The sequence below is a fragment of the Schistocerca americana genome, chromosome 10 (genome assembly GCF_021461395.2).
Source record: "Schistocerca americana isolate TAMUIC-IGC-003095 chromosome 10, iqSchAmer2.1, whole genome shotgun sequence".
In the NCBI taxonomy this organism is placed as follows: domain Eukaryota; kingdom Metazoa; phylum Arthropoda; class Insecta; order Orthoptera; family Acrididae; genus Schistocerca; species Schistocerca americana.
Window position 1 is genome coordinate 188,220,580 of NC_060128.1, and position 72,089 is coordinate 188,292,668.

The window sequence follows — 72,089 nt, forward strand, 5'->3', positions numbered from 1 at the left end:
AGCGTCATATCCACGAGAGGGGGCAAATGGACAAGTTTGCATTCTATTGGTAGGTACTCAGGCTCTATAGTTTTTAAAAGTTAGTTGCTTCAAGTTCATATAAGAATGAAGTATTTGATTTCCAAAATGTATTAATTTCTTTTTCCTCACAGCGAGGTCTTCTCACTGCAAGGGGGCAATTTTTATTTGCCCATCGGCAGCGTCATATCCACGAGAGGGGGCGACTGGGCAAGTTTTCATTCTATTGGTAGGTACTCAGGCTCTACAGTTTTTAAAAGTTAGTTGCTTCAACTTCATATAAGAATGAAGTATTTGATTTCCAAAATGTATTAATTCTTTTTTCCTCATAGCATGGTCTCCTCACTGCAAGGCGGCAATGTTTATTTGCCGATCGGCAGCGTCATTTCCACGAGAGGTGACAACTCGTCAAGTTTTCATTCTATTGTTAGGTACTCAGGCTCTATAGTTTTTAAAAGTTAGTTGCTTCAACTTCATATAAGAATGAAGTATTTGATTTCCAAAATGTATTAATTCTTTGTTTCCTCACAGCGAGGTCTTCTCACTGCAAGGCGGCGATGTTTATTTGCCCATCGACAGGGTCATATCCACGAGAGGGGGCAACTGGACAAGTTTTCATTCTGTTGGTAGGTACTCAGGCTCTATAGTTTTTAAAAGTTAGTTGCTTCAACTTCATATAAGAATGAAATATCTGATTTCCAAAATGTATTAATTGTTTGTTTCCTCACAGCGAGGTCTTCTTGCTGCAAGGCGGCAATGTTTATTTGCCCACGGCAGCGTCATATCCACGAGAGGGGGCAACTGGACAAGTTGTCATTGTATTGGTAGGTACTCAGGCTCTATAGTTTTTAAAAGTTAGTTGCTTCAACTTCATATAAGAATGAAGTATTTGATTTCCAAAATGTATTAATTCTTTGTTTCCTCACAGCGAGGTCTTCTCACTGCAAGGCGGCAATGTTTATTTGCCCATCGACAGGGTCATATCCACGAGAGGGGGCAACTGGACAAGTTTTCATTCTGTTGGTAGGTACTCAGGCTCTATAGTTTTTAAAAGTTAGTTGCTTCAACTTCATATAAGAATGAAGAATTTGATTTCCAAAATGTATTAATTCTCTGTTCCTCACAGCGAGGTCTTCTCACTGCAAGGCGGCAATGTCTATTTGCCCATCGGCAGCGTCATATCCACGAGAGGGGGCAAATCGACAAGTTTTCATTCTATTGGTAGGTACTCAGGCTCTTTAGTTTCTAAAAGTTAGTTGCTTCAACTTTATATAAGAATGAAGCATTTGATTTCCAAAATGTATTAATTCTTTGTTTTTTCTCAGCGAGGACTTCTTGCTGCAAGGCGGCAATATTTATTTGCCCATCGGCAGCGTCATATCCACGAGAGGGGGCAACTGGACAAGTTTTCATTCTATTGGTAGGTACTCAGGCTCTATGGTTTTTAAAAGTTAGTTGTTTCAACTTCATATAAGAATGAAGTATTTGATTTCCAAAATGTATTAGTTCTTTGTTCCTAACAGCGAGGTCTTCTCACTGCAAGGCGGCAATGTTTATTTGCCCATCGGCAGCGTCATATCCATGAGACGTGGCAACTGGACAAGTTTTTATTCTATTGGTAGGTACTCAGGCTCTATAGTTTTTAAAAGTTAGTTGCTTCAACTTCAGATACGAATGAAGTAATTGATTTCCAAAATGTATTAATTCTTTGTTTCCACACAGCGAGGTCTTCTCACTGCAAGGCGGCAATGTCTATTTTGCCATCGGCAGCGACATATCCACGAGAGGGGGCAACTGGACAAGTTTTCATTCTATTGGTAGGTACTCAGGCTTTATAGTTTTTAAAAGTTAGTTGCTTCAACTTCATATAAGAATGAAGTATTTGATTTCCAAAATGTATTAAATCTTTGTTTCCTCACAGTGAGATCTTCTCTCTGCAAAGCTGCAACGTTTATTTGCCCGTCGGCAGCGTCATATCAAGAAGAGGGGGCAACTGGACAAGTTTTCATTCTATTGGGAGGTACTCAGGTTTTATAGTTTTTAAATGTTAGTGGCTTCAACTTCATATGAGAGTGAAGTATTTGATTTCCAAAATGTATTAAATCTTTGTTTCCTCACAGTGAGATCTTCTCGCTGCAAGGTGGCAATGTTTATTTGCCCATCGGCAGCGTCATATCGACGAGAGGGGGCAACTGGACAAGTTTTCATTCTATTGGTAGGTACTCAGGCTTTATAGTTTTTAAAAGTTAGTTGCTCCAACTTCATATAGGAATGAAGTATTTGATTTCCAAAATGTATTACATCTTTGTTTCCTCACAGCAGGATCTTGCCGGTGCAAGGCGGCAATTTTATTTGCCCATCGGCAGCGTCATATCGACGAGAGGGGGCAACTGGAGAAGTCATCTTTCTATTGGTATGTACTCAGGCTTTATTGTATTATGAAACCCTTAATTCAATTTCATATTTTTTTTTACAAGTAAGTACTTCATGTCATGGGGGCCTTTATAATTTGTTTTCAAGACCTCATGTTACATCTGTGTTACATTCATTTGCTAGCCATTGCGTAGTATGAGGCACGCGCAACTAGGTTGCTGTCATAATGTCAGTATTTTCTCTCTCACATTCCCGCCCCAAGGAAAGCCAGGTGATTTTGTGTGAATATCTTACACGTGACAGACTAATCGGTCAACTTTTCGCCGGAGATGTACTGGCTAAAAAGTTCTTATGCTGTATTTCTGTCTCTTTCGTTTTCGCTCGTCAGCGAATTGTATCGCATATAGTCAAACAGAGATCCTGTATTGACAATTCGGTCGATACTTCCTACGATGTATGTAAATAAGATATGATTGATGGAATGTGAAAATTACAAAAATGCGAGACATTTTCGGTGTTTTGCGGGACTTATTTTTGTTAATTCTTCCAGTGCGAGATTAGATGTTCCATTGATGGACGGTCCTGCAGAATCTGGGCAGCTGGCTTAAAGGCCGGTATTACACTATCAAATTTCTTTGTCCAATATCTTTGTCCAATATCTTTGTCAAAGATATTTGATAGTGTAATAGGGATCTTTGACAAATGTCGTCCAATATTTGATCAAATCTAGGCCGAGGCCGTATATTTGATCAAAGAAATCGCTTGTCTTCTGTTCACTGCAATGCGATATGTTACCACGCGGAGCGCTAGCATCGCTGCAGCGTTCTGTCGTCTGTAGTGTTTTTATAACCATTGCCGGTAAATACAATTGGTGTGTGCCGACAACTACAGAATTAATAGAGATGTCTGAAGCTTATCAGGCGCTTTACAACGTGAGGCACCCTGAATAAAAAATAGATTAAGAAGATTGGAGACCTAACCTGACCTGACCTGACTTAACCTAACCTAACATAACATAACCCTCTCCTGTAGCAAGGAATCGGAGTGTTATAGTGAGCCTGTCTTCTGAAGATGTAGCAGTTCTTAAGTGAAAATTGTGCTTTGTGATATGAGGATACACTTCATTGAGCACATACAGAAATGTATGCTCATCCATTCTTAAGTAATTGATGTACGACTTGACGTCTTCCACTGTAAGCTCACGTAACAAGTTTTGTTGAATACTTTTATCGTGTCGTCGTAAAACCCACGGCTTCACCCAGATTAGATTAGTTTTTCGTTCCATAGATCCGTGCTGAGGAGATCCTCGTGGATGTGGAACATGTCGATTTTTTTTAAGCTGAAATAAAAATACTAATAGTATGAATAAATACATCATTTGTTTCTATTAAAAATTTCGCCAATGGAGTAGAAGGAGTTTGCCAGTAGTAAGTCTTTCAGGCTCCTTTTAAACTGATCTTTATTTCTAACTAAATTTTTTATGTTTCCTGGCAAATTATTGAAGATGATTGTTCCTGAGTAGTGGACCCCTTTTTGAACTGAAGTAAGTGTTTTTAAGTCCTTGTGCAGATCATTTTTGTTCCTGGTATTGTATGTATGAACTGAGTTGTTTGTTGGAAAAAGAGATATATTATTTACGACAAATTTTATTAAGAAGTAAATATACTGAGAGGCAGTAGTTAACCTGCGAGCCGGAAGTATAGTGAGACTGTCATTTGGGCCTACGAGAGTTATAGTTTTTTTTGTTTGTTTCTCATGCCTAGATAACTGTACAAACATATCGTTGCATGTATTGTAATAATCATTACATATAATGATCCACATGCAACAATATCTCTACGGAAGTATCTAGGCATGAAATACAAAACAAAAAGCTAACCTGCAAATCTCGTACGTCCAAACGACAGTCTCACTGTACTTCTGGCCCGCCAACAGTTTCATTTTCTTTCTTATTTTCCCCGTACCAATGCAAGAATCTGAAGTACCCAGTTCTTTGAAGAGGTTTCTGCAGGAGGTCCGTGAATTTACTCCACAAATAATACGTATTACACGCTTTTGGACCTTGGACCTTGGAAACTTTTGTTTGACTTCAAGATTTACCCCAAAATATTATCCCATATGACAATGAAAGTATGCAAGCTTTTTCATTTTTATGTTGGCTATGTCTGCTAACACTCGAATTGCAAATACAGATTTGTTAAGGCGTTCTGCAGTTCTGTGGTGTGCTCCTCCCAACTGAATTTATTATCAAGTTGTAATCCCAGGACATTTAAGACTGTCAACCTCGTATGTATGGTTCCATTTTCTCCCCCCACTTCTTTTCCGCATGTGCACAAAATGCAATTGGAGTACGTAGAACTGCTGCGGATAATAACAAGTTGTTGTCAGCCATCTTGAACTTTGACGAAAAATTTGATGACAGTGTAATACCCCTCGTAGCGCTACGTCAAAGATCTTTGTCCAATATATTGGACGGAATATTGGATCACATCTTTGATCAAATCTTTGACAAAGAAATTTGATAGTGTAATACCGGCCTTACCTTTAGCCTTATTTCAACGCAACGTTTGTTCAACTGGCAGTGACAGTGGATGATGATTCTCGGAATGCCTGCCACGATAGCGCTTCATACAGCATAATTTGTTGGGCGAAACAGTGTGCGTGATAGGTCGGTAGGCAAATTGGTGCATATGTAGGTTCTTTAACAGCAGAAAAGTTGATGGCAGAATTAAAATCCAATATGCCAGTCTTTCAGTTCATATCGGGATCGTTTCAACCGCTCCTTTTTTCCAAGCGTCTATGTTGGCCATACGTCAGCTCCCGTAGCCAATGGGAAGATAGTTTAGGTAGCCAATGAGAGACGAGGAACGAAGTTAATATTCGGAGCGCTGGAATTGAAATTATTCGACATTCTATTGAGGTTATTCGTAGTTGCTTTGAATTTGAGCTCATCATATTCGGCAGTATTTTTGATTACTCGTTTTGAATGGAACTTGCGGCGAAATATAGGTTTGTAATGTAGCCCAAGATTCTAATTATTGAATTGATTTCCTGGTTAGCTATAACTGTAGCTTAGACGCAACTATTTTAAGTTTCGTATTTACAGAGGTTCAGTGCGTTCTCAGCTATTGGAATGTATTAAGTTGATCAGTACTTAGTAGATGATATTTGTTAGTGAGAAAATACTCCGCATCGACGTTATATCCCAGAGCTATAGATAAGTTTGAGCATTTAGTTTTACGAAAATACTAATAATTTTGTGTAATTGCACGTACTAGTTTCGTATAACGCCAGTTTTCACAAAACTACTACTTGAATATCATCAAATTACTTCGTTTTATCTCGATTGTGCAGTTGGTGTGAACTAACCTATCCACCGTTTCTGTGACAATAAGCGATCTTAAAATCTAAATTAACATCTTTCATATTTTCTCGTAAAATAAGTTTCATTGTGGTGTGCATAATATTTAAGCTTAAAAACTACTCTTAAATTATATATAACTGATTTGCCGCAAAATAATTCTTATTTTCAAACAGTCTTGCACGGAAATCGCGCTAACGTGTTCTCTTTCATGATCATATTTTGATTTATTGATCCGTTTTCATCTGCAGCTGCACAATTTGCAAGAAATATTTGGATTTTTTTGTTAATATTAACAATTTTACATATAATATACCTTTGTACATAATAACACACATTATTATATCAATTAATGATGAATACTTAAATAAATGTACTTACGCCATATACAGAGAGATAAAATACAAATGTTCATCTGAATGAGACTACATTGGGTAAACACACCAAAATTTAGTTTTGTGGGTATTCTTATACTGTGTAAAAGGATGATCAACCAAGTACGACTTCAGTTTAGATATGAAGTGACCAATGTTTTGTATGTTTTAATGGTATCTCGTAAGGCATTGTATAGTTTGATATAAGGATGGATAAGGCTGTTTCGAAATAACTTTGTGTTGGCGCTTTGAACATGTACATCCAATTTTTGTCTTTTGCTTTAAATACATTATATTTTCAAGCGTATATATGCAAGGAAGTGGCAGGTTCATCCTTTTTTGAAACAATGGTCTACAAGATTTGCGATTATCTGCCACTTCCAATTTTTTTTTTTTTTTTTTTAAATGGCATCTCCAGAATTTCCCCAGAACACAAACCCATACCGGAGGTGAGAGTGCACAACTGCATAATATTAACACTGAAGGGTGTTGTAGCTGGTATAATTTTTAATGTACACAGCACAAAACAAGATGTACCTAATTTTTTGTTCATCTGCTCAATATGTGCTTTCCATTTCAAGTTGTCTTGTAGGTGAAGTCCAAGAAATTTGGTAGAGGCTGTTTTGGCAATTGTCTGTCCGTATAGCTCTAGACTGGGTGATATCAGATTTTTTGTTTGTGCTGTGTGTATATCCATAGCTACAGTTTTTCAGTGTTTATTATTAAGTCATTGTCATCAAAGTAACGTGTTAGCCTGTCAGTGGTTTCTTTTATGTTTTTTTAAATGAGTTTCTTCTGAGTTACGTGTAATTAGAACACTCGTATCACTAGCAAATTGAAATGTTTTACTGCTGTCACTGCTTATGTTTAGGTCATTTACATAGAGTAAGAACAGAACAGGGCCCGTTACTGATCCTTGTGGCACTCCATATTTAACAGTCAGTAGCTTGGAGTTATATTTCCTAATGACATTGTCCCTTTCTTGATCTATTTCCACATATTGTTCCCTGTTTTTTAAGATAAGAGCTGAGCCAGTTGTTAGCTGTTCCCCTAATGCCAAGATTTTCTAGCTTGTTTAGCAATTTGTCATGATTTATGGTGTCAAATGCCTTTGACAAATCTAAAAATATGCCCATGGTAAGTTTTTTGTTGTCTAATGCTATCAGTGCCTCTAATAGAAAGGAGTGAACTGCAGATTCAGTTGAGCGGCTTGCTCTAAATCCATGTTGAAATTCTGACAGAATGCCATTTACCTCTAAGAAGTCTGTTAGCCTCTTATTGAAATGTCTTTCTAATATTTTTGAGAAAACAGAAAGAAGTGCCAGTGGTCTGTAGTTGGAAACATCATCTTTGTTTCCTTTCCTGTGTAATGGCTTTACTTTTGCTATTTTCAAACATGAAGGAAAAGTTCCTGTAGCAAAAAATAGGCCGTGTAGGTGGGTTAAGGGCTCAGTAATCAAGTCCCCACACTTCTTTATAATGAAATCAGGTATATCATCTACACCTGCAGAGTGTTTCATTTTGAGACTTTTTATTGTAACCTTATTTCTTCTACATTTGTTGGGTACAGAAACACTGATCTGCTTGATACTTTTTTCCCTGTTTCTGTATGCTGTTTTCTATTAGGAGTCTGTTGTAGTAGTTTCTCTGTTACATTTATAAAATAGTTATTAAACATATTAGCTACTTCCTGTGGCTTATTAATGTTTTCCAAGCCAGCCTTTAATACTATATTATTAACTCTACTTTTGTAAGATTTGGTTTCTTTTTTTACAACTTGCCAGATTGCTTTGGTTCTGTTTGAAGCATCTTCTATGTATTTGTCATTGTCTTGTTTCTTTGCCTCCTTTATTATTTTATTTAAGATAGATTTATATTTTTTAAAGTAACTATCAAACTCCTGAGTTGTGTAGTAGCTTCTTGCAATATTGTGAAGGTACCGTTTTCTAGCTCAAGATTTCCTTATACCACTAGTAATCCACTTGTTAGTTGTAGTGGCTTGCGTTGTTTTGGCTTTCAATGGAAAAGCAAGATCAAAATAATATTTAAAAATATTCATGAATGTCTGAAACTTATCAGAAATATTTTCTGTGCTATACACTATCTCCCATGATTCTTGTTGGAGATAATTCTGGAATGTTTGTACTGCAATATAACTGAAAGTTCTGCCCATGTGAGTAGTCTTCCTCATATAATTATAGGATGGATTGGTGTTTACACAAAAGCTTATAGCCTGTGCATGATGGTCTGCCAGTCCAGCTTTTATTACAACTGATTTATATTTTGTTTTGGAGCTTATTATTATTGGTCTTTGGTAGTGCTAGAATGATTCGTTTCACATGTAGGGGAGTGGATTGTAATCTCCACATTTTTGGCTGTCAATATGTTCATCAGCTCAGATTTTGAATTGCTCCGCTTATTAAAGTCTACATTTAGGTCTTCACATATAAGAACTGTTTTTCGATTTGTTACTAGTTTATTTAGTAAAGTATCAAGCTGAGTATTAAATTTTTTTAGGTGGGTATCTGGAGATCTATATAAACATATTACAATTAACTTGAATGCTGGAATTTCTATGCCTGATATTTCAAAACCTTTCTTAGTGCTTAAGGACTCAACATTGTCTAAGTTATTGAATTCAATATCTTTCTTCATGTATATGCAGTTCCCTCCATGTGTAAACTTATTTCTACAAGTTTGTGCTGGTAACACATAATCCGTTATTTTCACTGTCTTTAACTCATTTTCTTTCAGCCAGTGTTGAGTTAAACACAGTATATTAACGTATCTGAGTTCACTTGATAGCAAGATTTCAAGCTCTCTTACTTTATTCCTAAGTGACTGTATATTCTGATGAAGAAGAGTGACCTGGTGAGATTTTAGGTTTGTTCTGATTGTACTTGGTTGACCACTTACCTTTATTCCTGAATTTAAATTGTGTGAGAAATCTTCATTCTCATCTAGAATCGCGAGTTGGTTTTTTCCATTGGTCATAAGAAAATGTCCTGATGGTGAAAAGGGGCAGTTCTCCATCTCTCTGGCCATTTTACTTGTGTGGTCGATGTTGAGGTGGTTTCTGTTTTTGCTGCAAGGACTGCTACTTTAGGTGGTGTTGATAGGTGCACTAGTTATCCTAATTTGGTCTTGAGGCTTTTTGGGAATAAAAAATCTTGTAGATGGCATGGTCGCCTTACATTTCTTCTCACTGGAATTGCTGAACTTCCTCCTGTTGCTGGGGTGGTAGTAGTTGATTGTTTGTGTTCACTGATACATGTAAAATTAAATGTCCTTAGTGATTCTTTTGAGACTGGATCTGCTGATGTCTTTAGTGGGTCTCCTGTAGGTACTGCTTCTGGTTTCCAGTGCCCAGTTCTTCTTGTTGTATCTTGAATATCTTCGGGTGTGGAACTTGGTTCTGCTGCTTTTTTTGGTTAGATGCTTTTGCCGGTATCACAGCTTGGTTTAATCGATGGTAGTTTTGTTTCGCTGTGTCTTCTTTGACTGATGAAGGTGTAGTACAGTTTTTTTTGCGCCTGCTCATTTATCTTTCATAACTATCGAGTTGGATAAGTCCATTTCTGCTGCTGATTTTTCTTGTATTTTCACTGTCATATTTGCTGAAAGGTCTTCAAATTCTATGTATGTTGCAGCCGGTATTTGCAGATTGGCACTTACTGCTAGTTGTAAATGTCTACATAATTTCTCTTTGCCTTCCATTCACAAGTGAAGTCCAAGCTTTGTATAATAGCTTCTACTGAGGAATGTATTGACGTCCACTACCATTACATGCTCATAATTTTTTGCTGTCCTCATTGAGAATTCGTTTGCAGCATAGATTCTGTTGTTCAGTTTTGGTACATCGTATCTGTACGGAATTGTGCACAAGATAACTTTTGTGTGGATTGTCTTATGAAGAGAATCTATTAAGGCACATTTGAAATCCTGAAATTTCTTTAGGATGTCGTTTGTCTCACCTAAAATGATGACACTGTTGTTTTTCGTATATTCTTTCGTCTTACCGTCTATGTTACAAACCGCGTCCTTTAACTGTGCGTTTGGTTTTATTACAGAAGAGATGTAGTGTTTTTGATTTTGAGAACTGTTCCTAATTTTTGCACAGTGACAACGGTGACTGTCAGAAAGAATTAATATGTTCTGTCTCTTGTTATCACTGTGTATCATTTTGTGGGGCACTGGTCGATTGCTTTTTTTACAGTTTTCATTTGTATTAACGTTGTTGGTTTTGTCAGGGCACTTCATAACACAAACACTTGAGTCCTACGCTGTAGTATTTTTGCTTCTGGTCCATTCATGCTGCTTTTCTTTCTCACTATTTACAGTTTTTGTTGGTTTTGTTTTGATTGGTGCACTTGATTTCAGATAACCTAACAGTTCGGTATTTTCATTTTGTAGTTTCGTTAAATCATTCTTTAAGGTCTTAATTGCTGCTTGCATGCTTATGATACTCTCTTTTAAATGTTCAATATCTGTTACACATTTGTGACATGGAATATTTTCACTTTCAACGGTTGTATTTCCACGTGGTAGAACATTGCGCACATCACACTCGTGAGCCATTTTATTTGATTTCATATACGTACCAGTAGTTTACTACTTCTAGACCGAATTTCCGGACACTTGAGTTATAATATCATGCACAATGCATTTACGACTGCAGTATTCACTGATTTTTATGTATGTCGTACATTTTTCGTTCAATTTACGTTTATATTTGTAGAGCTAACACACTTGCAGTTTACACTTTCCGCCGCACACTAACTAAATACCATCAGTGTTATTATGAACAAATGTGCAAACTGTTGCAGGAGGATGGAGGCTCCAGTCTTCATACAGCCATCCTGACTTGAGTTTTCCATGGTTTCTCAAAATAAATTCAGGAAATTTAGGATGATTCCTACTATATGGTCACAGCCAACTACCTTTCCATCCTTGTCATACTATACCCGTAAGTATGCAAATGTCTGTGTATGTAAATTGCTTTATTTTTGTTTTTCATAGATTATAATGCCATTTTATGTCCAGTATTAATGTAAGAGTGTCACCTCTGGAAATGCAGTGATTGTCAGTTTTGTTACACAGTATTTGGTAAACAGCAGTTTATAGTGGAACTAGATGCTGATTTGGCAGCAGTGCTGGAAGAGTTGGCAGTTTTGGGAGCTGCAGTCGACTGTTGTAATATTAGGTTTGGTCCAGATGACTGGATTACAATCAAGCCTTCTAAATCAGTGCAAAGACCTAGGGGACACTGCAAGAATTGGAGAGAAGAGAAATTTGTGGCACAACGTCACTAGAAGAAGGGATAAGCTGCTAGGGCATATTCTGAGGCATCAAGGGATCACCAATTTAGTATTGGAGGACAGCGTGGAGGGTAAAAATCTTAGGGAGACCAAGAGATGAATACACTAAGCAGATTCAGAATGGTGTAGGTTGCAGTAGGTACTGGGAGATGAATAAGCTTGCACAGGATAGAGTAGCACGGAGAGCTGCATCAAACCAGTCTCTGGACTGAAAACCACAACAACAACAATCTAGAAGAAGGTATTAGTGACCATAAAGTCGTTGTGGCTTCTATGTCAGTGGAAAAAACAGCATAGAGTTTTCTTGTTTGGGAAAGCAAATAAAAGTGTCATTAATGAATATCTTCATAGTCAGCTCCAAAAAAATTTAGTCGTATTTAAAATCTATGAATGCTACAAATAATTCAATACCTTCTCTTGCTGACAGTATGGGTAATGTAACTAATGATGATAAATAGAAGGCCAAAATTCTAAACTTAGCTTTCAAAAACTCGTTTACGATAGAGGAGTGCAGCACCATTCCCCCTTTCAATTACTGAACAAACGAAAGGATGGCTGACATAGTGTTTAGTGTATCTGGGATTGTGATTGTAAAACAGTTGAGATCCTTAAGACGCCAGAAAGGTATGTGGCCCAGACGGTATCCCCGTAAGATTTTATGTTGACTATGCTACAAATATAGCACCATTCTTATCCATCATCTATCAGAGATCATTGAAATGGCAGAAAGTTGCACAGGACTGGAAGAAGGCCCAGGTCAATAGCAATCTATGAAAAGGGTAGAAAATCGGATGCACATAATTACCGGCCAATTTCACTGGCATAGATTTGTTGTAGAATCGCGGAACATATTTTGTGTTCAGGCATAATGACCTTTCTAGACTCTGAGAAGCTCATCTGCAGAAACCAGCACGGTTTTAGAAAACAGCGGTCATGCGAGACACAGCTGGCCCTCTTTGTGCATTATATACAACATGCTCTATATACCGGTTCCCAGGTTGATGCCATATTTCTCGATTTTTGAAAGGCGTTCGACTCAGTTCCGCATTGTCGCTTGCTACAAAAAGTGCATGCTTATGGTCTATTCAGTGACATATGTGGTTGGATAGGAAGTTTTCTAACAGACAGGCAGCAGTATGTCGTCCTGAACAGGGTAACTTCAACAGAAACAAGAGAAACTTCAGGTGTGCCTGAGGGCATCGTAATAGGTCCTCTGCTTTTTACGTTTTACATAAACGATCTGGTTGATGGTATTGACAGCGGCCTTAGACTGTTTGCTGTTGATGCTGTAGTCTACAGGAAAATAGTATCACACGAAAGTTGTGAACAAATCAATGAGGATTTGCAGAAAATAAATGCGTGGTGTAATGACTGGCAGTTACCTCTCAATATTACTAATTGTAACCTACTGCATATAAAAAGGCAAAAATTCCCATGAATGTATGAGTACAAAATAAATGATCAGTCTTTGGAAGCAGTAACATCAGTCAAGTATCTGGGTGTGACTATTCAAAATGATCTCAAATGGAATGATCAGATTACACAAGTAACAGGTAAGGCGAACTCTAGATTGCGGTTTATTGGTAGAATCCTGAAGCGATGCAGTCCTTCAACAAATGAAAATAGCTTACAATACGTTAGTTCGTCCAGTCATAGAGTATTGTTTGTCTGTATGGCACCCTCACCAGTTGGGTCTGATTCAAGAAATTGAGAAGGTCCAAAGAAGAGCAGCAAGATTTGTGACTGGTACATTTAGCCATTGTGAGAGCGTTACAAATCTCATAGAAAGTTTGAAGTGGGACACACTTGCAGATAGACGACGCGCTAAACAGAAGGGGCTGCTCACTAAATTCCGAAACCCAATCTTCACCGAGGATGTAGAGCATATATTATTACCACCAACTTTCAAATCGCGTAATGATCATCATTCAAAGACAAGGGAAATAAGAGCTCGTACTGAGGCATTCAGACAGTCGTTTTTCTCTCGTGCGATCCACAAGTGGAACAGAGGGGGTCTCGTGCGATCCGCGAGTGGAACAGAGGGGGGAAATATGACTTTGGCGTGAATTGTGCCCTCCACCACATACTGCTTGGTGGCTAGTGGAGTATATATGTAGATGTCTTTGTTCTTGCTGCGTCATGAGGCAGAACATTGTTGTGAAGCAGAACGCCGCCTCTAGAGAGCTGTCCCAGCCAGCGATTTCGAATAGCACGCCTTTAGCCTTAATAATGTTTCACAGTGTCTCTCAGCATTTATTATCATTCATCTTGGCAAAGGTCTAACAGAAGAATGCCTTTCTGATTCCAAAATCCGTGGCTCTGATTTTCCGTGTTGAAGGTTTTTGTTTGAATTTTTGTGGTTTCTTAAGGTTGTTTGAATAATGTCACTCACTGGATTGACATTTATTTTCTGCAGTGTAATGCACAATCCACATTTCATCACTGGTCAGAATGTGACTCATGAACTTTTCACCATTCTTGTGATAGTACTCAAAACGGACAAAGAATATGTCGTTAGCTTTGCTTCGTGTTAGTCTGTCAACATTTTGGGACCCATCTCACACACATTTTCTTGTAGTGGTCTGTCATGAACAATGTCATAAACTACTGCTCTTGAAACTTGTGAAAATTTTTGATGCAGCTCGTCAGTAGTTAAGTGCCTGTTTTGCCGATTTGCCTAATCAACTTTTTATGTCAAATCTTCATTCATTACAGTAGGCTGTCCAGATTGTTCTTCATCATGAACATTTGTGCTTCCTTCGTTAAAGAGCTACACCATTTATGCACATTTACACCATCCATTACACCTGCACCATAAACTTCAATAAGCTTCCAGTGAATTTCAGCAGCACGAATTTCTTTTGCATTTAAAAACTGATATTGTTGGACTGGAGGGCTGCATTATTAAGTGTCGAAGCTGGAATGGAATCAGTCTTTTTAATTTCTGTAGATGTGTTTCTACAATCATAAAATCAAGCTCTCCCAGATGTTCAACACCTGTTACCCATTGTATGATGACGAGGAAGTGAACACTGTCTCGGCCCTGATGGTGCTCTGGATCTTGGGTGATTGGGTGACACAGTTAAGTTTAAGCCTGTAGTTGACGATAACAGTACAATGTATTAGTGGTTTTTGCAAATGTTTGACATTTCACAGTATATCACAATGCAAATGGTTATCGACACAATCAGTGAAAGATTACATAGAAGCAACACGAACAGTAAAATAAGTGAATCTAGAACTTCAAATCGGCACACGATTCTGGTGCACATGGTCTCACACAAAGGAAAATTCCAAAGTCGGCTTTATATATAAAAAAAAGTCCGTATTGCATGGATTTTTCACTTTGCTGATTCTGTGCACACTTCTGCACTCGTGTGCCGAAGAAGAACAGTGCAGTGTGAGTTTGTCTGGACCAAAATCACTAAAATGTACAGCACCAACAAAACACATCTTCTGCCTGTTGCAACTAACAATGCAGCATATTAATTGTGCTTTTAGCTTACAAGAGCATGCAATGTGTTTTCTTCATTTAAATTGAAATACATTGTTAGGCACAGCAATGGTTTGACATTAGTGCCCTCCTGGCCATTAAAATTGCTACACCACGAAGATAACGTGCTACAGACGCAAAATTTAACCGACAGGAAGAAGTTGCTTTAGAACAGTTGAAATGCACCTCATGGATTTGTGGCTCAGGTGACATCCAATGAGTAGTCCACATTGAAAGTCACTGAGTTCTCCTCTTTCTGCCTCGAATTGTGCTCAACATCGAATGGTAACATAGCTGATCATTGTAGTTATTCACTGGGCCAGTGAGACCTGGAGCTGCAGTCAGCATCAGTGCATGTGTCTGATATGGGTAGAGACACCTCATCCCAGTCCCCTTTTGATACTGCTGGCATTTTGATCACAGTCTGCTGGGTGCAGTATGCAACCAACAGTCAGTACACCGCATGGTGCTGTTGGCAACCATAGCCACAGCTCTGTATAGCAATACACAAATATTTTAGAACAAAGTCAGCATAAATCACAAGATTGTCTCATAAGTACACGAGGAAGGAAATACAAGCAATAAAGGCAATAAGCAAATAAGTGATCTCCATTTGAAGGACATTCAATGAGAAAATTTCATGTTGGTTTGGTCTTGAAGCCATACACTTCTTTCATGCAGGTCTCTACACTAGTCTATCCTGTGCAACCCTCTTTATTACTACACATATGTGTACATATTCTGTAAACCAGTGAAGTGCATGGCGTAGAGTACTTACCATGTACTACAGGTCAATGTTCCTTTCTATTCCATTAATGTATGTAGTGCTCTTATTAGTCTGTAATTAGTGGTATAATTATTCTAGTCTTGTCTTTGCACTCCCCTGGGGGAGAGGTATATGTAAGCTGGCTTTTATAAGATAATTGTCAAGCATCTTTTAATTCAGCTTTTTCATCATTTTGCTTGGTGTACTCCTTAGTGCAGTCTACATCCATCAGAATCTGCTTGCTGTAATCAAGCCTAGGTGACATTGTAGAATTTTGACCCTCACCCTATCCCACCGCTATGCTTCCTCTCCATTACCAGACTGCCCACCTGACGTGTTCTAAGTAGGACTGTTGATATTTTTAAAGATATCATTATAGGCCTTCGATATTTCAAAAAAAGGTGTCGATATACTGGCCTCTAAAAATATAGGCAGCACACTGTAAATGAACTGTCAGTTTTAGAGCTGTATATTTAAGTTTTGATTTATTTAGGATTAAAGGAGATGACTCAAAATTCTTAATTCTCAACCAGTACTTTCCGTACATTATTAAGTATTGATTTATTATTAGATGTTCTGTACATCAACAAGCTAGCAGCTAGCTTATACTCCTTAGAGCAGGGATTTAAAGGAAAATGATGCATGTTCACACTAGGCAATAACCACTTTGGTAGCAATGGTAACTGCATGTAAGTGGCTCAATATAAGGTGACCAATGGGTCCCTCATTCAGTTTTGTTGCACATTGGATTTGTCCAGAACACTTCATGTTGACTTTCCTGCTTTTTCATTTGAGCAAACGCCAGCGACCTAGCAATTGTAGTGTCAAAATTGCATGGTGAAGTTAAACATTGCAGTTCCTGTTGGTAGTGCCGAGCACCAATTATGTCAGCATTTCTCCTCACACATCTCCACTCATGGCAAAAACCAATCTTGTCATTTAGATTTTTGTTGTATATTTTCAGTAACTGTTTTTGAAGAATGCCAGTGTGAAGAAATAGCACACTAGTGGTGTTAAAAACTGAACTGTGCCATGGAGTCATCACCAAACTGAGAAAGATTGGACGTGATGAAAGCTCAAGAAGTTGTAAGACTTGTTGACACTGTGAAAATAAAATTATGTTCTACTACAATTTTAAAGAAACAACTTCAAATATTTACTGAAAATTGCGAAAAAATATAATACGAAATAAAAATATAGGCACCTGATATTGCTGTTTTGATATTGATATATCGGTGAAAAAAATATCTCCAATAGATATGTATATTTTCTGGAAAAAGTATTGATGTATTGATATTTTATCAACAACCTAGCTCTAAGTGAGTGGCGTATGCATGGTCACTACTCACTGCCCCAAATAAATACCAGCACAATACTGTAACAGTTCTGTGCAACATACCACGTGAAACTATTCGTATAGCTCCATTGGATCAGCTGTTCGTCCACCCCGATTTCACTTGTTTACATTTAGTTCTTCTTTTAACATTTAAGAGATCTGACATATGATGACTCTGGCTCCAGCCATGGTATCCAATTTGTTTTTCTGTTGTTTGTGACGTGAATTCATTACCTAGGGAGTGTGCCGTTTCTGGTGTGTGAGTGAGGTAGGTGAGAGCCCCAGTACTAGATTATGTGACTATGGACTTACTTTCTTTTCTGGCTTACACAACTGCAATAAGCAAAGCATTTACTGTCAATAAGAAATAATGATGTACTCATCCAAGCAACAGCCTTTTGTTTCCTGCCTGAAATAACGTTAAATAAAGATATGCTGGCCTCATCTTAAACATTGGTTTTAACACCACAGTTCTTTACCAGGAACAATATCTACTTGAGGTATTGTGCTGCTGTCTTCCTCTGACTTTTGAAGTACATAACCAGGCACTTATAAGAGGACCTACAGTGTAACGAAGACTCCAAAGCACAGTTCAACTTGGAATTTATTATGAGGGGTTTAAGAAGCAATATCTGGGAATAAGCATATGTAGTAATTTACAGTTAAATGACTACATAAAACTAGTAATAGGAAAGGCCAATGTCACAGATTCGTTGAAAGAATCCTGAGAAAACACAACGGGGGTAGCTTGGAAAACAGCAGAGATGCTGACTCGCAGATAGGCGCAACAAAAAGACTGTTACAAGCTTTTGGCCAACAAGACCTTTGTCGAAAATACAACACACACACACACACACAAACACAAACACTGGCATGCATGCGAGTCTGCAAATGCAGCACGCACGCATGCACACACACACACACACACATACAGACACACACACACACACACACACACACACACACACACACACACACACACACACGACTGCAGCCTCCTGACAGAGGCTGCAGTCATGTGTGTGAGTTGTGTTTGTGTGTATTCGCGTGTGTGGGTGTGGATGTGGGTGTGCGTGTGTGTGCGCGCGCATGCGTGCATCTTCTATTTTCGACACAAAGGCCTTGTTGGCCAAAAGCTTATGTTGCGACAGTCTTTTTGTTGTGCCTATCTGCGACTTAGCATCTCCGCTATATGGTGAGTAGCAATTTTTATTTTCATAATATTCTTACATTCCATCCTGGATTTTCCATTGTTTGATTTTAGCTTAGAAAACATTTATTTGATCAGTACTGGAGGACTGCTTGTCAATTTGGGACCGACAGGCATCTACAAGGGAAGAAAAGGATGAAGGACGGGTTGGCGGCTCGTACCCCTCTAAAATCTGCAACACACTTTTCTTACGCACTGCAGTATTCTCTTGAATGTCTAGAAATAGTTGTCTTTGATTGTACTAAACCACAGTTTAATCTATATTGGTGCGATTATTATTGTTGTTATGTAGTATTCTGCCTAGTGGCATGGTGATGTCATTGTATGGAGAATTTCTGACACCAATGTTCCTTGTCTTGAGCTTGTTCCTTCAATTTACTGCATCTCCTTTCATCTTTCGTGTCATTCAGATATTGAATTATTCTTCTTCCTCATCTTGTATTCTGTTTGATTTCCCTCTGATGACGTTGTGTATGAGCTCCTCGTGTGTGAGTATGTGTCTGATCCTGTTGACCTTCCTCTGAATTATACAGAATAGTTTTCTTCTCTACTGATCTTTTCAGTATATAGCCGTTTGTCACCGAACTGCACTCTTGATCTTCCTTATTATTCTCCAGCACTGCATTTCAAAACTTTCCAGGTATTTTTTTCTCAATTTCCCTCATGGTCCAGACAGTGCAATGCTCCAGAAGTAGCACTTGATCAGTTTCTTCCTTAATTCCAGCCCCAATTGCTGGTCAGAAGAGTGCTCTTCTTTTTGAATGCAGCTTTGTCCATGGTGATTCTTGTTAAAATTTCATTTGTGCAGTGTGCATCCTTTGTCAGTGAGCTTCTCAAGTACTCCAGCTGTATCACGTTCTCAATTTTCGTCAGTTATCCTCAAAGGTTTTTCCCAGTTTGTAATCCCCATCACATTTGATTGCTCAGTGTTGATTTCCATTCCATATTTTGTTCCAGTATCCACTAATTGGTTTCTGATTTTTGGCGAGCACTGCCAGATCGTCTGTTTACTTGATGGTGTTGATGAGTTGTCCTATCCTGAAGTTTCCACATCTTTTCAAAGCTTTCCTCTCACCAGCCATTCTCCTTGCAGGCTGAAGAGACTCTGTGATTGACAGCATCCTTGTCTTACTCCTCTTCCTCTTTTCCACACTGTTAGTTTCTCCATAGGTCAGTTGCAGCTTTATTCTTTGCCTCACGTACTAGTTGAGACTTAGTTTCTGATCTCGCCAGTGCATTCCTATCTCCTTCATCAATTTTGTCCATTTGACTCTGTCAAAGGCCTACTGCCAGTCTATACAAGAAGCACAAACTTTTTAATTAATAGCCAAAACCTTCTCTGATAAAATCCTCACCATGCCAATTATGTCCCTGGTTTCTTTTCATTTCCTAAATCTAAACTGGTCCTCTCCTATTACTTCCTCAGTTTCGTGTACCATTTGCCTGTTGAACATTCTTGGAATGATCTTCACCATGTGTGAGATCAGACCAATTGTTTTGCAGTCACTAAATTTCGTGGCTTTGGTTTCTTCTTGAGAGTAACCATTGTGACGTCCAGTTTCTTCTCAAGATTAACCTTTGTGACGTCCAGTTTTATAAATTTTGTTGATGAGTTGAGTCATTAGTTTCAAACCTCTGTTTCAGATTTCTTTGAACAAAACCACTAGTGTGTTGTCATTTCCTGTAGCTTTAGTCCTTAATTGCCTTCTCTGTCTACATTGTCAGTATGCTGGGCCCTTTTTATCTTCATCAGTAGCTTCCTCTGTCCCTATTTTGACATCTTGTGGACAGTGTTCCCTATCATAAAGGTTTTTTACATATTCTTCCCATATTTTCACAATGTGTATTTGTTCAGTAACTATATATCCTCTACAATCTTCTATTCCAAAGGTTCTTACTCCTTTGTTCTCTCTCCCTCTCAGTTCCTTCATTTTCTAGTATGTGATTTTGTACCTTCCTCTGCTTTGTAGTTGCTTTAATTCGCTGCGAATTTCTTCTATGTACTTTTCCTTCATTTTGTTTCTTTCATGAGTGCATTTTTAACTTTTTTGTATTTGTCTTCATTAACATTTTTACACTTACTCCTTGCCTCCATCTTTTGCAGCATCTCAGTGGTGATCCTGTGTTTCCTCACTATCTTTATTTCCTCGGTATCTTTGTTTCCTCAGTCTCTTTGTTTCCCTCCCAACTTCACTCTCTTAAAATATTCAACAAAACCAGAGTAACATTTCACCATTGCACTTCTATGCTTGCATTTTCACCTCACACTTCACTAAATTGTTGCTCCAAGGATTCTCTTACTGCCTAATTTTTCTTTCGTAGCTTTTCCAGGTCCCATCCTTGCTTTCTCCTCCCACACTGTCCTATCCTCTACAGCACTGTACTGATACCTGCAACCCAATGGCCAAGACCTTAACTGACATCATCAGGCAGCATGTCTTGGTATCTTCTATGCTGCCCCAAAACCTCCATTTGACAAGTATGTAGTCTGTCTGATATTTGTTAATATCACTGGGGCTCTTCCATATGTACAATTTACTCTTCCTTTTCTTGAATCAAGTGTTCATCACCACCAAATTGTTCCGCCAACAGAATTCCACCACCATCACTCCTCCTGTAATTTCTTGTTCCTAATCCAATTGCCCCATGATGTTTAGGTCACTACCTTGCCCAACCACACTATTCCAGGCAACCATGACTATGATGTTTGCTCTTCCTCTGCTTCTCTGTGGATAATGTCTTCTATTTCATAGTTCATTTTCCTTTCTTTGTTGCCATTAGCTGATATTGGCGTGTACACTTGAACTACCACTGGAGGGGGCTCACCACTCTTTTGCGGGTTTGTACTTGGCTACCACCAGGCCCCATTCTTTGCCTCATCTTTTCCCTTCCATGCTGCATGTCTATCCTCAACCTGTTCTTTTTCCCCTCCCTTGGGGAACATGTCTGGGCTGTTTTTGTAGGTGTATTCTGCATTTTTGGTAGTCAATATCAGATTACTCTCCACTGTTTTTGTTGCTTTTTTCTTCCTTCGTTCACCTTCTCCTATCTTTCCTCCACTTTGGTGTGTGAGGTTCTCTTTTTATTCTTCCTCTTTATGCACTCCTGAAGGTCGGCCCATGCATCTGATATGTAACAAGTGACTGGACAATGCATAATTCCCAGCCCCAGGTCAACAAGTGGGGTTCGCACGAACCCTCTGGTACAGGCCAGGGCCAGGGAGGGATGATTGCCTGAGCTCCAACCTTCCCAAATTGCCTATTGGTCCCTCTATCAGGTGTTCAGGAAGTGTGACCTGAGGTGTGAACAGTCACCTAAAGCAGGTGCACCCCTTCTGAAGGGGGCCCCCTGTTGGAAGGAGCATGCCATCAGACATGGGAAATCATGGGGGGTTTTCTGGCAATGAGCCAATCATCTTCACAGTCAGCAGCTACAAAACATAAACAAAATGAGGCTAATGATTCAAATACCCTCCCAGTTGCACCACGGTTCCTTATGGTTTCATGTACTAAAGATGCTCAGTCATTCGCTACGGTAAATCCGTTTACTATTCAGAAACATGATATGCAATTCCTGGCTCTGTGAAATCCTGCTCTTGTGCATGCAATGGCACTTTGCGTTTGGAAACTGCATCAAATTGTCAAGCACAACAACTGCTTGCAGCTTCACTCCTTCATGGCTATCCTGTTTGCATTGAAGCCCATCGAACGCTGAATTCTTCACATGGTGCTATTTGCACTAGGCTGCTCAATGGTCTGATGCAGGCAGAAATCCAAATGTACCTCTCTGATCTGTGTGTCACTGCAATCCATCAGGTGACGAAAAAAGTTGATGCCTCTTTAGTGTCCACAAACACTGTCTTTCTCACTTTTGATAGAGTGGTTCTTCCATCAAATTTCACAGTCAGACCATATATTCTGAACCTGATGTGCTACTACCAGTGTCATCGTTACAACGACATTCGAGAGCCTGTCGACACCCAGCCAAATGTGTAACATGTAGTAGGGATGGCCATGAGGGTGACTGTCCATCTCCTTCTCCCCATTGCATCAAGTGCAATGGCGACCATGTCACCTCCTCCCGCAATTATCCCATATATTTCGATGAGTGGACTGTCCAAGCAGATCCGGGTGAAGGAAAAAGTGCCTTACTTTGTCGCTTGCAAGTTTTTGGCTAGTCGGAAACTCTGTGTTCTACTGTCTGGCACCTACAGCACTGTTCTTCCAACATCTCACTCCACCAAGGACAATGTGGTTGTGAAATCGCCCAGCATCATGGTAGCATCCCGTATCCTCCTCCAGCTGCCAAACTTTTACCTTGCAGAGCAAAGTCACCAGCTACACAACTGGCAGGCCTGAAAGGATAGAAGGAATACTCCCGTGAAGACTTGCTACGTCCCTCCAGCCAACCAACATCTGAATCTTCCTCTGCCAAATGGAAAGGTTCAAAGAAGTCAAACAAAGGCAAATGGTCTTATCCTTCGCTGACTCAAAAATGCTCTTCAACAGTGTTACCATGTGATACCCTCATTCGGCCGATCTCCGTGTCACCGGTGCACACCACCAACTGTTTGTCTGCCCTGGACTCTGCAGGCTGACAGAAGGAGAATGCCGACGCTTCTGTAGACCTCATGGAGCAGGATCCTCCCGCCTCTGTGCCCTGCAGCAGTGAGTCTTCGAAGGCTGGCTCTCAGTGATGGGTGAGGTGACACCCCTTCATTTTTTCCTTGTTATGGCTCTCCTCCAGTGGAACGTTTGTGGTCTTTGATTCAACAAAGAGGGTTTACGGCTGCTCTTAGAATTGCAGCGTCCATTTGTTCTCTGCCTTCAGGAAACAAAATTGCGTCCTCATGGCCGCTTGGAGCTCTTGCATTTCTTCCTGGTCCATTTTGATCTTCCCTCTCATGGGGAAGTCACGCTGCTTATATGGGCTGACATTTATAGTCAACCCATCTCCCTGACTACCCGGCATCAAGCTGTTGAAGTTTGCCCTTTTCTTCCTCACTGTTCACATCCCTCCAACATTGGATGTCACCAGGGGAGACTTCATTCAGCTTATTGGCAGCTACCTCATCCCTTTCAGCTACTGCTCGGTGACTTTAATGCGCACCATCCGCTTTGGGGTTCTCCCAGAACCTGTCCGAGAGGTGACCTCTTGGCTGACCTCAATCAATTTACCGTATTTACTCGAATCTAAGCCGCACTTGAAGCTAAGCCGCACTTGAAGCTAAGCCGCACCTGAAAAATGAGAATAGAAATCAAGGAAAAAAATTTCTGGAATCTAAGCCACATCTGAAATTTGAGATTCGAAATTCAAGGGGATGGAAAAGTTTTAGGCCACACCTCCAAATCGAAACAAAGTTGGTCCATTGTAATATGAGAGACAATTTAGGTCGAATAAATGATGATACAGCTACAGTAGTTTGGTTCGAGTCGTAAGCTTAGCAGTTAAGCTTTACCAGGTAGCCATTGCTATGCGTCAAGTGCTCCGTCCGTATTTATACAGGTACCCTTCCTTTTTCACATGCTTCGTCTGGTTTGAATTGATTGCTTATTTTTCTTTGATCTGGTAAGTGCTGCTCTCTTTGTTATAGGTGTTTATGTCACTCTAAGCTGAAAATGCATTACTGTACTGTGTCATGCATTGTTTGTCGCATTCTGATAATGAGTCTTTACGGCCTGTTGCCGCTCACGGCATGGCTTGCTTTTGTGTGCGAGAGAGAGAGAGAGAGAGAGAGAGAGAGAGAGAGAGAGAGAGAGAGAGGAATCGTCTCATTAGCGAAACAATGGCAAGAGACTGCTATTTGTTGTTACTTACACTGCTGCTTTCTTTGATAGTGATCAACAAATAATAGGCTGCGTATGATAGAAGGTGTACTGAACGAGAGTTTAGCAAAAATTTTTCTCCGTTTGAAAATCTTTGCAGACGCCTCTTTAGTGCATTATGTTCTGCACAGAAATTAGTCATCTTAGATTTAAAAATCTAGTCAATTGGCCGTGCTTCAATTCTGACTGTATCACTATTAGGCATAAGAATAATACGAATATAAACATGACATGATATATATATTCTTCTGCGTTTGCTGTTGTCTCACTCTAGTTTCATAGTTTATTAGGCAGACAGGATTTAAATGAGATAGCAGCAAACACGAAAGAATACATGGCAAAATGTTTATATTCGTATTATTCTTATAGTGAAGAGAATACTGCGTGTGATTCACAATTCATAAAAGTTCCTATTACCAACCATCTCTTCTCACAGGTAGGAAAAAATTCAGAACGTAGAGTTGGCCATATTGACAAACATCCCAAACAGTCTTGCCAGTCGGATTTTCGTAGTGCATTGAAATGCTGCTACATTCGAAGATGAACAATATGGAATTTGTATTTACTTTGTTGGATAATGTATGAAAATGCAGTGGTCGAAACTCGGGGCGGAGAAAAAAGCTCATCTTCCACCCTTTTTTTTTTTTTACTGGCGCAGAGGTTTTGGCGCCAGTATTTATCTTTGTGCCTGCAAAGCATGCCTGTGTAGCGGTACATATATTCGACGGCAGAAGTTACTTGCGGCGGCACCTGCCAACATTTTTCAGAACTTTCGCTTACTTTGCACTCGATTCTAAGCCGCAGGCGGTTTTTTGGATTACAAAAATCGGAAAAAAAGTGCGGCTTAGATTTGAGTAAATATGGTAACCTCTTCTGTCTTAACATAGGAGCACCCACATTCCTTTCAAACTTCATGCAAACCTATTCCCATTTGGACCTATCATTCTGCACTGGTCTGCAGCTCATGGTCTCGCAGTTGCGTTCTCGCTTCCCGAGCACGGGAATCCGGATTTGATTCCCGGCGGGGTCCGGGATTTTCACCTGCCTCGAGATGACTGGATGTTTGTGTTGTCCTCATCGATTCATCATCATTCATGAAAGTGGCAAGACTGGACTGAGCATAGGTTGGGCAATTTGTACGGGTGCTGATAACCACGCAGTTGAGCGCCCCACAAATCAATCGTCATCTTCTGCACTGCCCAGCTTGCCCATCGTCTCGAGTCATCCATTCTCTCTGACACGTACTCGAGCAACCATCGCCCATGTGAGACGTGCACCCCGTATTTTTAACCGTCATCCTACAATGGCCAACTGCATTCATTATAAACAGTTGTCTGCACAGAGTTGCATTCTTCAGGATAGCAAAAGAGCTAGCTGGATTTCATTCACTAGTCCTTTTAACAGTTCCACTCCCTCTTCTGTTCTGTGGGCCAACCTCCGACAGCTCTCTGGGACCAAACCCATTCCCCTATTTCTGGCCCAACTGTAGCAGACAATGTCACCATGGATTCTATTGCTATCTCCAACTTCTTGGATGACCATTTTGTGGAGATTTTAAGCTCCTCCCTCTAACAGCCTGGCTTCCTCCATCAGAAATGAGTTAAACTGCCAGGGCAAGAGCCAAAAGTTAACTCCAGGAGGTAACAGAGAAGAGGGATGTGCCCCATACTGGCAATCAAAGGAGTCACAGGATGGGTTGCCACACATGGCAGACAAACAGCATGCATACCTGTGGAGGAGAAAGTCACGGCAGTAGGACAGCAGTAGTTCGGCAGCTTCTGCATTTAGACCCTCAACCAGGCTAGTCTAAAAGGCGCTAGTGGTCAAACACATGTCACAATGGTGGATGGTATTAAGATGGCACAAGAGGGATGGATGTGCAGCTACATAAATGAAACACCCATAGTCTAGTTTTGAACAGACAAGGGACTGGTACTAATAGAGGAGCACGGTTTGATCTGCTCCTCAGGAAGTACCATTGAGAACATTGAAGGGCCACATACAGTGGGCTGCCTATCAAGCACAAACCCCTGGAATTTTGTAGTTTCAATGAACGGAAGAGCAAAAGACCCAAGATGTAAAGATGGTGGAAGAAACCAATTGTGCAGCTAGAAATTCATACAAACAGTTTTGTCAGTGGAAAAGTGAAAGTCACTGTCGATGCTCCATGCGTGAAGACAATCGAGACATTGCTGAAGATGTCACTCAATCAGACAGGTCCATGGAGAACTGCATTAGATAGCAATTTCGTTGATGAACAGGGAGCCGGAGGTGCCCGGCGGGAGACAGGCCATTATAGAGCTAATGGCAATAGTAAAGAGAATGACGTTCAGGACAGAACCCTGAGGCACACCATTTTCCTCGATAAAGGTGTCTGACAAGGCACAACAGACACGTACCTTGAAAACTCAGTCTTTTAAAAATTCCTGAAGAAAACAGAACAGGCAGCCATGGAAGCTTCACGTGTAAAGAGTATGGAGGATACCAGTCCTCCAGCAAGTGTTCCTGGTTTTAGCTGTCTTCTCTTCCATTGATTGGGATTAATGTGTAGTCGTTTTTAACTCCTCTTTTTGTCTTCGTGTTCTACAGTTCCGATTGGTGCGCATATGACTCTAGTTGTTTTTGCACCGTAAAACAAACCAACTAACAAACAAACTACACTTGAACTATCAGAATGTCCGTTGGTTCTGCACTTGCTTTCACAAATATTAAATGATCACTATGGCACACCACTTTAATCACACTCTTGGAGTATTTGAATCACTATCACTATTGCTATGCCATATTAAATGCTTTTTCCACGTGAATAAAACATCATGTACTTACCTGACAATATTTCACAACTATTTAGCCATCCCACTTCACTTAAACACATTATGTTCACATCACATTTCTCCATTTCTTTCTTCAGATTTTCCCGTTCCCCGGCTTTTTGAAGTGTTCTTATTAAAATGGTCATCTCTTTTGATGACACCTGAAATCTGAAATACTACCAACCCGGAGATCCAAATTGGGAGGGGGCCACATTTACTTCCAGAATTTTTTACTTTAGGAAATGCCATCATTATTCTCTGGAAATATAAAAACATAGTGATCTTTCAATTTCCTTTCCACATCACAGTGTCATTGCTGAAGAACCAGACTGATTGGTTTCGCCCTTGCACCTTTGATCTCGATCAATTTAAAGTGTCGTTTACTTGGTGCTTCATGTCAGTATGGTGCCTGCTGCTGCCTGGTACCAGCCTACCTACATCACCAGCTGCCCACCCTCTACAACGTGGACATTAGCTTACAGAGTTGTCTCTTCTGCAATCTCTTCATCTTCTTCCTCACTGCTTTTGAGGATTTCACTGTTACCCTGGGAAGGGGACCTCACAAGTGTGAACTTTTACAAAAATGCCCCAAAACACAATCATCTCTTCCACTTCCTCATACATGTCATTATCATGCTGCAAAGCAGAGTGAGTCCAACCTCCAGCAAGTGGATTCACCTACCATTGCCCCCTCTCCTCCCTCATGAGCACAACACAGATCTGGATGCAGTACACCTTGCCAACATTTGCAGGACATCCTACCAGCACTATTCAGTAACCACAGTAGTGTTATATACTTTTTGCCCTTAAGTACAACCTAGACCATGCTTCATATATAGTTGCAAATGCATCAGTTGGAAATAAAACATGCTATTTACAGTGCTAGAAGTGAAAGAATGAAATTTTCCATCAACGTGTAGAGAGAAAATGACACCATTCTGTAACACACTGATAAAATTGCTCAACAACACATCAATGTAGGTACTGCAGGACTGTGTTAATGCAATTCTAGGGCATTCTGAGTTTGATCTAGTGTCCAGTTTTAGTGCAGATTTAGGTGGTTTGTCACAAACATCTACACAAAATGCTGATTCTGGATTACACTTGGCATCAAGTATCCTAAACATTTAGCTTTCAGCTCACATTTCTTCAACATTAATCATGTTGCTCAAACTTAAAAAAATAGAAGACATGGAAATAATGGAATCCATTGATTGATATGATAAGATATAAATTTCTGTGAGCTAACAATGTGATATGCAACATGTGACACAAATAGTTCTAAATCTTTTGGGTACAGATTCCTCTCCCCAAATGAAGAAGCTCAGGTTATGAGACTGATATACACATAATACATAAAATATTTTTTTGTTATTGAGAAAGAACAATCTCCATGATAATAAGGTCAGAAAGTGATGGCAAATACCAAAATATCCCTGTTAGCATATAGACACCAAAGACAGTCAGATTCTTTGAAACACCCCTAGACTGTGTCAAATGGTTAGCTAGTAACCATGATGGTCTGATGAAGTGTCACTGCATTAGGAATGTTGCTGCAGATGCTTATTGTCTGAAGTGGACCCACAAATAATGGTCAGACATCAGCAGAACATGTAGACAGTAGCACTAATCATCACCGACATATCCAACTGCTATCACTAACATTTTTTGTTGTCATGTTTGACAGGAAGCCTCATAGTCAATCTGTGGCCATATTTAGCAGTGGATGGAAGTACACTAGTCTCGCTAATCAACATAATTTTTATTAACATCTCATCATTACACATTTCAGGACTCCCCATTATCAGATTAGTCAAAATCCATATATGGACCTATGTCACCTCCTACAACAATCCAGCAGATCATCAGTGCCCGAACCCAGTAACATTATCCTCTGCATTTCTGATAATGTGACTGAAATATGCTGAAGCCTCATCTTCAAATTTTCATGAGGCTATCCTGCACGAAGTCTTTGAGTGCTTTCAATATATTTCTTGTAGATAGCTACCTATAATTTCAGCCTACATTTTAATCAGAAACTCCAACTGGTGTTTAATCTGAATTGTTGTAACACAAGGATTGTTATCCTCCCACAAAAATTGTTCATAAAAATTTGCTGTCCCATTTACTTCATATATTGGCTCATGTGTAAACAAGACAGAAGACACAAACAGTGGATTAGCAATTGGTGGAACAGATCAATGGCAATAGTTCTCTCATAGCCTATTACTGGTGGGGAAAAGAGACACTGAAGACCATACACAAAACTGTTATCTACCCTCCATGTGGCGTAATGAGATGTCTCACATGGTACACCTGTCTCTCCCATGGTGACAACTGAATCCTCAACAATCTGATCTGTGCATTCATTTTCGTCACATCTGCTAGCAAGTCTTAGTCCAACTTAATACACAATTTGTGTTGCTATTGATCTTATTTCAGTAATTTTATGACAAACAGCTTTGAAGGTTGTCTTCTATCCAGAAACACATTTTGATACAGCCTTGTGTACATTACCATTCACTTGGCTTCACATAAAATCATATTTACCTGCTCACAAAATGGATATCCTGATATGTTTGACCAGAACATGTATCACATAGTTCACTAGTTCCATGTAAGTGAAACAATCAGTGCAGACTAATATAAAAAGTACACAAATGTATTACTTATTTCCGTGTTCCATGAATCATAATTGCAATCTCTCACTATGATTTGGAATGAACCAGTTTCATAAGTGGAAAGTATGGCAGTATACAGACTGTCCAAATCATCTGTTAAAATTGTTTACTTCATTAAGTAGGCGGTCAACAATTTTTCATGGCTGAATACCACACTCCTTTCTGTACAACACAAAGGCTGAGAAACAGATAACTAAAATCAGTCCTATTTTGAGCCTCTGTTGACTTCCCTATTTCATTTCTCAAAGCTACCAATTCATCTTCTACTGCATTTGTTTCCCTTGTTCTTGTCAATTGTGGCCTAATGGTCCCTATGAAACTCCCAAGAACCTCTGGTTCTTTCAACTTATCCTGGCCCCATCTCCTTAATTTCCTACCTTTCTGCAGTTTCTTGATTTTTAATGTACAGTCAACAGCCAATAAATTGAAGTCAGAGTTCACATCTGCCCCTGGGGATGTCTTACAATTTACAATCTGTATCCGAAATCTCTGTCTTACCATTATATAATCAATCTGAAATCTTCTGGTATCTCCAGGTCTCTTCTGTGTGTACAACGTTATTTTGTGGTTTTTAAGCCAAGTGTCAGTGATGACTAAATTACGCTCTGTCCAAAATTATACCACGTGGCTTCCTTTTTCATACCCCTAAAGTATGTTAATATCTATCCAAAACATCCTGTAGATGGCATTAGTGTTAAAGTTTATTTCCTGATTGATCATTTTTTAGGAATAGTATCTATAGGCACTTTACGAATTGTTATAATTATTGATATCCACCAGGATTATTGCAAGTGGTGCTCTGTTTTGTTTCTAATTCAGGTTTCTAATTGTCACTGTCAAAATTACTGACACAACTATGAATAAATTACTTGTGGGGAATATTTTTTACCTACATTTCATGACTTGTTAACATCATTGTTGGATGCTTGCTGTATTTAATATAAAAGAAAACTGTATGATTTCAGATCATCAAGCCAAAAAAAATGAATAGTCATACTAATACTTATTCAGATTAATATTAATTATTTATTAATTCATATCATTATTGTAAAAATACTTTATGTTTAAAGGAGACCATTTGGCAAAAAGCAGAAGAGTTGAGCTGTCGATAGGCACATGCAAAAGAAGGAAAACTTCCTAGCTTTTGGAGCTTTGATGAGCTACAGTAAAATACAAAAACACCCACTCTCTTACACACATTCATACGCTTGCATATGTACCCACATGGCGCCAGCTAGATCGACAGTGCCAATGCTATTTTGCACCGGTGACTGGTTGTGGTGGTGATAGTATTGGGTAGGGTAGGTACAGGGAGAGGCAGGCAGGAGGCAGGAAGAGGGGCTGGCGTGGGTGGCTAGCAGTTTGGAGGGAGGTGGCCAGATTGCCATCTAGGAATGTGGGAGGAACAGCTGCCAGGTATATGGGTTGGTCCGATTATAACTGGCATTGGGAAGCAACACATGCTGGAGGTCACATGTGGATGCAATAAGCAAGAGGGTGTCAGGACAGAGAAAGGGCGAACTGTTGAATGGAGTGTGTGGGAACAGTGGGGTACCTGAGTTTGGAAGGTCAGGACAATTACAGGAGCTGAGGATGTGTTGTAAGGATAGCTGTCCCATCTGTGCAGTTCAGAGAAGCTTGTGGTGGAGGAAAGGTTCCAGATGGCACAGGTTGTGAAGCAGCCATTGAAATTGAGCATGTTGTGCCACTGGGTGGTCAACCATGTTCTTGACAGCAGTTTGGTAGTGGCAATCCATCCTGGTAGACAATTGGTCGGTAGCCATCCCAACATAAAAGGCTGTGCAGTGCTTGCAGAATAGTTTATGTATGAAATAGCTGCTTTCATAAGTGGCCTGGCCTCTGATGGTGAGGATAAGCACTTGACAGGACTGGAGTAGAAGGTGCCTGGTGTGGGTGGATTGGGGAGGTCTTACAGTTTGGTCTGCCACAGGAATCATATTCCTGTGGCAAGGGCTTCAGAGTGGGAGTGGCATAGGAATGCACTAGGGTGTTGTTGTGTAGGTTGGGTGGGTGATGGAACACGACTGTAGGAAGTGCAGGAAGGGTTCTGGTAGGATGTCTTCCGCTTCAGGAAATAGAGATAATCATAGCTCTTGTGAAGGATATGATTCAGTTGTTTCGTTCAAGGGTGATACTGGCTGATGAGGGGGATGCACCTTTGTGGCTGATTATTGGTGGTGGTGGTGGGAGGATTTGGGGTATGTAAGGAAATGGCATGGGAAATCTGTTTGTGGACTAGGTTTGGAGGGGGGGGGGGTAATTGCCTGTCTAAAGACCTTTGTGAGACCTTAAACCTACTGGGAAAAAGAATTCTTGTCACTACCAATGTGTTGTTCACAGGTGGCTAGACCACGTGGGTTGGATTTTTGTGGTGTGAAAGGTGGTGACATCAACATTGACAAATAGGGGTTCAGGAGGTAAAGAGGGGAGGATGGTGGAAAGTTGGTGAAGGATGTGGTTAGTATCATTAATGTGGGAGGCTAGGTTTCAGGATAGTGGGTGGAGGTGTCGGTCAACAAGAGCAGAAATTCTTCCAGAGGGATCAGAATAGCTGGCTACAATGGACCACCCAGGATTGTTGGATTTGGGGGTTATGTGGAAGGCTGCTGTGTGGGGTGCTGTTGGCATGAGAAGCAAGATGATTTTGGGTGTGCAAATATGCTCCATAAAAGGAAGGATGCTGCATGGATAAAGTTTGATGCTACATTCCACCTTTCAGATGAAAAACATACAAAATTTGTTTTGATGCAAACAAAACAGTTGTATTCTTGCTTATTCCACCTCCACCACAGAAAACAATTGTGCTCTGTTAAATAGAAACCGGGCACAGAGCAATGTCCCTGCAACCTAAAAGTGCAGTTTGTGTATTCTTCTGGTCATGACAACCTGCAATAATAGATTAATAGTGATTTATTTAGCTTATCACTCATATCTGTAACTTTTTTGGAGACTGTTGTAAATTTATCTTCATAACTGATTAGTATTTAGAGAATACACCTAATCCTCGTGTCCAGTTTTCTTCTATTGTTATCAAATGAATGGCGACATAGCTAAAGTATATGTACTGTATGAAGGGCCGGTTCAAGAACATTTTTCTGCACAAGTAACTCACCATACACCTCCCCCCTTCCCTCACCACATTTTCCATCGTGCACTTTCATCCGTGTTAGTTTCCACTACTAATTGTGTTATAGAGTACATAAAAACTTTGTACTTCTGTGCCGCTGTCAGCTTGCTGCCCCAAGCATCTGCTATTAGTTGTGGTATGTGCTGTATAGAATTCTTATAGTTATGATGTTGCTGGCACCTCTCTCAGTTTGGCACTCCAGTTCGCTATTTGTGTCACCTGTGTCTTGAACTGGTCCTTTCTGTATGGTATTTTTAACATAATTGTTAGACATTTTCTGAATAGAGAATACATATTTTAAAAATTAACAGTTTGCAGAGACGGCGAGTTCACAGATGATGCCATAGGAACCACTAGTGGGTTTAAAGTGAGTATACAGCAGTCATTTCTGACCTCTAATGATGTGTAATTATCTTAAAAATATAAACTAGATGGTGAGTTGTTATCTTTCCTCCTTCCATTATTCGCACTGCATCATTTTATTGATATACAATTTTGATAAAATAATACCACATAATGAGCTAGTTAATTGTAAACAGGCTGAGTATCTGGGGCAGTTACATGATGCTTCACAAGCCCTGCATCAACTACTCACTGACACCCCTACCTAGCTTGTTGAGTGTATGGACGAGCTTGCGAGCAGTATTACAGTCCTGCAGGTTCTGCAAACTGTGCAGCCGCCTCCGGACCAGGTCACTCAACTTGACAGCCTCCAGCTCTCGCCACACCTCATAACCGCCCACTCTGGCCCATTCATCAGTGTCTGACTTTAGGGACCTATCTTCAAGAGACAGTTAGTTGCAATGTCAATTAACAGTTCACTGAGTGACCTGAACTGGAGAATGTTGAAAAAAGTTATTGGTGCACAAAAAGCACACCTAGGGAACAAGAGGTATCAAAGTAGTTTTGGAATAGTCGCAAACAGCTGTCACATCAATCTGTTTGCTGTGCTATCTCTTACAAACTAAGAGATCATAATTGGGCCTCAAAACATCAGCATAAAGTACACAATACAAGTCATAAATGAGGAAACATTTAAGATGAGCAGCTGAAACACACCATCCAAAACATATACTAGAGTAGTAAATGTATTGAGGTATGGTTTTCACTAAGTTATAGCAGATAATGTGGTGAATTTTCTGATCTACAAAACAATTTTTTATGTTTTTTATGCCAAATAATAACACTAATTTTGTTATTTTTAATGAAACTATGTGTCTTTTTCTGTGGCTTCAAAGGGAATTTCAAAACCATAGTGTGTGGAACTTAGTAGCAAGATAACAGCATCTGCCATGATGTTCTAAATGTAAGTAATCTCTTAACTCTGGTATTGTTCGTGTGTGTATCGTTATCACATTTATATCGGGTGCTCAAAATGTTGTTTAATTTCTTCTTGGATTTGTTAAGGGCTGTAGTTACATGGATGAAACAGGAAGTCACATTGGTACCACACATTGATTGCCTTATCTTAGTTGTGGTGTTTTCTAATAACTTCTGTTGGGGACTACATAGCCAGATACATTTAAAATTTCTGTCAATAAAACAGGGACCAATGACAGGATTCCTATAAAATTTGCTCAGCACACTGGGTGACCGAGGTAACTGCTAATCCATTTCTTTCAACCAGTCTGGATTTTCAAGTGGATAGGTAGTGCATATTGCAAAAATCTAATTGCTCATGATCTGTAAATGATGCTTCATCCATGAACAAAATCTTACACAGAAACACTGCATTCATAGACATTATGTTTGCAAATGAAGATCCTGTGGGATTGGCACAATCAGGACATGTTTCAGTACAGGATAGCACCACTGCTCCAACAGTTTGATGACACTGATAGTAAACAAAAAGTGTGTCCACATTTTGAACTGTTGTTTACATTTTGAAAATCTGAATGTCTTCACAGACAAGCTATCCCATTGCTACAACAACTGAATTGCACTTCGAGCATCCTAGTGAAGTCACAAACTGTAGTTGGGTTATGTGTTGACAGAATGGGCAGAGTCACACCACATGAGGTTCGAGCTGTGAACACAGAGTGGTCGATAGTTCTAGGGACATCGCCATTTACAGTGCCAGAGAAATAGAGCTGTCTGGCCGCTGTCTCCTCCTACCTCATGCACGCACACAAGAACCTCTAAACGTTCCCTTCAGATTTTCCAAGCAATAACATTAATAACATAAATAACAAAACATAACGAAAAATAACATAAAGACCAGTTTAACTAGTAATATATTTTGTTCTTAAAATATTTGATATAGAGAGAAAAAAATATTTTTTGAAAAATTTTAGCTCTTCCTACTTCAGCACAAAGTGCATCAAAATGCATTCATCGTTCATTGATAACACATGCAAGGCAAGTCTGCATATCTTCTTCAGCCTGTTTAAGGTATGTGTGTGTGTGGGTACACATGTCATTTTTCTTAATTGGGCTATTCAAGGACGTATTTCTTAGTGACGAGAAGTAAGAGCTAAAATGTTTCAAGAACAGTATATTCTTTCATCTAGTTGAAGAGGTCTTTAAGCAATTTATGTTGATTTAGCTATCACTTTAAAATGGCATTATAAGCCATAATCACAATTGTCGTGCATAAATAATGTGTAATAATATTCTCCCTTCTATTATTCCTATACTTTGGAGCAGCCATGAATAGTTACTGGAAGGGGCAAGGTACACAGGTATCCTACATGAAGTTTATTGCTGTTAAACACTTACACTAAATACTCCAGAGGCTAAGAACGCTCAACTATATTGTTAATAGAAGTGTGCTCACTTGGCCTCTCTGCCAGTAACAAGACAAATGTGAACAACTTCTCACACTCTCCAGAGTCTCTGCTGTAGGAAAATGTGGGCTTACTTCCCATCTACCAGTTTATACAGCAATTGCAACTTAAGTGACAGTAAATATTTAGGTTTTCTGTAGCTCTACATGTTAATTTAAATATAGCAAATTTCCTCCAGTGTCAGTCTCATCATCTCCAGAGCAGCAATGAGAACTGCCACCTTAAATCATTTGTTGTGTACATTCTGATCTCTGTTTGCCTCTGTAGTTCTTCCCTCTACACATCCCTGTAGTAAAATGGAAGTTATTCCCTTATGTTTTAACAGAGTTGTTTTCCACATATACCTCTCCTTGCCAATTCACCTAATGTCTTATCTCTGCACTTCATTTTAAGCATCCTCAGTCCAAAGCATAAAACACAAGCAAGATAATTCTGCAATCAAGAGCAATGTGCTGCTTTAGGCTCTGTCAGCAGGGGGTGTGCTTGCACATGTCACAAGTGTTGTTGCTCTACAGTGCCACTTTGAAGGCGATCACAGCAATAAAGCCACAGCAGCCTTTGGCCTTACATACACTGGGCATGCTGTGTAAGGGGAACATAACAACACTGTTGTACACATAGTACTTTTATTGTGTATTTTGTGATGGCAGTACCACACAGCTCGTAAGCATTTGAGAAAACATCATTGTTCCACCACCAAGAGATCATCGTCAGTTATTTTGTATATCGAGGGAGATAGCTCATGAAAAGCATTTCATATGTAACTGTCAATACAATGCAATCTGATGTAGTGTTTCTTTTATATTGTACAACATACAGTCAATTGATATTAGCTATACACCATATGGAACTATTGTTTTATCACTTAGTGTATTAATTTTCACTGTGTGTGCATGTTATCATTAATAAAATACTATGTATGAAACTATGTTCCTATATATTGTCAGTCTTCATATTACAGCTCACTACGGTTAATGTTTCCTGTGAGGAATTAGAACCTAATTGTGAGCATATTTACATATTACTACAAGTCAGTAATGTACCATACATGAAAATGTACTAAAATGTACTTTCTTGTACTCCACTTACATTAAAGCTAAAGAGTGTTGTTTCCCTCAAAGGTCACAGTGTAAGAAAAACATTGCACATACAAAATGTAAGGAGGAGAAAATTCAGATAGAAGAGAATGCATAAATATCAGTCGCTACTTATTAGCACTTCATGACTGTCAGTGCTAATGTTGTTGTAATACACATAGTATGCTATTGCATACGAAGTACAAATTGCTGAGTTTTTGTATATGACTGTCATAAATGATCAGATATGTCATACGATATACAACATGTAAAATTTCATTTTATTATCTTCCTGTAAATCATTTATGTGAGTTAGGAATTGTCACAAGTTTAATTAATTTGCAAATTACATGTAATACAAACATAATAATGGAATGTCACTTAAATAGCTATTTTCAATGAATTTTTGAGAGTACAGCATTTGTCATGAACATGTACGTAAATGTTAAGACAATAATTTTACATACATTCAAAGTACTCAGCTATGTCATAGAAACTTTTTCTTAAAAGGTAATTTTTAAGTTCAGTCTTAAATTTTACTTCATGTGTTATTTCCTTCATTTACACTGTTTACCCCAGAATGCTATACCATAAGACACAATAGATTAAAAGTAAGCAAAATACACTAATCTAGCACACTCTATGCTGCATACTCTACATATTATTCTCAGTGTGAAACATGCCAAATTGAGCCTGTGAGACAAATATTTGATATGCTCTTTCCAGCTTAAGTTTTGATTAATGTGCATGCCCAGAAACTTGATGGATTGCACATTCTCCATCTCTTGGTCACTCAGTTTTAACTGCAGGTCATTTCCTTCAGTTGCTTTGTCAACTGGTTATAATTTGTTTTGATTAAGTTAAATTGTTTTCAGTAAACCACTGGTGTATATATTTCAGGGCTATGTAAGTTGTGGTCGATAGTAATTTTTATCATCACTTATAATTATGCTCGTGTCATCTCCGAACAACATAATTTTGGTAAAAATATTTAGATTCTTTGTCATTTATATAAACCAAGAACAACAAGAGCCCAAGAACACTGCCCTGCAGGATGCCTATTTCCCCCTTTTTTCATCTGAACCCCATTTTACTTTCTGGTTATTGTGATCTGAGATGATTTCGATGAACTGAGCTCTGTCTTGAAGATAAGATCCAAACCATTTCCGCACAACTCCTCTTACTCCTATTGCCTCCTTCTTGTTTAACAAAATTTGGTGGTGGTGGTGTGTTGGGGTTGGGTTGGGTTGTTTGGGGTAGGAGACCAGACAGCGAGGTCATCGGTCCAAAATTTGGCGATTTACTGTATCAGAGTCTTTCGATAGACCTAAGTTAATTCCCACTACACATTTTTTGTTGTCAAGATTCAAAACAATTTCATCAGTGTAGGCATGGTTGGCAGATTGTGTGCTGTGGACTGAACGAAAGCCATGTTGCTTGCAGTTCAGAAGTTTGCATGCATCTAAATAAGTCTGATTTTTCACTAATGTCTCTAAAATTTTGGAAAATGATTAGGGGATGGAAGTTGGTCTCTAATTTTCTAAATTATATATGGATCTCCTTTTTTAAACAGCGGTCTAACCTTCGAGATTTTCAACCTCTGCAATGACAAATTGGCAATATGTACCAGGGGCTTTATAATTTATTGGGTAACTTTTTAAATTACTGACACTTCATACACACCTGCAGACATTTTTTGTTTTAGACTCTTTATCACTTTTTATATTTCATTTACATTTGTGGTAGTTAACATCATACTACTGGCTGGTTTCGAAGATGTTAATTTCTTGCGTTTGGTAAAGTTTTTGCTTAATGACACACATACACTTAAAGAATAGTTATTAATGTAATTTTCCAGAGTTTCATCTTTTAATACAATATTTTCGCAATTTTTGGGTACTATTTCCTGATTCATGAGGCTGTTACCCGTTTCCCTTTTCATTATTTCCCAAGTAGTTCTTGATTTACTGCCTGATTTTCTTATTAATCTATCATTACTTCATAATTTTGCTTTTATTATTAACTTTCTATATATCTTCTGTAGTTTATTACATGTTCTTCAAACTTGGGGTCAGTAAACTTTTCATTTTAGAGTTAAGCATTTTCATTGTCCTGGATGAATTTCTAATACCTGTCGTAATCCAGGAATTAGTATGTAAATGCCCGTATGAGTTTGTTCTGACAAGATTTTTCAGAAAAGGCATTTCAAACTTTAACATAAAGAGGGAGAAGAAAACATTATATGAGGCATTTGTACTTGATTGTAACAATACTTCTGCCCATGATTGGTTAACCAGTGTATTTACGAAATGACTGCAACTGTTAGAGGAGAAAGCTCTGTTGTACATTTGATGTGAAGCATTTTTAGTCACTGGGGCTGTGAGAATTTTAAGGATTACTGCATTGTGATTGGTAGTCCTAGGTTGACATTAATTACATCTTTATCTGTGGCTCCTATATTTGTGAAGAAATTATCTGAGACTTTCTGAAGAGTTTGTTGCTCTTGTAGGGCTAGTTATGTATGGATACAAGTTGAAGCTCTGTAGAACATTCAGGAACTGATCTTGCATTTTCAGTTAACAAGTGTGTTATGTATGCAAACTCTCTGTATCATTTTTCGTTTGATTTGTGGACGTAAAACAGCTGTGTAGTCACCAATATAAGGTGTGTGTCTGCATGAAATGTCGGAATTAGATTGTACGTGTAGAATGAACATTTATAGTGTTTGGTACATTTTATTATTGAAAATATAATGTACTTTAAAAACTGACAGCAGATAATGCTGTATAAGTGCATCACATTTAAGTAATTCATTATATGTATGTACACTATCAGCAGCAATACTTACTGTATCATACTTTTAATTTTCATGTCTTTGATGGATTTTATGCTGTATGATGCCATAAGCCATGTTAACTGTTTTAAATCACTTTGTTAGTAGGTGATGTATTATATGAATTTTCATAAGCACTTTGCTAGTAGGTGATGTGTTATTAGGTGACTTTTCATTAGCACATACACCAAGTAGTATTGTATTGACAGTGAAAAATGAAATGCACTTCACATATCTCATTTTGTACACAGGATACCTCACAATGGTTTGAGGATTGAAACTGCTCAGCAGCTCTTGATGGTGGAACTGTGAGATATTTAAATAAAACAATAGAAAATCCAGAATGGGATGTAACAATATTATGAAAAGGATAGTTGCTACTCACCATATTGTGGAAATTCTGAGTCGCAGATAGGCACAACAAAAAGACTATCACAAAATAAGCTTTCGGCAATCAAAGCCTGTGTCAAAAATACACACACGTGTGTGTGTGTGTCATCTGTTTTTGTCGAAGTCCTTGTTGGTAGAGAGCTTATTTTGTGATAGTCTTTTTGTTGTGTCCATCTGAGCCTTAGCATCTCCACTGTATGGTGAGTAGCAATTATCCTTTTCATAATATTGTTACATTATTAAAATACATTTATTGTGGTCGGGTATTTCCTTTTTTTTTTCTTTCAGACATCAAAATTGGTAATTGTAGCTTTTGTGTAAGCTGAGGCTGAAACACGTAATGAAAGAATTTTGACAGCAGCAGATGTTTTGCAGTGTCAGACTCAAGGTGAGCTCACTGTCAGTAGTTATAGAAGAAGAGGTGTGAGAATTGATCTATATCCACACTCTGCACAGCACTGTGGAGTGCATGGGAGAAGGTATTTCGCATTGCTCCAGGTACTGGTAGTTCTTTCCATTCTGTTTGCATAAGGTGAGTGGGAAGAATGCTTAACATCTCTTCAGCAAACTTACATATCAATCTCTCATAAATTGCTCAAATTTATGTCAAATGCAGACAGTACACACTGCTGTGAAGATGGGAAATTTAATGAATGTAATATGTGCAGAACACAACTACATCACAGCAGCTGATTTCCTAAGAACTACAGTTACATTTTGATCTTTAACTTTCAAAAGTGTCCTAAAACAAGCAAGTCAACAAGCTGAATGAGGGAATATTGTCCTAATTATGTGTGTACCTACACTGGAATTTAGTGGCAACAATTTTCCAAAACAAATATGCTGCCAAAAGTTGTAGAACACACAATTGCAACATGCACATGTTGGTGGACTATGGGGATGCATTTTTCATGACACATGCAAACTTCCAAAAATTCTCAAAGATATATGGTACTTTGAATCATATAGATATATCTTGAAATTATGTAAAACACCAAGTAAAAGCAGAAATGTTTGACGACATGAGCATTACCCAGCATTCTGATTGTTCAAATAACTTATGGGACTGCAGCCAGTAACATTATTGACAACCCAAATATTTCAACATTTAAATCTCCCACTATTTTTATGGTATGTGTACAGCAATTTAAATCCTCAGTCGCTGATGCCGTAGCTATGTGAGAATAAAAAGGTTGGCAGGGGAATGTTCCGGATTGCCGGCAGTGGTGTTGCCAGCTTTCAGCTGTGAAGTGCAAATGGCTACAGGTGAAAACAGTAGCCATCGACACAACTGAGGTGTTTCCACAGAGACATATACAGAACTGCATTATGTCACTGGGTGTAGGAGATGCACAAATCGGCCACACCGAGTCCACTGCAGCTGTATGGGATCTTCTTTCATTGACTCTACTACAGCACCATCACACAACCAGTGGTGCTGGTCATCAGATGTTATCAGTACCAATATATTAACCAAAAGCAGGTAAGCAAGTAGCTTTAATCTTGTCCCTCTGTTGTTTCACCAGGATGACAGCAAGATGTCAAGCATAATTCAGACAAATACATTCAATATCTATTTATGAAACATGTAGTTTACAGCAGAGGATACAGCAAGGGTTCTTTTTTTTCTGCATTCATCATTCAAACCTACATGCATAGGTTTGGATAAAATCAGTCCAAAATAGGAGTTAGGACAGAAAGAGGACATTTAAGTTATGTGTGAAATGTTGGGATTTACATTTATGAAGTAAATATATCTGACACATGTGGTCTCAACATGTACACGCAGGAAATATCTGAAGTCACCTTACATATATGTAAACATTCACAAACTGCATTAAGCCAGTTTCCTGTTACCTCCTACACAACTGTGCCAAAGGCAGACAGAATAATGTTCCTATTAAAAACAGAGAAATCTGTGAAGCAAATTAAGCATATCTGACGTCCGTCCACTTTGCTTGTACAATACACCGCCACATCCTGCCACCTGTGGTACTTGTGGGCCTTGTCGATGTACCCCACGTGGTCTGATGACTAAGGCTGCTGCTGTTGCCATTGACTGCTTAGTGTGTTTCCCATCTTGACCAGCTACTTCTGCAGGTGACACAGCTCTTCTGGCATGTAGCCTCACATCTCCTGAATGCACTGTGTGACGCTGTCTTACCACCTTTCAGTGCTGTTCTGGCTTGACATGTTGCTCTGTGGCAAAAATTGTTTTCGGTCAAAAGAAACACAGAATTGTGATAGTACTCCTGTTAGCATGTACAGAGGCTGCAAAAGCTTAGGTCACAAATAACACTATAAAATGTGACATTTGGTTTGGCATTTGGATCCAGTCACAAATAAAGTCACTAGTATCCAATCACAAATAAATGAATATCACTGGTTAACAGTGAACTATCACAAATCAAAATTGGGCAATAATTATTAAGAATCATACACAAAAAGTGCACAACACAGGGGATTACAAGATCAAAATTATGACACTGTTAATAGTTGGCTAATTAGAATGAACATGGAGGCAAAGTCTGAGAATATTCGGTTGTCTGACCGACTGATTGACAGATTTATTCATCCATAGAATTTAGGCTGCACACAGTTTTAATACACCACAAGTTTTCAAAACGGTGTACCGAACAACGCAGAGCAGAGGATTAAGTCTTGATGCAATTGCCTTGGCTGTGGCTAAATCATTTCTCTGCAATATCATTTCTTTCAGGAGTGCTGCTTCAACAGAGTAAGTAGCAGAGTTTCTCTGAAGTTTGTAAGGCACGAGAGAAGTACTGGCCAGAGTAAAGCTGTGAGGGCACAATAAATAAATTTATGTTTAGCATGTTAAACACTTTTACTGCAGTCTGTCAAAATGGAGACAATCTTCTCAACTATATCATGGGGTTCCCTCAAATTAGCAATGGTTCATGTATTGATACGACGTACACACAACAGCATTGCACATCAGTGTGTTTATATGGTAGACTTGCAATCCACAAGTCCTACCTTACCATCACATGGTACCACCATAGTAAAACTTCTTCCCTGACTAAGCTGATAGAAGGATGTGTGAAATGGTCATGTGGTTTGCTGTGTTTCCTTGTCCACTTTCAGAAGCTCCTCACCTACACACAATTAGAGCAAGTTATGTTGGTTCCCTTATCTGCTGGTAAGTGCTAATTGAAGACAATGTGAGAGAACAAGCAGCCAAGATGGTAATTTTTGGCAACTGGAATTACTTTTGAAAACATAGTTGAAGTAATTCTTCAGTTTCTCTGCTGTATTTATTGCTTGAACAGTCCATGGGTGTACTGCCGTTCCATAGTGTCCAACGGGCACAATATTTTGCACTTGATGATGGCGACATGGCTGATCGCCGAAATATTGTGCCCGTTGGACACTATGGACCAGCAGTACATCTGTGGACTGTTCAAGCATTATAGAAATAGTGTACATCAAAAGAATCTACTGTCAAGGAAATGGCCATTAGAGGCAGAACTGGAACTTGATTTGGGGATATTATGTATACTGAAGCTGCAGGGGGAGAAAGGAAAGGAAAGAACTATTGATGGCAGATGTGTCAGGACTTTATGCGGAGTCAGCAGCAATGCTTGAAAACGTGTGCTGGACTGAGATTCAAATGTGGGAACTCTGTTACTACGCAGTGGTGTTACCCACTGCATCATCCAAACACAGTTCATTGCAATTGCACGGTTGTCTCAGCACACCTTCTGGCTGACCCACATTCCCACCAAGCACCATCTATCTGCAGTCCCTGAGCAAGTCTTCCATGCTCGCTACTTTGCAATTCTGGCAGGTCGAATGTCATACTGCATCTGTATTGATGTATTCACTGTCCACCAAAACAAATTGAATGTGGTGTCTGTTCTTTCAGACATGTTTGAAAGAACAGAAATCATGCATTCGCATAACTGACTAGGAAAGGTTGATAAATTACATAGAATGTGTGCTTTTCAAAGCAGCCATTTCAGCTTTTGCTGTAAATAATTTGAGACTGGAAAACCTATACCCAGAATGTCAAGTGGTAACTGAAATTGCCATCCTCCTGGATGTGGGTCCATATAAGTTTAATTTTTTTATGAACAAACTGTGTGTGTACATAGTGTCTACAGAAATCAAAGCAATATTAGCTGCACTATGCTTTAAACTGCCCACTAGAAAAAGTAAATAAACAAAAATGTGGCAGATGGAGAAACAGTGCAGCTCATTGATGCAGTAGTACTTGTAGTCAAGTGTGGTGGCTGGCCAATCCAACAGTGACACAGCACAGCTTCTCAGGTCTCACAGCACTGCCTCCAGCTGTTCCACCCTCAGCAACATGTCTTTCCTGGAGAAAATAGAGGAAAAAAATTGAGATAAGGTGTCACTTCCTCAGATGCATGCATTCTCACTCAGAGTAATTTATTGAAGAATTTTTACAAAGATAGAGAGAGAGAATGGCCCATGCAAATCTCAGCTCTGGTGCTGTGATTATTACAGACTGGTGAGACACACATATCCCCCCCCCATGCAAATGCAGTGGTGCTGGTGCAGGGAAGGTTTCTTTAATTTACAACAAACTTCCATTTTGGACGCAATTTCTATCTGATGACTCATTTCATATGCACTGCCTTAGGTCAGGTGCCTGATACAAGCTGAGAGTTAACTAATCTCACTGATTTATTGGTTTCTATCCTAATTACTTCATATGTAGCCAACTAACATCTGAGATAGCTGTCTGGTGCTAAGAACAGGTACAGTAATCCTGTACCACTATACACAAACAGAATTTAATTTTCCAGTTGAAATCTGGTTACCAATCATCACTAATGAAAGCTTTCGGTTGTGTTCTGCTGTTCTCTTGCTCTTCTGGTAAGACTGTACTGCTTAACAGAAGGATGACAACTGCAAATATTTTCTCCTGTGACAACAGTAGTTCATTCAACCACGCACACATTCTGTGTTCGAAACAACAAATCATGAACCAGAGGCTTCAGACACGTTGAAGGAGTCAAATTACACATTTAAGTAGTAAAACTAGCCACTGCAGGCACTTCTGTGAAGTATAATAACAAAAAATTACAACCTTTTCATATTGACGGTAACTGGATTTGCTTCTATATTGCTGTATGAATATGAGTAGAAATTCAGATACTTAGAAAAATCCACTGCTCTTTCTCTTGCACTTTTCAGCTACAGTTTTTGTCCATTACTGCATACTGAGTAAGCATTTGTGTAGTTTTTTTTTTTTTTTATATTTAAAGCCACTCCCAACTGTCTGCATTCTGGTAGAGTTAAATAGGTTTTTAATTATAATATTAGTATTTATTGGAATTTACACCCTTCACACCAAATATTGCAGTAAATTTCACGAGTGGCCAATGAGGTACTATTTTACTTGGACCTGTTGAGTATGTGCATAGGAACATAACTATGATTTTTCAGTCCTAGACAGTGATGTGTGGTGTATATGGATTTATTTTTAATTCTCCCGCAAACATACTGTTTGGCCATAAATGTATTTGGCATTTGAGTGCAAGAATCTGATGGCCCCTGGAGACCCTCTGCAAGTGGTTATGTTGTCAGCTTTACATAAAATTATTAATGCATATTTTGTAGAATAAATACACTTTATGATTTTACCTGCATTTGCCACAAATAGATTATGTCATAGGACACTGTTACCAGACTAGCCACCCTCTCAACAGGTCAATATAACAAGAGTTTTTTTTTTATAAGTCCTAGGCTAGTTAGTTACATGATTAGGTATTCAATGACCCAGTTGTCCGATATAGGCTATCGCAATGACATGGAAGGTGACAAACTGCAGGTTATTATATTTATTTCTCTGTACATATGATTGCGTTAAATGAATATTCACTTTAATAACAGAGGTAAGATGTTTACACTTTGTACATCATACATTTCTAAATGAAGCTGCCACAAACATATTTTTTCAGCTTAGTTTTAAATTTAGCTTTCACATCTGTCACACTGAACAACAAAGAATGGGTAAGTCATTAAAAAAATCTTTGTTAGTATCAATATCCATACTTTTCTGCGTGATCAGCGTGTCTAGGTGAGCAGTGAGCACCGCATATTCATATGGCACACTCTTGTGCAATGTAAACTGTGAAACATGAGTTATCCAAGAACATAATCTATTATATTACTGAATGAAAATAATGGAAGTACCAAGTGAGGTGGCGCAGTGGCTAGCACACTGGACTCACATTTGGGAGGACGACGGTTCAATCCCGCGTCTGGCCATCCTGATTCAGGTTTTCCGTGATTTCCCTAAATCGCTACAGGCAAATGCCGGGATGGTTCCTTCGAAAGGGCAAGGCCGACTTCCTTCCTCATCCTTCACTAATCTGATGAAACCGATGACCTCGCAGTTTGGTCTCCTCCCCCAAATAACCCGAAATAATGGAAGTACTGTATGTCAACTTATTGATTGGTTTCTCTGCAAGACTTGCAGTGACTCAATTGAAAAGTTGCTGAAATGCAGTGTTCAAGACTTTTAATATCCCCCCCCCCCCCCCCCCCCCAGTTTTCTTGTCAAAATCAGAAGGAAGGTCAGTGACTGCAAGTGAGGCCACTGGATACTGAGCACAAGTTCAATCTTGAGAAGGAAACCAGTCATATCCTTTGCAAATAAACTATCTCAATTTCCACTTTAATTGATTTGGGGAAACTGGAAAGAAACCTATATCTTCTACAGCCAGAGTGGGATTTGGATATTCATCCTCCCTAAACACTTCCCGAAAGTCCAGGAATGCAGGGTCAAATATTGACAGTTGACAATATTCTCCATTCATATGTTAGAGAGCTTCAGGAACCAGCCACGCGGTGTCGTGTGCAGTGTTTATTTTTTCACTTTGCTGTCGTATATGTCATACCTCAAATTCAATATTTAAGGAATATTATAACATATAAGAATTTTAATAGATCTATGCAAGGGTAATCATTGTGTATTACAGCACTGTAGGATGGTTAACCAAGGATTCTCTATTACACTGTTTACTTTATTAATTTGCAGATACAGTACACATTGTTTTTAGACAGCAGTTTAACACTCCCATTTCGAAAAATGCGTCGTATATCTACAAGATAGACTATTATTAACAGGTCTGTGAAACACATGTCAATTTCACCCAGTTGCCACAAAGTAATTATTTTTAAAAAAAAGTTTTGCTTTACCAGAATATGATTTTCGGTCTGCAGCGGAGTGTGTGCTGTTATGAAACTTCCTGTCAGATTAAAACTGTGTGCCGGACCAAGACTCAAACTCGGGACCTTTGCCTTTCGCGGGCAAGTGCTTTACCGTCTGAGCTACCCACGCACGACCTTTCCTCACAGCTTCAATTCCGCCAGTTCCTTGTATCCTACCTTCCAGTGCACTTGCTGCGATAGGCAAAGGTCTCGACTTCGAGTCTCCTTCCGGCACAGTTTTAATCTGCCGGGAAGTTTAAGGTTTTACGTTAATTGTCCGAACAGGTCCTACCCAGCAGTTACAGTCGCTTCACAGTTTTCCATAGACTTTTACAGAACTAATGTTTTACTATAATTGCAACAGGAATAGTGTATCTTTTCACTATCTTCTGTTATTGCAGTAATCATTATGCGTTTTTGCTTAGCATGCGGCCATTACGTCGAGTGCTGGGCTTCATCAAAACGGATGTCTCACGCGAGACTGGTGGCAGGTATACCTGTTCTTCCACCGTTAAAAACGATTTCGATATGTTGGTTATATTTCGTACACAGCAACGTATGTCCTAAAACCCACCAAATGTAACCTGGCTGGTGACTAGTCTCCATTTCTCATAATACTTGTGGTGGTTTACTTATTTGACAAGTAACACAAAAACAAAGGGCAAAAATAAAACAGTTTACTATTAAGCTGTGATGTCAGACTAGTTACCTCCAAAATCGAACGCGAAAGACTGCATAGTGGACAACACGGGCGAATCCCAAACCAGTGTTTTTTAAGCGAAAAGTATAGTATTTCTGAGGAACTATTTACAGAGACTGGTCTAGATTTGCTTTATGTACAGAAACCAATTTTTTTAAGGCATATCGAATGACTTCAAATTAATGTAAATAGCAGCGCGCGGTTTGGCGTCTCATGACACGCATCGCTTCGGTGCGCCGCTCCTTGCGATACACGGACGTGGTGTGGATCACGAAGCGACGTGTCCACGCCACGACATCTCTGAACTGTTCCATTTGTTAACGTAGAGGTAGGACAGCGTATGGGGATGGACCGAGATTTGAACACGGATATCCCCCTCTGCAGTCCAACACTGCTATCGCATAATCACGACGCCGTCGCTACTTGAACTCGCTCGATATTGCACATCTTGAGCTTGGATCGTTCACTGTTACAATTTTGCTTCGTTTTTCAGAGTTTAGTACACCTTCCTGTTTTCATGCTTCATCTCTGTCCAGTATGATTTGAACGGTAAATCTAAATGATATGATTATATATTTACATCGAATTTGTCTGAATATGCTTCCATATTGAGTATTTATTAGCTGTTTTTTTTTTCCATTTTTGAATTATGGGCAGGTATTGGACAGCAATTCCTACCCATCACCTTTTACGTCATAAAGAAACTTTTCAATTTAGTTTCAAATTTTACTTTGCTGTCTTTCATTTTATATCAGTAGCTAAGTGAACTTCCTTTTGGTTGCAGCATTGTGAACCCCTGTTTCTGCTACAGACAACTTTAATGTGGTGTAATGAATGTTTTATTTCTTCTTCTGGTATTGTAATTATATGCATCATTGTTCCTTCGAAGTGCTGTGGATTATTTACAGCAAACTTCATGGGGGAACAACTACTGTGAAACGGATAGACGGTAATACTGGAGTATCAGATACAAACCGTCAGTTTGAGCAATGCCGTCACAAGTTATCACAAATGATGCATAGCAAAGACTTACAAGCACGGACAAATGTTGAAAAACATATATCACATACATCAATTTTTCGAACGCAATGTTATCTATATCGCTTTTTTCAGTCCTCGTATCCTATTTTTCAGTTGATCTATATAGATCAACAAGAATAGGATACTAGTGATAGTGAATGCAAAAGAAAAGGAATGCGTAATATCGCCATGGCGAATCTCAGCTGACCTATTTTGATAGTTGTAATTGACTTTACTTACACAGATCAACCAAAGTATGGGATAGAAATGATATGTAGTTTTTTTTTTTTTTTTTTCTTCTAAACGTATCCTACACGTTAAAAATATTACGGTTGTCGCTTATTTCTTGTTCACTAGTACTAGTACCCTATTCTTCACCTAAATTAAATAGGTCAGTGAAAGTACAAGATACAAATGTATATCACTTTTTTTGCTATTACTAGTGTCCTGTTGTTCAGCCGATGCTTGCGAAGGTGTAAGAATCGAAGTTAAAGGTCCTCTGCTTTTCTTGCTCGTATAAATCGCGACAATAATTTATTTCACACACATCTATATTTCTCTCTTGTTTATTTCCATTATCGTCAATTCATTTCGATACAGTTCGTGGGTAAGTATGTATTCGCGAGAATTGAGTAATTATATCGTATGCTACATTCTTTTGTTTGCAGATATCATCTGCTGCTTTCAAAGTTTACCACAATGTAGCGTCCTCGGCTCTGATATGACATCACTGCTCAAAGCCGACGAGTGGAATCGGACACTAGAATATATCCCAAATTTGCACCCGTACTTCGGTGGACCTATATAGGTCGACTCAAGCAAACATTGTACAGAATGAAAAACGCTTTATCCAAGTCTCAAAAAGCACTAAGGATGAAAATAGTACCTAATAAATTAGAACGAACAAACGATTAAATTATGACAAGCGACTACACACGTGAGAATCCCATCGGCTTTGAAAAATGACGTCATAATTTCCCACAGATGACGTATTGCAAAGACAGAGACGGATGTTAACAAGCACAGGAATGAAGAGTAGGGAAAAGACATCGCGGATATATTCCAGATATAACCATATTTCGAACGTAATGTTACATATATTACTTTTCTCGCAGTGTAAAGTCCTAGTATCCTACTCTTCTCTTGATTTATGCAGGTCAGCTGAAGGCTAGGATACGAGAAAAAGCGACTAAAGTAAAATTTGTATCCTATGTATACTACATAAAATATGTATCCTGTATTTCAGTTGACTTACATAGGAGAATTGATGAATAGTATATTAGTACTGACGAAGGTGAAAAAAAGCGATAAATGTAAAATTTGTATCGTGTACCTCAGCAGACCTGTGTAGGTCAACTGAAGAAAAGGATGCAACTTTGGTAGTTTAACTGAGGTACATGATGTCTGTGCTACGCACTGGTATATAGCTTTTTTTGCGGTCTCTAGTACTAGTATCCTAGTCTTTAGCTGATCCACGTAAAACAAGATACGAATCAACTGCAGAGGAACCAGCAACTGGAACGACTCAGTATCAGACAGTGGTATAATTCATAATGTGCATACAAATGATTCAAATTTATTAAAATGACAAGCGACAGAGAGCATATGACGTATGTAACTCAATAACACATTTATTTTTAATTACATTGTGACGCTTTGTCCCAGAAGTTAATGCCAAAGCCACCCAATTGTATCCTATTCTTCAATTGACCCAACATGGCAAGCACGAAGTGTGTTCACATAAGTTTTCAGCCAAAACCACCATCAGAAAAGAAGCACGGCGCGCACACACACACACACATTCAAATACACAGGCAGGACTGCTGTCTCCGGCTATTCTGGCTAGAATCTTTTTAAAGGGGTAGGAATTTAGGGGATGGGATGATGCCCCCCCAACAATCAGCGCGGTTATGCGAGCTTCTGGTCCGCGGGGACGAGACCGTTATTGCAGTGTGGCTCGGATGTCGGATCGTTTGCGATATGGAAGGCAATGGCAAACAGAAGAGAGGACACTAAGTAAGGCAAATCGAAAGTCAAATGGCAAAAATAAAACCACTACAACGAAAGTAAACAGTTCAACCATAATACGTGTGTACAAAACAAAATATTGCTCGAACGGCTCCACTTACGAATGATTGTGATTCCTTTAGATTACAATCGGATCGATGAGGCAATGGCAAACCACCTCTGCTAGGACCTTGCCTAGTCGGCGGTGCGGGTCTCCCACATCGTCCCCTATGCTCCTCAGAGTATGGGATCTGACCATCAATTTGATTACCAAATTTGAGGAACAGACAATGGCTTTCTATAACGCTTGATGGCTAAGAGGAATGGGCTCTTTGTTTTAATAAATATAGAAATTTTGATTCGATGGCACTTTATGAAACGCCAGATTGGGTAATGTTGTGAAATACTATATCTGACTAAAAATAAGGTGAACATTTCAGGAAACAATTGTTTTCAGGAATATGAGATTTGAAGAGCTTTTTAGCGACTAAGCGCAACTCGAAATAATAGTCTAAAAACTGTGGAAGAAAAGTAGATTTACTTCCTTAAGAAAACCGGAAATCGTGAACGCAAATGCCAACCTAAAATTCGAATATTTGTTCTCTATTTGGGCACAAACCGCTGCTGTGTAGAGTATTTTTGCTGATGTCCACAGTGGATTGATGAAAAAAATTGTACCAAAAGTGATCTAAACAAAATGCAGCTATATGGAACAATTTCTTTTCTTCATTGCAACCCGCCCCCCCCCCCCCCTCTCTCTCTCTCTCTCTCACTCTCTCTCTCTCTCCCCCCCCCAAGAGTGTCCTGGCTATATATGACAGCTCTGCATAGAATTAACTTCCATGTGGTTTGCTTCTGGCGAAGAATCGAAAAAAACTATTTAAAATTATTAACTATTTACTAGCAATTAATCTGCAGAGTAGCTTAACATAAATATTTCAGCTGACTGGGCTCATTCAGACATCATCTGCTGTGCTACACAAACTCAACATGGCATGGATAAGTGAACACCCAAACCTCCAGATGTCAGATATTCATTCAAATCGATACCAAATGTTTGGTGTCGATAGAGTATCAATCAAAACACCGGTTTAGTTCGTGCTATCGTCCAATAGAAGATGTGTAAATGGTAATTAAAGATAACACCTAGAACTACCGAGTATTGGGAAATCGTATCTGTGCGCTCTGGATCTGATCACTGGTAGGTGAGTTGGTAGTGGGCCAGACCATTGTTCTGTGAAGTTCTCTTTCACTGTCGAGTGCAGTGTTTGACGGAAAACGTTCCAGAAATGCCATTAAAACAAAATCAACTGTCTAAATGGAAAACTGATAGCGAAATGTAATGTAATTTAAAACATACCTTATATCTACTATATATAATTGAACTGAATAAAGTTTACTTATTGTTAAAAACAATAAATAAGTGCCAAGTTCAAAATCTACTGATGGCACATTATTATTATTATTTACAGATTAAGCGTGGAAAGGTTACACAGGAGAACTTTTTTCTGACTTGTAAAAAGGAGTTTCGGAGTTTGTAGCAATGTTCTTTTGGCAGACTTCTTGCGCTACCTTAGTTGAAAGTCGCAAATCTATGGCATATATTTGTACAGATAACAGCACACCTATCTATACAAATGCACTCTACAGGTTTGCTACTTTCGACTAACGAAGCGAAAGCAGACTGCCGAAAGAACATTGCTACAAACTCCGAAACGTCCTTTTTATATGCGAAAAAAATTTTCTCTCATATAACAGTTTCACGCGTAATCTGTAAAAAAATAAAAAATAAAAAAAAGGTCGCTATCACCGAGTTGCAAATTCATGACCTCTCATCCGACGGTCCTACACTCTACAAACTCAGCTACCCGAGATTTTAACATTCGGAGCTCACAGATATGATTTCCTTATATTCCGCAATTCTGGTGTTACGTTTAATTACCGTTTATGCATCTTCTACTGGTCGACAGTACACAGCCCGAACTAAATCCGTTTTGGTTTATACACACAACGTTTGGTAACGATCTAAGTGTCTGACATCTGGAGGTTTGGGTGTAAGCTTCACCCCCACTGAGAAATATTTGCTTTCGGAGCTGCGAGGTCATGATAAATCCAATTTCTACAAAGACGTGGCCATGACATTCTTGCAGAGAGAACAAAGAATGGAATTAGAATTCAAACATCCTATCTTGTATCATTTCTTGTGATGAGCAATGGTATTTTTCTGCGAACGTTTAGAAAAGAAAGAAATGCTTGAAACGAAACAAAACGGCAACTGCTTAAGTCTAGATGAGGGCTAGCGCCGGTAGTTATCTACTGCTCACATGCGCACTTAAACAACGCGTCAGTCTCGCGTAGTCAAGGGACGATACTTTGAAATAACCAGTGAGAGGCGAGATGACATACAATGTATGCCGAAATTAAAAAGATTGTTTTGCTTGCCATTTTTTTGGTGTACAAGTGGCTTTCGAGAAAAATATTTTGTGATTATGGCAGCGAATGCTATAGACTGCTGCAGGTGCGTTAATTGCAGAGGCATGAAAATGTAACATGTAGTGGTGAAATGACCACGCAATCGATCTACGCGAGGACACTAAATGGATCAATGGAGAGAAGGCAGGTGGATCAATGTTTATCAATATTAATGTTTATTAATATATCGAAGGTGCGACTCTATTATGAATAAACATTGATCCACAAACCGTCTCCCATGATTTAATTACAAACACACTATGCCACATATCTCCTCCCATGATGTAATTAAGAAACACTGATTCACTTACAAGGGGAGGCCGCCAATTGTGAAATTCAGATTCGCTTCATACTGCGCATAATAAAAGCTCATGGCCAGAGGTGTAATGTGGCAAAGCACCAAGATGCACTTCTCAGCCGTTGTCGAGGAAATCGACAGTTAAAAGAAACTGTTGCAGTGAAATACTCTCTACGATTAATAAATTTCCACAGCGTCGTGGCGCAGCGGTAAGCGCTCTGGGTTGTTATCCGAAGGTCGCCGGGTCGAATCTCGCACCATGTAACTTTTTTTTTAGTATTTGTTTTTTGTAATTCAAATATATATATATATATATATATATATATATATATATATATATATATATAATTCCCGGCAATCAGTTGCAACAATTATGCATATAATAAGTTGTTGAATGTCGTTTGTCGTGGAAAAACTGGCGACTTCGAACATCATTATGTTTTCCGCAAACAAAGTTGTATTTCACAAATGTTATTAATTGTCTTCATAATGTTAACCACGTATAGTTAACGGAAGACGTAGAAACGATATTCCGAAACGAATACGTATAGCGTAAGTCAAACGTTCGAATTAGAATAGAGACCCCACGAACACAAATTCGGTATGAAATATAAACTCCGTTACACTTGAAGGACAGATGTTGAATGGGCCGAAACGAGCCGCCGCATAACAGCGTAGTTGCCTGCTAACTTCGAAAGAAGGTAGATGCGGTCCCTAGCGCAACTTGTAACATCGTCGAAAATCAGTGCGGACGGGAGAGCTTTGGTACACCCTGTTAAAAAAACGGAAAAATGGGGGCGGTACAATTGGAGAGCGATCCGCCTTCACCAACATGCATAAGCAATTCATTAATATATATATATATATTTGAATTACAAAAAACTAATAATAAAAAAAATCGCATGGCGCGAGATTCGATCCGGCGACCTTCGGATTACGAACCCAAGCGCTTACCGCTGCGCCACGACGCTGTGAAAAATTATTAATCGTAGAGAGTATTTCACCGCAACGGTTTCTTTTAACTGTCGATTTTCTCGACAACGGCTGAGAAGTGCATCTTGGTGCTTTGCCACATTACACCTCTGGCCATGAGCTTTTATTATGCGCAGTATGAATCGAATCTGAATTTCACAATTGGCGGCCTCCCCTTGTTAGTGTGCTCGCACATTAACACAGAGCACAGAAATATTTCACCACTTTCTCGACTATGTCGTGATCTGATACACTGTCCTTCGTTTGCAGCTTAAATAGCTGCTACTCAAATGAGGCGCAATTAATTTTATAATTCTCGTTTACAGCAATGTTTCACCCAGCCTTCCAAATGTATTACTTCGAAACAAGTGTTCTGCCTGCTGCTTTTACATTGGCTACGCAACATTAATAGATGACACTGTCTTTGCTCCCATCACACGAAGTGTAGACAACATTCCAAGACGAAAAGTGGAAGTACGTCACGTTACTCTACTTCCATCCAAGGAACTGTGCGCATCCACAAAACATAATATTATGCCTCTGGTTGAACAACAACAGTGTAGTGTACTTCAATTTGCTTCCCGGAGGTATAACTATCACTGCCGACATCTATCAGCAACAACTGAGATGCCTAGCAGGAGCAACACGAGAACGATCAGAAAGACTGCGTTGAAAGCTTCTCTACGATAACACCTGCCGCATTCTGTTAGTCTGACAAAACAGGGAATGTGTTGAGAAGTCGTTCCACACCCAACTTATTAATCGGATCTTGCGCCCTCAAATTTTCACTTTCTGTCGAACGACCTTCAAGGAGATTCCTTTCTGGATGAAAATGCGCTCCGAACATAGCAAACGCACACGCTATGCCCGAACTCGTGCGGGACTTGGTAGATTAATTTGCCACGAGTAATGAGTATGATGGGCAAACATCTATTAGGCGCACTACGAATGTAGTGGTATGGACATGTTGGGAATGTGGGTCTCACAGGGTGCGTGGAAGGGATAAGTCAGTCCGTAGTGTGTGTGCTTCTTTCCCTCTCCATTGTTCCCTGCAATACCTCATTTCCACTGCTTTCAGAATTCAGTCATTGTAAGTCTTGCAGAGAAACAATTCAATAAATTAACATAGAGGACTTCCATTATTTTAGTTCAGTAATGTCATATGGGGTTATGTTCTTGGATAACTTGTGTTTCACAGTTTTAATTGCACAAGTGTGTGCCATAAGAATAATATGTGGTACTCACCTCCACACACTGATCATCTCATACTGTAGACAGCTATTTAAAGAGTATTCTCAATTTTCGCTACATAATCACAGCACATCAATTAAATTGTGCAACTTGTTCATAGTTATATGTTCAAATGGAATGGAGACCATAGTCGCAACACCAGAAGAGAAAAAAATGAAGTACAGAAAGAGGTGTATATTGATGCTGCCAAAGTGGCTTACCCATGGTCATTGAGCCTAACACATGTGAAAGCTAAATTTGGAACTAGGCTGGAAAATATGTTTGTGGGCAACTCCTACTCTATAGAATGTTTTTATTTATAAATGTATGATGTGCATAGAGCAAATGTCTTGCCTACTTACTTCTGTTATCAAAGTGAATATTCATTTTACACAGTCATGTTTAAATAGAAATGAATTTAATAACCTACAGTTTGTCACATTCCATGTCATTGTGATAGCCTATCTCAGACAACTGAGCCATTGAACACTTGATCATGTAGGTAACTAGCCTAGGACTTTGAAAAACTCTCTTGTTATCTTGATAGGATGGTTAGTCTTGTAAGAGATTCCTACGGTGTAATCTTTTTGTTATTCTACAGAAGCATGCACTAAGAATTTTGTGTAAGGCGGACAACATACTATCTTGCAGAAGCCTCTCCATGGAATTATTGTGCTCAGATGCCAAATACATTTACACCCTAATATAATCCATGCATCACTGTCTGGGATTGAAAGAAGAGTTTTATATCCCTAAGCACTAATCTCAACATGTCCAAGTAAAATAGCACCTCATTGGCCACTCTTCAAATTTCCTACAACATTTAGTCTGCAGGGCTTAAATTCCAGTAAACACTAATATTAGAATTAAAAACATGTTGGACTTTACAGTATACATGCAGTTGGGAGTGATTTTAAATATCAATAAAATTACATAAATTCTTACTTAATATGCAGCAGTGGATAATAACTGTAGTAGGATAGTGCAAGAGGAAGAGCAGTGGATTTTTCAAAGTAGCTAAATTTCTTCTCATATGCATACAGTGATATTGAAGTAAATCCAGTTGTTATTAATGTGAGTAGGTTGAAATGTTTTGTTATTATACCTCACAGGAGTGGCTGATTTTACCTGTTAAATGTGTAATTTGATTCAACATGTGTGCTTCATGATGTGTTGTTTGGAATACACAATGCATGTGTATGTGAATGAATGAATGAACTACTGCTGTCATAGGAGTACATGCTTGTTGCAGTCATGTTCCTGTTATGCAGTACAGTCTTACATACAATAGGAGCAAGAGAACAGCAGAATGCAAACAAAAGCCTTAATTATTGATGGGGTTGTGACAGCAATCAGCCACAAATTTATTTTAAGTTCCTTTACTCAAAAGGTACCATTACCAGTTTCCAATCATTACAACTCATCATCAGGCGGCTTTCATTAGAACATGTGGTGCATTTTTTATTGATTATTTGTCCTAAAATATAAATAATACATAATTATAAGCATGCCACACAGATGGTTGCATTAAAGATTTGAGTTGGGATGTGATTTATGTGAAATGACGGTCTGGACTATTTGTTTTCATAGTTTTTGCCCAACAAATGATGTTTGTAATTTTCGCCACATTCTCATCAGTGCACACATAAATTTGTGCTCAGTGATACAAATTGTAATCATTCGAAACTGGTACTGGTACCTTTTGAATAAAGGAACTTAAAATAAATTTGGGGCTGGTTGCTGTCTCAATACCATCAACATTTGTCTTCAAGTAACAGCCACAGTCTCCAACCATGTCATCATATGACAAAATTGCCTTCATTATTGATTATTAGTAACCAGATCATTAGAAGATGAAATTCTAGGTTTGTAAAATGACACACGAATACTGTACCCGCTCTTAGTTTCTTATCACCCGACAGTTAACTGAGTGGTTAGTTGCTTACAAATGTAGTAATTAAGAGGGGCACATTAAATTCCTGCCTGATGTGAGTCCTTATTGTGAACACAGTTTATTGGCTGCAGTACCTTGTGTAATGCTGAGGGAGGCTATATTTTGCCTATAACCTGGAATGCCCTTCTAGGTTGTGCCATCAACATACCTATCAGAGACATTGGTTAACTCTTAGCCTGCCACAGGTACCTGACCTACGTGATAGCCCATTGAATTGTTGGCAGTGCATATGAAATGTGGGTCATCATATACAAATTGTGTCCAGAAAGAAGACCGATTGTAAATCCCTGCACCAGCTCCATTGCATTTGCATGTAGGAAAGGGGGATATCTGTGTCTCGTCAGTCTGTGATAATCATATCACATAAGATCTGAGTTTCACATAGGTCATTCTCTCTCTCTCTCTCTCTCTCAGTATCTTTGTAAAAATCCCTCAATAAATTATACTGTATGTACCTGTAACTTGTAACAATTATGAAACCTGGTTATTATCCAGCTGTTTCTAGACAGTGTTTGTACATACGTAGGCAGAAAAGACAAGGTATCACATTTTTTCCTATATTTTCCCCTGAAAAGACCTGTCACTGAGGGGGGAAGAATGCGAGACAATGCTGTGGAGCCTGAGAAACTGTGCCATGCAGAGTCACCGCTGGATGGGCCAGCCACCACATAGCTGCAGCCAACAGCCTTGGACTACAAGTACTCTACCATGTGCAGTTTAAAGCATAGTGTAGCTAGCATTGCAATGATGTTATGTGGACCAAGACTCCACACATGAAAAATTGAAAATCCAGGATGGAATGTAACAATATTATCAAAACGAAAGTTACTACTCACCATAGATTGGAGACGCTGAATCGCAGATAGGCACAACAAAAATACTGTCACAAAAGTGAGTCTACAAACAATGTCGCTCTGAAACATATGAGTCCAGATAATAATTACTAATGACAACAGCCATGCACTGTAATTTTTTCACATGTGTCGCATTGTAAACAAAGTAATGTGATTAAAAAATCAGTCAATTGGCCACAAGTGTGTGAAAAAAAGAAAGAAAAGTCATAATTTTTGCTGATAATCATGGACATCAAATACCAGAAAAGGTGGCAGGTACACAAACTAATGCAAGTGTCCACGCTTTTCTCATACCATGAGCAGGCAATGCATAAGTGACAAAAAACAGTGCTGAAATTGTGTGAAAATCTTGACTCAAAAGACTGTCATAATTTGTGCAGGTGCAAATGATATTGCCAGAGATACAGTAGTGAACTCATCACTGTTCTTGAAAGTGTGCTACCCAAATTAGGCAACACAACTGTAGCTGTTGTAAATCAACCACACAGATACAACCTACCTCCTTGGTCATGTGTGAATAAATTAATACAAAGAGATAGATGAAGTATGCAAAAAAATTCTGTATGTGATCTTAATAAATGTAAGCACGTTATACAGATCTATGCATACCAGCCATGGCCTTAATTTAAATCACAGTGGGAAACAATTATTGGTCAAAGAAATCTGTCGTTTAGCAAATTTGAGTCACATCAGGCATAGTATAGAAGCAGTCCAAAGTACATTGGGCAAATGGGTCATAAAGAAAGATGCAATGCCTTACAAAAAGGGCGAAAGGCAGTTTTAGGAAAGTAGACTGTATCACAAAAAAAATGTGATGCAGAATTAAATCGCAAATACACACTGGAGATTGCACACCAGAATGTACAATCATTAACAAAGTTGAAGAAATAAATATACTCCTCACTAGTGAATGGAAAGAAGTGTCAGTTTTATGTTTTTGTGAGCATTGGTTACAAAATGAGCATTTCCAATGCTTAAAAATATTGTTGCAAATTGCTTGTGTAGAATGGAATAAAAACATGTGGGAACTATATATATAAGAAAATGTAGATTATAAGAATATAGCCTCTGCCTGCAAACTTGGGTGCGAAAGAGACTTTAAAATCTCAGCTGTTGAGTTAGTGTCTGAAAAAACTATTATTTGACGTGTATATGGATCTATTAGCAACATAAGTTTTTTTTTCTTCAGAAAACTGGGCCTTGCTTTAGGGGCAAACTTAAGACAACCGGGAAAACAGTAGTACTGTGTGTGGATATTTTAATCTTGACTTTCTCAGCCATAGCCTTAACAGGAAAAAGTTCTTACATATTATAAAAGCCTGCAATCTTTGTCTGACTGCCAGAAAAATATTGAATACTTCCAGTATCTAATCAGTGAACAGTCTTGGAGAGAAGTATATGATACCTCTATTACCAATGAAAAGATAGAAAATTTTTGGACATTTTCAGGCATAACTTTGACATAGATTTTCCACAAAGTAAAGTGATTACCAGAAGCGCAGATAGAGTCAAAAACAGAATTACATCAGACATTAGAGTATCCTGTAAAAGGAAGCAGCAACTTTTTCTGCAGTCAAAACCTGACAGCAGTCCAGAATTTCTTAGTTATTTCAAAAAATACAAGCTAGTTTTGAAACACATCATAAAAAGAGGCAAAAATTAAGAAAAATGGCAAATATATTATTAAATCATCCAATAAAACTAAGTCCATGTAGAAAACTGTGCAGGATCTTACAGGGAAGAGGACAACTCACAAAAACATTGTGATATCGCACAATGGCAGTTGCAAACAGCTTCAATTCTTATTATGCAATGGTTGCTGGAAAATTGGTGACGGAAAAATTTGGAAATCAACCTAATACAACATAGAAAGAATTTTCATCTATTGAAATAAATAATATATCCAGGTTCCTCAGTCCAATAGGCTCAACCGAGCTAAATACCATTAGCTAATGGAAGTGTAATTATTCAACTGGTATTGATGATATTCCAGATTATATTATAAAAATAACAGCAAGACAAATACTGTACTGTCTCCTTTATTAGACATATGCAGTTTTTCCCTATCATGTGGTGTCCTCCCACAGCAACCGAAAATGGCAAAGGTAATACACCTATATAAAAAAAGGTGATCAGGTGTGTTACTACAGGTCAGGGTTTTCGACAATTATTGAAAAAGTGCTTCTTTTACAACTAACTACATTCTTCGACAAGAATAATAATATTTCTGGATGTCAACATGGCTTCAGACCACAGCGATGAACTGAAACAGCCACTTTATACCTGGTAAACTATGTCTTCAATGCAGTGGACAACCACAGTAATATCTCAAGTTTATTTCTGGACCTAACAAAAGCTTTTGATGTGATTGGTCATTCTGTGTTCCAGGGCAAGCTCGAACAGTATGGTGTAAAAGCTGTGCCAAATCAGTGGATTACAGCATATTTGGAATATCATTCTCAGGTAACTGAAATTAAGTACATGGAAGGAAATGAACTCAAGGTACACCTTTCAGAACCAGGTGAATTAAGTCATGTTGTTCCACAGGGCTCTATTTTAGGTCCCCTTCTTATTATGGTATACATAAATGATTTCCCATCACAAATTAGGGATTCTGAACCTGTGCTGCTTTCAGATGACATGAGTCAATTGATTGAAGGTAATAAAGAAGAAAATCTCACTGCATTTGCAAAAGATATTACAAAAGAAGTGTCTGAATGGTTTACCAGAAACAGGCTAAAAGTTAATCCCGAAAATAACAATACTCACGAATTTCCACACAGATCAAAATAAAAATGTGGCACAACCTGTAATATGTATAGATAACCAAATCATTAGTGCTTTCAATGAAACTAAATTTCTTGGGATTCATATTCAGGAAAATATGAAATGGACCACTGTCACATCCCTGAATTCAAAACTAGCAAAAATGAGCTATGTAGTAAGAATTCTTTGCAACAATACTAGTGCAGAAACGGTAAGGCTGTATACTTTGCTTGTGTACATTCAATATTGAAGTACGGTATCATTTTCTGGGGAAATGTACACCAGACCATATCCATTTTCAGGAAACAAAAGGCAATTATGAGAATAATGAAACAAGTGAGCAGCAGAAAGCCTTGCAAACCTTTCTTTAAAGATCTATAGATTTTACCCCTTCCCTGCATTTATATACTGGACGTAAGAAAAGTGTCCATGATTCCAGTACCAGGTCAGACAGTGACATACATGTTAATCATTGTAACACCACACTATACCAAAAAGATGTAAATTACACAGGAAAAAAATTATACAACAGATTGCCAAGACATGTAAAATCTTTTTCTGAACTACAGAGCTTTAAAAAGCCTACCTTCTGAAAAACTGCTACTATTCAGTCTCACAGTATCTTATGCAAGAAAAAATGTAATTTTGTATCTTTAATTGTAGACCTAAGTTAAAAATATACAGTATTTACAAAATTGTAGTTATTAACTGTATAGATCCAATTTGTTATCAAAAAATTAAATGTGTGTGTATGTTGTTTGAAAACCCAATAGATAAAAAGGTTTTCTGTCCGATATCCTGTGTACATTATATGTACTGAAAAAGAGATTTATATGGACAAATAAATAAATAAAGCCTGGCTACAGTTGCCTGAGACTGCAGTCGTGTGTTTGAGTTGCGTTTGCGTGAGTGTATGTCAACTATTGTTGCCAAACACCTTACTGGCCGAAAGCTTTATTTGTGACAGTCGTTTTGTTGTGCCGAACTGCAACTCAGACATTACATATTCATATAACTGATTAGCCTCGATAGACAATGAATCTGCCACCTTCAGTCCGGGTGCACAATTCCTTAACAGGAGATTAAAACCCCCTGCCCCTCACCCTCTTGATTTAAACTATTTCTATGATATTTTTAAAAGTAATTCCCATCTCGCAAAGATTACAGATTCTTGAGCAATGCCATGGAGAAATGGTTTCTTCTCTCTTCATGAATCTGGCTATCTAGCATGTTTTGATGTGTATGTCTATCCATTTTTCAGCTGTTTCCCCATCTTTTGTTGCCTTCGTTAAGTCAGAATATAAGTGTAATTCATTCTCATTGATTCTTCCATTTTGTTCTGTAAGCCTGACATCTTTTGAGATATATTGTGTTAGAAATTTAGTCAGTATTAAAATTTTTTCTTTGTTTATCCTCATGTAACTGATGAAACAGTCCTTTCTATTTTACTTGTAGCCTAGGAATAACTGGGTCTGTAAAATTTTGTTGTGGTTGCTGTTTGTACCATACTTTTAATTTCTTGTAAAGTTTATCATTAAGAAATTTTAATATTCTATTTTATTTCTAATGTCTGCATAGTCTTGGAATAATATAGAGCACCTTAAAATGTCTAAAGAATTTAGCATTAATTTTTTAACTTTGTAACATTACTTTGCACATAATGTAATATGTGTGTGTGTGTGTGTGTGTGTGTGATATTCTTGTGATTGACTACATATTTGTTACTGGACATGAGTAACATGATACACGTATAAAGGAGCTCCTGAAAGTGGACCAGGACACACACCTGCCTACCTGACCATTTCACATCTCCTTCCATCAGCTTAGTCAGGGAGGAAGTCTTACTAACCTGGTACCCTGTCATGGTGTGCCTTTACTTGTGGATTGCTAGTCTACCACAGAAACACATAAATATGGAGTGCTGTTAGTTGTGCAGTACAACACCCGTTGCTAATTTCAGGCAACCCTGTCATTTAGTTATAAAGCTCTTCTCCATTTTGACAGACTGCAATAAAAGTATGAGACATGCTAAAGATTTATTTTTTGGGCCCTCACAGCTATACTCCAGCCAGCACCTCTCTCCCACCTTACAAAATTCACAGAAATTCTATTACATACTGTGTTGAAGTAGCACTCCTGGAAGAAATGATATTGAAAATACATGGCTTAATCACAGCCCAGGTGATTATTTCCAGACTGTGCTCTGCTCTGCTCTGTACTGTAGCGTACGCTGTTTTGAAGCTTTGTAGTGCATTAAAACTGTGTGCCATACTAAATCTACAGATGAATAAATTTATCAATCAAGAATTCTCAGTCTTTGTCAGCATGTTAATTCTAATTAGCCAACCACATTTTGGACCTATTAATTCCATGTGTTGTGCATTTTTTGCTTACAATTCTTCATTAATAATTATTGCCCACTTTTGATTTGTTATAATTCATTGTTACAAATTATATTCATTTATTTGTCATTGGGTGCTAGTGAATTTATTTGTTATCAGATCCAAATGCAAAACCAAACCTCACAATTTATTGTCTTATATGTAGCCTAAGCTTTTGCAGCCTCTGTGCATGCTGACAGGTGTACTACAATGATTCTGTGTGTCTTTTGACCGAAAACAATGTCAACAGCAGTTTGTTAAATTTTGGCCCTACAGCAACATAATGAGCCGGAACAGTGCTAAGGGGTGGTAAGGCACCATGTCATGCAGCACACTCAGGAGATGTGGGACTACATGTCAGAAGAGCTGCGGCACCTGCAGGAACAGCTGGTCAAGATGGGAAATGCACTGACAAGGGAACCTCCCCATCGCACCCCCCTCAGATTTAGTTATAAGTTGGCACAGTGGATAGGCCTTGATAAACTGAACACAGATCAATTGAGAAAACAGGAAGAAGTTGTGTGGAACTGTGAAAAAATAAGCAAAATATACAAACCGAGTAGTTCATGGGAAGATAAGCAACGTCAAGGACGCTAGGAACGCCGTGGTCTCGTGAGCAGCTGCGGAACGAAAGGTCCTTGGTTCAAATCTTCCATCGAGTGAAAAGTTTAATTTTTTATTTTCAGTTAATGTGACAAACTCTTATGTTTTCATCACTTTTTTGGGAGTGATTATCACATCCACAAGAAAACCTAAATCGGGCAAGGTAGAAGAATCTTTTTACCCCTTCGCCAAGTGTACAAGTTAGGTGGGTCGACAACATATTCCTGTCATGTGACGCACATGCCGTCACCAGTGTCATATAGAATATATCAGACGTGTTTTCCTGTGGAGGAATCGGTTGACCTATGACCTTGCGATCAAATGTTTTCGGTTCCAATTGGAGAGGCACGTCTTTTCGTCTACTAATCGCACGGTTTTGCGATGCAGTCGCAAAACACAGACATTAAACTTATTACAGTGAACAAAGACGTCAATGAACGAATGGACAGATAATAACTATGCAAAAATAAAGAAAATAAAATTTTCACTTGAGGGAAGCTTTGAACCAAGGACCTCTCGTTCAGCAGCTGCTCACGCTACCACGACGCTCCTGAGCTCACTCTGTCCATGATGTTGCCTATGCGACACGTGGACTACTCAGTTTGTACATTTTTCTTATTTTTTCACAGTTCCACACAACTTCTTCCTGTTTTCTCAATTGATCTGTGTTCAGTTTATCAAGGCCTATCCACTGTGCCAACTTATAACTGAATCTGAGGGGGGTGCGATGGGGAGGTTCCCTTGTGAGCAGTGACCAGCAGCAGCAGAGGACCATGTGAGGCACATCCTCAACATGACACACAAACACCACAGGTGGCAGGGGATGTGGCTGTGTATTGTACAAGCAAAGTGGAGCCACGTCAGATATGCTTTGTTGCCTTCACAGATTTCTCTGCTTTGAGTGGGACAAAACAGTACTGTTCTGTTTACCTTTGGCACAGTTGTGTCGGAGGTGTTAGGAAACTTGCTTAGAGCAGAATTTGTGCATGTTTACATACATGTAATGTTACTTCTGATATTTCCTTTGTGTACATGTTGAGACCACATGTGTCAGATATATTTACTTTGTAAATGTAGACCCTAACAATTCACATATAATTTAAATTTCCTCTTTCTGTCTTAAACTCAGTTATTTTAGACTGATTTTATCTGAACCTAAACATGTATCATTATACACTGCATATTTTTAGATGAATACAGTGGGGGGTGAGGGTACTTACTGTATCGTCTGCTGTAAAATATGTTTTATAAATAGATATGGAATGCATTTGCTTGAATTGTGTTTGGTGAAACAGAAGGACAGGATTAAAGTTACTTGCTTACCTGTGTTTGGTTAATATATCATTACTGATAACATCTGATGACCAGCACCATGAGTTGTGTGATGGTGCTATCGTAGAGTCGATGATCCCAGACAGTTGCAGTGGGCTCGGTGTGGCCGATTTGTGCAATTACTACACCCAGTCACATAATGCAATTGTGTGTACATCTTTGTGTTAACACCTCAGCTGTGTAGATGGCTATTGTTTCTGGCTGTAGCCATTTGCCCTTTGCACCTGAAAGCTGGCAACACCACTGCCGGCAGTCTGGGACATTCTTTTGCCCACCTTTTTATTCTCCCACAGTCTTGGTGACCGAGGATTTAAATTGCTGTACACATACCATAAAAATGATGTGAGATTCAAATGTTGAAATATTTGTGGTTGTCAATAATGTTACTGGCTGCAGTCCCATAAGTTATTTGAACATTCAGTGTGCTGAGTAAAGCTCATGTCCTCATACATTTCTGCTTTTACTTGATGTTCTACATAATTTCAAGATGTATCTATATCATTCAAGGTACCATATATCTTGGAGAATATTTGGAAGTTTGCATGTGTCATAAAAAATGCATCCCCATAGTCCACCAACATGTGCATGTTGCAATTGTGTGTTCTACAACTTTTGGCAGCATATTTGTTTTGGAAAATTGTCGCCACTAAATTCCAGTGTAGGTACACACATAATTAGGACAATATTTCCTCATTATGCTTGTTTTAAGGTCATTTTCGAAAGTCAAAGATCAAAATTTAACTGTAGTTTTTAGGAAATCAGCTTCTGTGGTGTAGTTGTTTCCTGCACAAATTATATTCATTAAGTTTCCCATCTTGAAGGTAGTGTGTATTGTCTGCATTTGACATATATTTGAGTAATTTTATTAGAGTTTGATATGCAAGTTTGCTGCTGAGACATTTAAGCATTCTTCTCACTCACCATATGCAAATGGAATGGAAAGAACTACCAGTACCTGAAGCACTGAGAAACACCGTCTCCCATGAGCTCCGCAGTGCTGTGCAAAGTGTGGATGTAGATAAACTCTCGCACCCCTTCTCCTGTAACAACTGACAGTGAGCTCACCTTAAATCTGACACTGCAAACTTTTGCTGCTGTCATAATTCTTTCATTACATGATTCGGCCTCAGCTTACACAAAGGGTACAATTACTGATTTTGTATCTTTCTATGCCATCACTGGGTGATCTGTTTAACTCAAAAGAAAAAAAGGGAATGTCAAATCACAATAAATGTATTTTGATAATGTAACAATATTATGAAAAGGATAGGTGGTGCTCACCATACAGTGGAGATGCTGAGATGCAGATAGGCACAACAAAAACACTATCACAAAATAAGCTTTTGGTCAACAAGGCCTTTGTCAAAAATAGGTGACAGACACGCACACATACAAATGGAGCTCACACACACAGACCACAGTCTTTGGCGGCTACTGACACCTGAAGCCAGAGACTGTGGTCATATGTGAGTGTGAGTTGCGTTTATGTGTGTGTGACATCCACTTTTCACAAAGACTTTGTTGGTCAAAAGTTTATTTTGTGACCATCTTTTTGCTGTGCTTATCTGTGGCTTAGTATCTCCACTATAAGGTGAGTAGCAACTATTAACCTCATAATATTGTTACATTCCATCCTCGATTTTCCATTGTTTTATTTAAATAATGTCACAGTTCCATCATCAAGAGCTGCTAAAAATTACGACCAGTTTCAATCCTTAGACCATCATGAGATATCCTATGTACAAAGGGAGGTAACCTGTGAAATGCATTTTGTATTTCACTGTCAATACAATGAATCCTGGTGTATGTGCTTATGAAAATTCACATGGTAACATGTTACCTACTACCAAAGTGATAGACAGCTAACATGGCCTATGGCATCAAACAACATAACATCCATCAGAAGTCATAGATATTAAAAGTACACCACAGAAAGTATTGGAGCTGAGAGTGTACAGACATATAACAAACTACTTAAATATGATGAATTTATACAATGTTATCTGCTGTCAAATTTTAAAGTACCTTACATTGACAATAATAAAATGTACCACACACTATCAATGTTCATTCTATATGTACAGATAATTCCAACATTTCATGTAGAGACACACCTTATACTGTTGACTATACAACTGTTTTACTTCCACAAGTCAAGCCAAAAATGATACAGACAGTTGACATACAGAAATATGTATGTTACGACCCCGATGACTAATATCCTTACATTATACATGTTCTATATCATATACCGCTCTGATCATTTATGACAGTCATAAATAAAAACTCAGCAATCTATACTTTGTATGCAATAGCATATTATTAATATTACATCAACATTAGCATTGACAGTCACAAAGTGCTAATAAGTGGCGACTGATATTTATCTATTATCTTTTATCTGAATTTTCTGCTCCTTACACTTTGTATGCACAATGTTTTTCTTACACTGTGACCTTTGAGGGAAACAACACTCTTTAATTTTAATGTAAGTGGAGTACAAGAAAGTACATTTTTAATACATTTTTATGTATGGTACGTTACTGACTTGAAGTAACATGTACATATGCTCACAGTTAGGTTCTAATTCCTTACAGGAAACATTAACCATAGTGAACTATAATATTAGGCTGACAATATGTAGGAACACAGTTACATACACAGTATCTTATTAATGATAACATGCACACACAGTGAAAATAAATACACTAAGTGATAAAACAATAGTTCCATATGGTGTATAGCTAATATCAATTGACTGAATGTTGTACAATATAACAGAAACACTTCATCAGATTGCATTGTATTGACAGTTACAAATGAAATGCATTTCATGAGTTATCTCCCACGATATACAGAATAACTAATGGTGATATCTTGGTGGTGGAACAATGATGTTTTCTCAAATGCTTACAAGCTGTGTGGTACTGCCACCACAAAATACACAATAAAAGTATTTTGTGTTCAACAGTATTGTTATGTTCCCCTTATGCAGTATGCCCAGTCTATGTAAGGCCAAAGGCTGCTGTGGCTTTGTTGCTGTGATCGCTTTCAAAGTGGCACTGTAGAGCAACAACACTTGTGACATGTGCAAACACACCACCTGTTGACATAGCCTAAAGCAACACACTGCTCTAGATTGCAGTATTGTCTCGTTTGTGTTGTCAACAAAAGGACTTTGGCTTGTGTTTTATACTCTGGACAGAGGATGCTGAATATGAAGTGCACAGATATTAGGTGAACTGACAAGGAGAGATATATGTGGGAAACAACTCTGTTAAAACATCAGGGAATAATTTCCATTTTACTGCAGGGACTGTAGAGGCCAAGAATTGCACAGGCAAACAGAGATTAGAGTATGTACAACAAATAATTTGAGGTGGTGGTTGTCATTGCTGCTCTGGAGGTGACGAGATTGACACGGGAGGAAAGCTGATAGATTTAAATTAATATGCAGAGCTAATCATAATCTAAATGTTTCCGATTACTAATAAATTGGAATTGCTCTATAGATTGGAGATGGGCAGTAACCCTACATTTCTCTACAGCAGATACTCTGGAGAGTGTGTGAAATTGTTCACATTGGCCTTGTGAGAGAGGCCAAGCAAGCACATTTCTGTAAACAACATAGCTGAGCATAGGCAAACCTATTAGTCAAAACAGGCTTAAACACTTACATTAAATACTCTAGTGGCTAACAGCAATAAACTTCATGGAGGATACCTGTGTATTTTGCCACTTCCAGTCACTATGTTTGGCTGCTCACAAGTTTAGGAATAATAAAAGGAAGAATATTATTACATTATTTATGCACCACAATTGTGATTATGGCTTATAATGCCATTTTAAAGTGATAGCTATAACAACATAAATTGCTTAAAGACCACCTCAACTAGATGTAAGAATATACTGTTCTTGAAATATTTTAGCTCTTACTTCTCCTCACTAAGAAATACATCCATGAATAGCCCATTTAATAAAAATGGCATGCGTACCCCCACGTACCTTAAACAAGCTGAAGAAGATATGCAGACCTGTCTTGCATGTGTTATCAATCATCAATGCTTGCAGTTTGATACACTTTATGGTGGGGTAGGAAGAACTATAATTTGTCAAAAAAATTTTCTCTTTGTCAAATATTTTAAGAACAAAACATATTCCTAGTTAGACTGGTCTTTAAGCAATTTATGTTAAAACAGCTATTTCTTGAGTAATCTGAAGGGAACTTTTAGAGGTTCTTGTGTGCATGCATGAGCTCTGAGGAGAAAGTGGCAGACTGCTCAACTTCTTCAACATTGTAAATGGCAGTGTCTCTAGAGACATCAACCACACTCTGTTCACAGCTCGAACCTCGTGTAGTGTGAGATTGCCCATTCTTTCAACACATAAACCGACTACAGTTTGTGTGTTCACTAGTATGCGTGAAGCCCATTAGCCTTTGTTGAACAGTTATAACAACAGGACAGCTTGTTTGGTGAGATATTCGGATTTTCACAATATAAACGACAGTTGAAAATGTGGATACAGTTTTTGTTTATGATCAGTGTCGTCAAACTGTTGGAGCAGTGGTGCTATCCTGTACTGAAACGTGTCCTGATTGTGCCAATCCCACATGATCTTAATTTGCAAACATAATGATAAATTCAAGAATTGCATTTTACTCTTCATATTTTCATACTTGAAGAAAGAACAGTAATACATGAGAGAAATGGAACTAACATTGTAACTGTAGTAACACAAAATCAACACGTCACCGGAAGGCAGATCTAGCGGATAAGAGGGATTAGTCAGAAGGAATGTTGTACAAATAGTGCATCCCAACCCATTCTACCCTTTCCATATTTCACTCCATCAACAGTTCATGTGACTGTTCTGATGTCTACGAATGCAGTTTTTCTGTGTAAGATTTTGTTTATGTATGCAGCATCATTTACAGATCATGAGCAAATAGATTTTCACAATATGCGCTATCTGTCCACTTGAAAATCCGCACTGGTTGGAAGAAATGGATAAGCAGTTACCTTGGTCACCCAGTGTGCTGTGCAAACTTTATAGGAATCATATCATTGGTCCCTGTTTTACTGATAGGAATTTTAAATGTACCTGGCTATGTAGTCCCAAACAGAAGTTAGTAGGAAACATCACAACTGAGATAAGGCAATTTATGTGTGGTACCAACATTACTTCCTGTTTCATCCAGATAACTACAGCTCTTAACAGATCAAGAAGAAATTAAGCAACATTTTGAACACCTGATATAAATTTCATAATAATATACACTCTAACCATACACAAGTTAAGAGATTACTTACATTTGGAACAGTATGGCAGATGCTGTTATCTTTCTACTAAGTTCCACTCATTATGGGTTTGAAATACCCTTTGAAGCCACAGAAAAAGATATATAGATCCATTTAAAAATAACTAAGTTAGTGTCATAATTTGGCAGCAATAAACATTAAAAATTTCTTCTGTATGTCAGAAAATTCACCATATCATTTGCTACAATTAAGTGAAAACCATACCTTGATATATTTTCTACTTTCGTGTAAGTTTTGGATGGTGTGTTTTAGCTGCTTTATCTTATATTTTTCCTCATTTATGACTTATCGTGTGTAGCTGAGGTTGATGTTTTGAGGCCCAATAATGATACCTTAGTTTGTAACAGGTAGCACAGTAAACAGATTCATGTAGGAGCTATTTGTGCATATTCCAAAACTACTTTGATACCTCCTGTTCCTTAGGTGTGTTTTTTGCACACCATTAATTTTTTCTATATTCTGCAGCTCTGATCATTTGGTGAACTTTTAACTGACATTTAAACTAACTGTCTCTCGAGGACAGGTCCTTACAGTCAGACACTGATGACCCTGAAGGCAGCTGCACAGTTTGGAGAACCTGCAGGACTGCAATATCACTCACAAGCTCGTCTGTGCCCTCAACAAGGTAGGTAGGAGGGTCAGTGAGTGTGTGTGGCTGTTGCCAGGCCTGAAAAGCACTGCAGAACTGCCCCAGATACTCGGTGTGTTTGTAATTAACTGGCTCATTACGTGACATTATTTTATCAGAATTGTATATTCATAAAATGATGCAGTAGGAATAATGGAAGGGGGAAAGGTAACTACTCACTGTACAGTTTATATGTTTAAGATAATTACACACCATTAGAGGTAAAAAAAAGAGCTCTGTAAACACACTAGCAAGTCCTATGACGTTATTTGCAAACTTGTTGCTTCCGTAAACTCAGTTACTTAAGGAAAACTTGTTCAAAACTGCTGTAAATTGTTAAAATATTTAATCTCTATTCACAAAATGTCTAACAGTTATGTTACAAACACCATACAGAAAGGACCAGTTTCAGACACAAGTGACACAAACTGTGGCTGAGGGTGCCAAACTGAGAGAGGCACCACAACCACAACTACAAGAATTCTAGAGAGGACATATCACAAGTAATAGCAGATGCTTGGGGCACCAAGCTGAGAGCAGCACC

At 38.6% G+C, this 72,089-nt stretch overlaps 1 long non-coding RNA gene across 2 annotated transcripts; it reads left to right on the top strand.

Annotated features, from left to right (window-relative positions):
- Window positions 1-5,279: 5,279 nt before the first annotated feature.
- Window positions 5,280-33,851, top strand: LOC124552432. 2 transcript variants are annotated; one of them, XR_006967919.1, is made up of 3 exons: window positions 5,280-5,400; window positions 10,953-11,092; window positions 33,028-33,851. It is a non-coding gene; the product is annotated as an uncharacterized LOC124552432 (long non-coding RNA). The 2 variants fall into 2 exon arrangements; XR_006967918.1 differs by lacking the exon at window positions 33,028-33,851 and adding an exon at window positions 16,668-16,911.
- Window positions 33,852-72,089: the final 38,238 nt, after the last annotated feature.